We start from the raw sequence: 62,756 nt of genomic DNA, 5'->3' as shown, positions 1-62,756 counted from the left end.
AGTATAACAATCGTTTAGTTATCTCTTACTTCTCATAAATAGTAGTGCATGTCAATAGGTTTTCCGCAAAAGGGCATCAAGGGTGTTAAGTTTCGATAATCCCGCTTTTGAACCCCCTACGCCATTACACAAAGATACCGCAGAGGTTTTAAGTCTCTAGGTCCAGCAGTTTCGGTTGGGTGTTGATCAGTCGGTGGGTCTGTAGGTTGGTCGGTCGGTCGGGCACTTCATTTTATCGCTATACATAAGTTTTGTTTTGTTTTCGCCCACACCCCCAATGACAGACTCCTAGTCCTAGGCGTCCACAATACCACCAGAGAGAACTGTGGTCTCTTTACCTCACAATATGCATAACCCTAGCATTGCACAAGGCATGCACTCATGCACACTGCGAGGAACCACCGCGGGTTCGAGCTAGTTGAGCACGCTCACGATACTGAAACTCCGTCGCGCCAACATAACACCGCCTCTGTTGGGCAGGTGGAGAAAGGGGCGACAAAGGAGTATGCCCAGGGTACGGAGGGAAGACGTTTATTTTACATTAACGTTCTAGTCACATATTTTACAGACCCAATTACATAATTTACAGTACAGGTACGTAGTTCCCGTGAGGTGAAAGGGCGATGGGGCGCCACGCGCAAGTGTGCGCGTCGTCGGCGCAAAGCCAGTGGGCTCTTCTGTCAGGGCAAATTCCGGGGTGCGCGCTCGTTGTGCGCGTGCGCATCGCTGTGCTGGCCAGATCGGCTCGCAGCAGCGAGGGAGACGGGGCCCATTCGCTCACAGGCGCGTACCGCACGGCGTGTTCGTCGAGTGGTAGGTACGGCCTTACTATATGCAAGCGTAGGGGCAACAGGAGCAGCCTTAGGCACGGGCCGCAGCCGGAACGGCTGGCGGGCTTTCGCCGGCGCAACAGAGTTGCAGCCGGCTGGTAAAGAAGGCGTCACATACCTTCGGCCAATGCCTTTGGCGTCCTGGAAGCGTCCCTCCGAACGGCCCCCCGCGCAGGGCGCGCGTTCGCGTCCCGGCGAGGGTGGTGTTCGGGAATCGTTCAAACGGGCCAATGAGGTGAGGTTAGCTCCAACACCAAGGCCGAGCCCCCGCTGCGTGACAGTGTTTTATCGCCGCAACGGTCGCTGTGGCCTTCACCTCAAGAAGGAGTTTTAGAAGACGGCTCGGCTCTACACAGTGGCGCCGAGACGGGCCGGAATTTCGGGGAGAGAGGGGAAAGGCGCCGCGCAACGCCACAAACCCAGTGATCGCGCAATGGCTTGGTCGTCAGGATCCCCACAGCACCTAGATGCTAGACGTCCCAAATCACGCGGCTAGCCTCGTCTCCCACAGGGCACTACATCCTACAAGCTATTAACACCCCGCCCCCCACACTCCCTACCCCTCCCACCCCCATACCAGCTCACATCCGCGCACACATTAAAGTCCGCCCTCTGCCTAGACACTTCACTTGCCCCCCACATACCATGCAGCTCGCCGGCATGCCCGAGCAGTCGACAACTCCCACAAATACCCCCCAGCGTCCCGCACCCTCTACACCGACGCCGCTCCGCACCCCAAGCGCCCCGCGCACTGCATTGCAGTCATCGGGCATCACTCCCCTCACAGTACCATTCCAACTTCTAACACCACGACGGCGCAGGAGGCGGCTATTGCCCTCGCGCTTTCCCAGTGCCCCCCCCCCCCCTCTACGTCTTCTCCGATTTTCTCCGGGGCAACATCTCCCCACAAGCACTGAAAATTCTGACCACCCATCCTCCAACGGACACCGTGTGCCTGTTGTGCACTCCAGCCCACACAGGCGTAGCCGCTGATGAGGTGGCGAACGTACGTGCTCGTGGACTACTAGTAGACCGGGACACCGCTTCATCTACGCCTACACGCGTAGCCCCTTTCGGTATCCCCGCCGGGCTCCTGCATTAGAGGGACATCACCCTTCACTACCACCTCTTCCGCCTCCAGCACCCTCCACCACATCCCCAACTCGCCCTAGACGCAGCTCACTGCCTGCGCGTCCTCCAGACCCACACCTTCCCCCACCGCACTCAGCTCATTCACACCCACCCACACCTTTTAGATGCGACGCTCAGAGCATCTCTTGTCGGCGGCCCTGTCCTTCCTGCGTGCGTCCGTTGTTGTCCGCGTGCGTCCGTTGTTGTTGTCCGCAGCCACTCTCCGCCTCTCCTGTCCGATAGCGAACACTCTCTCGCGAGGGGCATTGGATTGGATTCGATTGGATTGGATTGGCTTGGCTTTGGATTGGATTGGATTAAAGTGGATTCTGTTGGATTGTGTTGCGTCATAGCCGCGGCACTCTCTCTCTCCGCGGTCTCCTCTCCTTCGGGCGCGCTGCGCATATAACCGGTGTGCCGCTATCCGGCGGCCTTTCGGTCGACGGTTGCTCTCCGCTTGCGCTTGAACCCCCCTAAGCGTCCCATCATACCAGGGTTCCCGCGATAGGAGGAAGGTACTCACAAGAAGTACTTATCAGCAAGCAAGAAAGCAGGTTATAAGAGAACGCATATATACGTTTCAAATAGCCGATTTCACGGAAAACTATGCCAATTTAAGCCAAATTTTTGAATCTCCCGCTAAATTGTACATTTCCTGACGTGAACAATGGCGTCATATTTATTTACTTATTTTATTGTGCTCAAGGGTCCATTGAAGGGACATTACATGAGGGGTGGGGATACAAATGTTTGAATCTTGCAAAGGGTGATGTGCAAAGAACAGTGAAAAGAGAAGAAAAAAAAATGTCTGCGTAAACTAAGACACAAAAATGTGTGAATGCATTCGGAATGGTATGTAACACAGGCAGGATTTTTGCACAGTTGGGGGACATACAATCGCAGTGGCGCAAATCATAAGCAACTACAAGGGAACAGCAGATACAAAAGGCCAACCACCGAAATCAGTACTGCAGTTCAACGTACAACATATGATACCGTTTGAAGCGAAAAAGGAGAAGAGAGAGAGAGGAAAGGGTGATTAGAAATTTTTTGAATGCTGTATCTTTAGTATTAACGATGTTATCCGGTAGAACGTTCCAGTCTTTAGCAGCGGGAATAAAGAATGACTGTGCAAACGTGTTGGTTTTAGGGCGAGGGTTGCTTCGAGGGAACTTGCTTAGAGTTGCTACTACGATCAGAAGAATGGGTGCGGGTTGTTATGTAGATGCTAGGCAGGGATGCGTATAAGAATTTGTGGAACAGAGCAAGTCTTGCCATTTTTCGACGGTGGCTGAGGGGAGTAAGGGCGGCACGTTTTTTTAATTCTGTCACACTGGTTAACGAGGAATAATGTGAGAACGCGAATCTGGCAGCGCGGTTCTGAATACCTTCAATGTTTTCTACCAGGTAGTTCTGGTGTGGGTCCCACACGGCTGCCGCGTACTCAAGTTTTGGTCGGGTTAATGTGGTAAAGGCCTGTATTTTCAAGGAGGTGGGAGCAAACTTCAAGGTGCGCTGCAAATAACCTAGGGATCTATTAGCTGCAGAAATGATATGGGTAATATGGACTGACCGAGATAGATCGCTAGTAATGTGTACGCCGAGGTATTTGTAGCAATTAGGGGATTGTAGGAAGGAACCGCCCAGAGAGTAGTTGTAGGAAAATGGGTTAGTGCGTCTATGAAAGGAAAGTGATGTGCATTTAGACGCATTTAAATACATTTGCCACGTCTGGCACCAGTGTTGCACAGCTTTAAGGTCTCTCTGCAGGGATAATTGATCGGCTTGACTGGTGATGGTTGAATAGAGGACGCAGTCGTCTGCAAATAGTCGGATTTTGCTAGTAATGCATTGCGGAAGGTCATTGATGATGCTAGGAAGTGTAGGGGACCAAGTACTGTTCCTTGAGGAACACCGGAAAGGACGGGAGAAGTTCTAGATCAGGCATTGTTTATAATGACAAACTGTTTTCTATTACTGAGCAAGTTATTAATCCAGAATAACACGGACGGTTGAAGGTTAAGCAATGATAGTTTGGTCATTAGGCGGCGATGTGGAACTTTGTCAAATGCTTTTTCAAAGTTGAGGAAAATGGCATCGGTCTGAATATTTCGGTCGAGATTTGTATGCAATTCATGAATGAAGGCGGCAAGTTGCGTTTCGCAGGACATGCCTTTCCGAAAACCATGTTGTGAACGGTGGATGAAGCTATACTGTTCCAGGTGATTGATTATATGGGTGGATAAAATATGCTCCATAATTTTGGATTGGACACTTGTTAGTAATATGGGTCTGTAGTTATATGGGGATGTTTTGTCGCCACTTTTAAATAATGGAGTGATTTTACGCACTTTCCAATCATCTGGTATGTCGCCCGATGAAAGTGACTCAGAGAAAAGTAATGCTGGGGCAGAGCTGATTATCAGCTTCGTATTTTTTTAAATATTTTGCTGTTAATATTGTCACTTCCACTTGCAGATGAAGTTTTCATGTTGTTAATTATGCTAATATGCCGTTCGTGGAAATGACGATTGGTAACATGGGATCCGGTATGGCAATTTCAGTATTGCAAGCTACGTTAGGTGAAACAGAAGAAAAGACGCTGTTTAAGGTATCAGCCGCATCTACGTCACTTAAAGGTTCATCGTTGGGACCTGATATGGCTATTGGTGAGGCGTTACTTGGGTTTATCGTTTTCCAAAATTTTTAGGGTTACTTTTGAGCATGCCTGGAAGCGTTGTCGAAAAAAAGTCTCGTTTAGCATTCTGAATGGTAACTGAAAGGCGTCTAACGGCGTCAGAGTATGCCTTCCATAAACATGACTGGTTGTTAGCTTTTGCGGATCTAGACAGGCGCTTTTTCCGGTTTAATAGTTTTTTTTATTGAGTTGTTAAACCATGGGGCCGATATTTTGTGCTTGACAGTTATACTTGGTACGAAAGGTTCTGTTAGTTGGTTTAATTTATCGACTAACAACTTCCAATTCGTTTCAACCGAGCGGCTGTAAAATTCCCGTTCGTAGTCAGCGTAAAATTGTTCGAGCTGGGCGTTTATTATTTCGTAATTACCGCGGTCGTACAGTTTTCTCCGTTTTGAAGTAGGTTTGTCTTGTGGAAAAGTAAAACTAGAAGACGCGAGGATAATTTTGGGATCACTTATTTCTTTTAGGTAATGGACAGACTCTAGGCTGCTTGGGTTGGACATCAGCATGAGGTCTAATAACTGTGTGAAGTTTCTCTTGGGACCTGAGTAATTACTTGGGTTAACTGGTAGTTTTGCAAACAGGCTAAGAATTTACTGCATTCACCGGAGTTAGGAGGAACCAAGGTGCGCCAGTTTATTGTTGGGTAGTTAAAGTCCCCGCAAATTATAAACTTCGCACGGGGATACGTTTTGTGTAGAGTATCGAGGGTGTCATTAAAGTTTGTGATAAAACTTTGATATGATTTGGGAGAGCGGTAGCAAACACCTAGAATGATTAGGCCATGAGAACGTTCGCAAGCCACAAAAAGGGCTTCCAAGGCACTATTGCTATTAACTATAGAATGTCGGATTGTGCGTTTTATGGCGATTAACACACCACCACCTCGACTCGATAAACGGTCACGGCGATGCAATGTGAAATCGGAAAGGAATGGCAGAACTTCGGTGTCTTTGATGGAAGGTGAAAGCCATGTCTCGGTTAACATCACTACGTCACAATTACATGATTGAATAAGTTTGCATATTTTGTGTTGCTTTGTCATGATGCTCCGTATGTTGGTGTAAAAAATAGAAAAATCGACGTCATTTGTATGATTTGAACGATGGTTTTCGATGTGGCGAACAGATGAAGGGGCCGTGGATAATGCTGACCGGTTGCGGAATGGCTAACTATCACTTTAGTGAAAGAGCGTTTCTTTCACTTGCTTCTCAGCTGTATCGTAGTGGTAGGACTTCTTCCCGATAACCACCTTTTTGTAGCGCAGCTTGAATTGGCCGCCTTGGTCACGCGCAAAACGTAGCAGCTCTCTCTGAATAGTGCGGGTTTCAAAGCAATAGTCTTGGGCTACACTGTTAGCGCACAGAGTTAGCGCACGCATCTCTAATTGAAATAATCCCAAACAAGAGGGGGAAAAGAAGCACATTCATCCTAAACGTATACAGTCCTCCTCGAAACAAATAGGAAACCTTCACCGAAACGTTCATGGAGACCATGAAGATAGCAAACAAGAACCAACTCGTAATAATGGGCGACTTTAATGCACCCCATGGAGAGTGGGGTTATAACTTTAACTCACCTACAGGACAAAAACTGATCCAAGCCATGGAAAATGAAGACTTAACCTTGAGCACGAATCGAGAATGTCCCACCAGGATAGGAGGCTAAACTAGCAGGGACACTTGCCCGGATCTCGCAGTAATCAAGAATGCCGAAGGAGTACACTGGTTCAATCTAGAGAAAACACTAGGTAGTGACCATTGTATAATAAGGTCATCTAACCCCACGGCGATGATCAGGAGAACCTTAGGAGAAGCCAAAATCACAAATTGTGAGAAATGCAGCAAAAGGTCGTCTTCATTACTGGAAATAACAAATATAAAAGAATGGAGTAAAAAACAAACAAACATATCAGGACGCAACAATAGCGGTGAAACGCACAAACGTAGAACCATATGTAGATAAACAAGGCGTAGTCTGGTCAAGAGGTGGAAAAGGCAAAAGCGCAACGAGAAGCTCAAGAACAAAATTAAAGAACTGGCAACGAGAGCACGGGAAAATGCAGACCAGCTTGGACAACAAAATTGGGCTCAGTTCTGTAACTCCTTGAAAGACACGTTGAGCACGTCCAAAACCTGGGCCATTCTCAGAAGCATGATTGACCCAGCCAAGACAAGGACTGAAAATAATAGAACCTTAAAAAAGCTAGCGCATCAGTTTCAAGGCACGAACAAAGAATTACTGAAACACCTGAAAGACAAATTCCTGGGCACACAGAAGACAGCACCCTGCAAGCTACCGTACGAGGGAAACAGGAATGACGGCCTGGACGCAGAAATAACTAAGGAAGAAGTTAAGGCGGCAACCAGAGCGGCACAAAAAAAAAAAAAAGCACTTCCATGGGTGCGGACCGCATAACAAATGCAATCATTAGGAATTTAAGCGAAGACCATATAGAGGTACTAACAAAGTACATAAATGAAGAACTCTGGACAAAAGGAGAAGTCCCACAGAAATGGAAACATGCCGAAATAATAGCCATCCCCAAGCCAGGGAAAAAAACCAGGATTCGAAGCGCTTAGACCAATCTCACTGACCTCATGCTTGGGGAAGGTCTATGAAAGGATAAGATTAAAAAGGCTACAGAACTACCTGCAAGACAACGACCTCTTACCGCACACCATGGTAGGTTTCAGAGAAGGCCTATCAACGCAAGACGCCTTCTTGCTCCTGAAAGAAGAGGTGCTCACCAACATTCCCAAGGGAAGGGAACACATAATCATGGCCCTGGACGTAAAAGGGGCTTTTGATAATGTGTCACACTGCGCAATTCTAAAAGAGCTCAATAATCTCCATTTCGGAGAGAGAATTTACAATTATGTAAAAGCTTTTCTGTCAGACAGAACCGCAAGCATAGGACTAGGGGAAATCAGATCCAGAAGGCTCAAAATGCCCAACAAAGGCACACCTCAAGGATCTACAATATCGCCCTTACTCTTCAATGTAGCGAAGATAAAGCTAGCAAAAAAAAAAAACTCCAGGAAATAAAAAAACATTAACCATACGCTATATGCGGATGATCTAACCATATAGACAACCAAAGGCTCATTGGCCCAAAAGGAAGGAGCACTTCAAGAGGCGGCGAACTGCTTAGAATCTCACGCCAAGGACAGCGGCCTCCTGTGTGCTCCAGAGAAGCCAGAAATATTCGGGGTCTATAACAGCAGATACAAAAGCCCGGGAGACCTAAATGTCATTCTGGAAGGACAAAAAATCAAAGAAGTCTCATTAATCAGGATACTCGGACTCTGGATACAGAGCAACCTAAAGGCCAACTACACTATACAGATGCTCAAGAAGACCACACAGCAAATAACACGAATAATCAGAAGAATAACAAGAAACAAAACAGGAATGACAGAAGAAGACACTTCGTCTGGTACAAGCCTTGGTGGTCAGCAGAGTGGCGTACAGCCTACCATACCACCGGCTAAACAAACAAGAGAGCCATCAAATAGAAACGGTATTAAGGGGAGCTTATAAAACGGCAATCGGACTTCTTCAGTGCCCGGACACGAGTAAGCTACAAAAACTGGGTATAACAAACACCTTTGAGGAGATCAAAGGAGCCACGCTGATCGCTCAAAAACGAAGGCTGCAACTCACTAGAACAGGCCGAGCCATACTCGAAAGAGTAGGCACGCCCGCTGATAAATTCAACATCGCAAGTAAAGTCGACTTCGACAAGGACATACGCAGAAAGTTATTCATATCACCAATACCAAGACACATGCACAAGATAGCCCACCAAGGAAGAAGAAAAGCAAGGACAGCATATCTAGAAAAAAACTTGATGGAGACCCTAACACACTCTACACTGACGCAGCAGTGTACAAAAACAACAGAGATGCCGTGGCGGCTGTCATAGATTCTGACCACAACTTAATAAAGTGCTTGACTATTTAGAATACGAATCCCGAGGAAGCGGAGGCCGCAGCAATAGCCCTTGGTTTCGCCCACGGAGAGAGACAACAGAAGAGCTTGCACATAATTACGGACTCCAAGCAAGCAGGCTACGTCTTCGTTAAAGGAATAATACCACGGGTGGCAGCAAACATACTGAAGAAGATCAAAGGAAGACCCCATGGCACGCACACATTGACCTGGACCCCCGGTGACGAGGGATTGGCGGGAAACGAAGCGGCTAACAGCACTGCCCGAGAATTGACGAACCGGGCGGGTGATAGCACGCCGCTTTTCACCCCACTTCCCAACGGCTATGGGGAAAGACTGGAAGCACTCAGGGCAGCCAGGGCACTCTACCGCCCCCTCACAAAAATTGGGCCCATCTCCCCACGAGGGGGACTCGAGTAAATGCGTCGCGTAGGGGGTGGGTGTATTGCGTTAACGTTAGTGTTTGGGGGGTGGTGGTGGGGTGGTAGTGAATGTGTTAACTATTATTGCTTATTACTATTAATTAATATTATTTCTTTCATATATTAATTATTACTTTAGTGATTTTGCGACTCGAGTCCCCCCTCGTGGAGAGATGGGTTTTTCTTTTTTTGTGACGCAAGAAGTGAAGGCAAGGAGTAGGTTGTTGTAAGTCGTTATTTATGTATTTGTTGCTGTTGTCGTTGTATTGGACGCTGAGAACGACGGCTTCGTGGTCGCTAAAGAGTACTGTTAAGGGGTCTTTAAGCAGTGGTCGTGCGTTGCAGCAACTGGTGAAGACGAGATCGATGCAACTGCTGCCGTGTATCAGCAGCTTCTTGACGTAGTTTGAATGAGTCAAGGATATAAGGCGCGTTCGCACCCTTTCATTCTGTGTCGCTTTGGTGGCGCAGTGGGAAGAGCACCATGTACCTCGCGTTCCGTCCACAGGGTCGTGGGATCGAAACCAGGCGCCGATAACTATTATTTTTTTGTATAGTGTAGGGGGAGGGGTGCGGACCTGTTGTTGAGAGCGAGGAGGGTAGCGTGATGCGGGAGAGGAGGAGTGGGGGAGAGGGTGCACCTGCGCGCTGAGCTGTTGCGGACGGACGGCGGATGCTACGTGTGAGTTAAAGAAATTCTCTGCATTTAAAAGCTAAACGCAATGGAAGCCACCTCCTGGAGACAGATTCAAGCGAATACGTATCCGAACCTCCACGGGTATAGCCTTATTTACCCAGGAAAATACCGATCAGAATGCCCAACCTGCGGCAGCACTCCCACACTATACCACATCACCTGGGAGTGCAACAGCAATTGGCGTGAAGACACAACACCAGAGAAAAAACTTGAGCTGTGGGAGGCAGCACTGGCCATCTCGAGCCTGGAAGACCAGCTTCATCTAGTCAACCAGGCCCGGGAGAAGGCCAGACTCAGTGGAGTCCTGGACTAGGGACCCCACCCATCAGCGTCACCAAAAGTCTTGTTTTTCAATAAAAGTTTGCTCCTCCTCCTACTCTTCCGCCGCGTCCACGTACATGGCCCCTTCGTCTCTGGTGTGGAGGTCCACAAGCGCCTTGGCCCTCGCCGTCTTTCGCTCCTTATTGAACTAGCGGTTCATGTTTTTCGATACCGGACATACCCGTAACCGTCTGCCTGTGGCGTCCGGCACGGGTACCTGTTCGTTCTCGGCTCCCTCCTCTCTCTGTGTCAGACGCAGGTCGTGCAGTCTGCCCGTTCTCGTTTCGATAGCCTTGAGATCTGGGCGGTCATCTGCGCCTCCGCGATCTCCTCCAGGGTGTTGTGCACCCCGAGGGCCAGGATCATCTTGGTGCTCGTGCAGTCGAGGAGTCCGAGTGCCGCCTTGTACGCCTTGCGTATGAGCGCGTTGATCTTGTTTCGCTCGCACTGACTCCAATTGGGGAACGCCGTGACGCACGTGATGTGTACACAAACATTTCTTGTCAGAGTCGGGTCGGCGCTAACAAAAGTTCACGTGCAGGAAGATGGCGTGCCTCAAGGTGGCGTTTTAACCTGCACATTGTTTAGAGGGAAGATCCAAAAGACATTGCCGCCAACCATTTTCTGCCTCAAGTATGCACATGGCGCTCAAAAAAAAAATTGGGCCATCTCCTCACGAGGGGGGACTTGAGTAAAATGCGTCGCGTAGGGGGTGGGTGTATTCCGTTAACGTTAGTGTTTGGGGGGTGGTGGTGGGGTGGTAGTGAATGTGTTAACTATTATTGCTTATTACTATTAATATAATTTCTTTCATATATTAATTATTACTTTAGTGATTTTGCGACTCGAGTCCCCCCTCGTGGAGAGATGGGTTTTTCTTTTTTTGGTGACGCAAGAAGTGAAGGCAAGGAGTAGGTTGTTGTAAGACGTTATTTATTTATTTGTTGCTGTTGTCGTTGTATTGGACGCTGAGAACGACGGCTTCGTGGTCGCTAAAGTGTACTGTTAAGTGGTCTTTAAGCAGTGGTCGTGCGTTGCAGCAACTGGTGAAGACGAGATCGATGCAACTGCTGCCGTGTATCAGCAGCTTCTTGACGTAGTTTGAATGAGTCAAGGATATAAGGCGCGTTCGTACCCTTTGATTCTGTGTCGCTTTTGTGGCGCAGTGGGAAGAGCACCATGTATCTCGCGTTCCGCCCACAGGGTCGTGGGATCGAAACCAGGCGCCGATAACTATTATTTTTTTGTATAGTGTAGGGGGAGGGGTGCGGACCTGTTGTTGAGAGCGAGGAGGGTAGCGTGATGCGGGAGAGGAGGAGTGGGGGAGAGGGCGCACCTGCGCGCTGAGCTGTTGCGGACGGACGGCGGATGCTACATGTGAGTTAAAGAAATGCTCTGTATTTAATATCTTTTAAGTCCTGTAAGTTCTCAGTTTTCGGATCATCGCCATGTTCAACTTCCGAACCCTGGCCGGAACCATTCAACTTCGCGGTCGCTACACGACTTGCTGGGTATATACCGTCAAATCTAAACAGCTAAATCAGGTGGCAATATTTAAACTTGTCAACGTTGTTGAACCAGAAGAATACATTACGCAAATCTGAGCTTAAAAATAATACATAAGTAATGTTTGCAGAGCTGCTTGGTAACAAATTCATGGATACTGGATTTTTGGGATAGCAACTGAAATACTGCATCCACTGCATAAAAAATTCACTCAAGCTATCGACACCATTCTCGCTTATCTCCGCCCTCGAGTCCTCACGTGTGCCCCCAGCAAATCAGCACTTCTCATCCTCCGCTCCCGAACTCTTGGGCGATGTCCAGTTCCCACACCCGATCCTGCTCCAACAATCGGTTCCACACCCATTCCTAAAGTACACACCCTTCGTATACTCGGAGTCCAATTCTATCAAGATGGCTCTGGCGTTGCAGTTCTTCCCCAGCTTCAAGCCACTGTCACCCAACTTAACCATCTCATCAAACGCATCACAAACCAACGTCAGTGCCTCAAAGAAGGCGATACAATACGACTAATTCAAGCACTTTTTTTAGATGCATCACATATTCCACCCCATACATCGCCCTAAAACCGAAAGAACGGGAGAAAGTCGACATACTAATTCGAAAAGCTTTCAAAATTGGACTTGGCCGCCGCGCTCAAACCTCTACCTGTCGTTTCTTCCAAATCGGAATCCACAACACCCTCGAAGAACTCCTGGAAGCTCAACGCAACAGCCAACTCACCAGACGCCTCACCACTACCGGCCGACACGTCCTCCAGGTCCTCGGATACCCGACCCCACCTGCTTCATAAGCCCTTTAGCGCATTCCATCTTCAATCCGGTCCCACATTACTGTACCCAAAATTCCTAACAATATGCACCCAGAATTACACCAAGGTAAGCATCTTCGATCACAATTCCACTTTCACCCCGATACTCGCTACACCGACGCCGCCCTCTACCCCACACGCCAGGCTCATGCTGTGGCAGTTGTAAACTCAGAAGGCACACTTCTCACCTCCCTCACAACTCTCTCGACATCAACCACCACTGCCGAAGAAATCGCCATAGCCATCCCCACTACAACTGGCTCCGAATACGTTACAATAATAACAGATTCCCAGCAAGCCTGCCGTAACATTCACGTGGACGCATCTCACTTCCCGCATTACGCATACTCGCATCAATCAATTCCCTCCCCGAGCTGTACGTCGTCTAGACCCCTGGCCACTCGTCTCTCAAGGGAAATGAGGTGGCTGACGCCGCTGCCCGCGCCCTTCCACACCGGGCATTTCCCTCAGGAACATAACCCATGGTCCAGCCTCCTCCACCTCCTGCTGTTCCATCACGCTACCACGACATCCTGCACCATTATCGCAACCGTCGCCTCACTTTGCCACAACCTCACCCTCAACTAACAAAGGAGGAAGCAGTCATCTGTCGTCGATTACAAACAAACACCTATAACAACGCACCCATCCTCCACGCTATCTCCCCTACCCAATACACCCTCACCTGTCAATTCTGCCCCTCTCTTAGTACTACCTACCACATGATTGGGGCCTCTTATTGGGGCCTCGCTTACCCCCAATCCAAGACCTTCCCCAGAGCAGTGGGAGGGCCTGCTGACCAGCTCCCGTCATGCTGACCAGATCTTTCTGGTCGCCCGTGCCAGGGCTGCAGCCAAGGCCCAAGGGTACCTGGACTGAGGCGATTCCACCCTACCGAGTGACGGCTCAACCACCACCGTTTGCTCTATTAAATGTTTCTTCTCTCTCTCTCCGTCGCCTGCTGTCGCGCGCGCCACTATAGTTTCTAGCGATATTTCGAAATCAGACGGAAATAGTTATTCAAGGTTCCACGAGATAGTTTTCACGTTCCGCTTGGAATTCACGTGGAGTAGGGCAGCATGGTTCTATAAATGTTAAAGTAGGGCGGCTCGATTCACGCGCGCCTTCGCCGTACGCCAGCGCTCGCATCGACCATTCGGCCTGCAGCAGTGGAGCACAGTAATGTTGAATTGACTTGAGCAAACCTACAATGTGGTTACCTTGGGAGGAACGCGACGGGAGCAAAACAGCATGAGGGGTGAGCGGGAAAGCGAAGGGAGGCATTTACTTGGCAAATGTCGGCGAATGATTATCGTCTTTCGTGGACATTCGCAACGAAAGGAGCAGATACGCGGCCATGTCTTTGCTTTAAATATTGATTTTACAATGATTAATGAGTTGTTTGTTACGACAGCAAACGAAAAAACAACGTGTAAAATGGTCCGATGAGAAGCGAGATTAATCAAACACAAACCGAACAGACATCGACTTGAGCGGCACCAGTCACACAGGAAACAAAGGTGTTAATGGCATTGCGAACATGGCATGGCATGGCATTGCGAACAAGAGAAAGACGATAAAAATCTGCGGGATATCAGAGACTTGCTTACTAATGCTTACTAATACCGCTTGTTTATAGTGTGAGTTTTCTGTAGCCATGTAGAGCTATGAGTGGAGAAATAAATATTCTATTGTATTAAGTTTTCGTTTGTTTCTTTGCGTGAATTGCGTAAATTTATGTCACAATTGTCAAAAAGCACCTCTACTTCACCCTTCATGTCTGTTTCCAAAGTTGCAAGGCGCAGCGCACGGTTGGTCTGCATTCGCCATTTTTATTGGTATTTTTACTGTGGTTTTCCCGGCATTTTTAGTTTTGTTTTCATTTTTTGAAGGATGCATAATATTTATTTCATAAAATAATTTTGCAAACGTAATGTTTTTCTTGTTTTGATTTTCGAAATTATGTTAACCACATATCGCCGTTTATGCCGTTATAACGATTAAACGTGTTACTTTCTTCGGGTAGGCATTTTGTTTATAATTCACGGACATACACGGTCTGGTCACTGTCGCTATTTCTTAGGCGTATTTTCAACGTTTGTTGGCGGGCTATTTTTGTGTATTCTTCGATTTCTGGAGGATATTTATAAGATACATATTTTTGATTTTGTCAGGTGGTTTTTGTGGAACTTTTACTGTTTTTCTTTTTGTTTTCCACTAAATATTGTTCAACCAAACATCTCCGTTTGTGCTATTTTAACAAACAAACCTGTACATTCCGCCAAATCCTCATTTTCGTGGAAAGGAAGTTTTGCTCCTTTTTTCTATTTTTATTCGTTTTTTGTACGTCCTCTTGCGCATTTGTTTTGCTTAGTACTTGATTTTTGGAGAGATGTATAAGATGCATACTCGTAATTTTTTCAGTTCAGTTTTATGAGAATTTTACTTTGATATTTTTGTTTCGGGTTTTAGAAATTTTCTTTAACTAATTATCTCATTTTAAACTATTAATGATTAAAAATATTCCTTTGGCAAATGTGCATTTTCCTGGTAATGCAGCCTTACTCTCGCGTTTCTTGTTTGTAGGTCAAACGTTTTATTTTGGAGGTCTTCGTTCGGTGGAACAGATATATTGACGGTGCATATTTTTTTGAAGATTCGTCAACTGATTTCTGTAAGATTATTATTTCTTATGTCCTTTCTATTTCTAGGTCTTTTGAAATTCTGTTGGACGAAATATCTTCATTTAGTTATTATAATCATTAAACATGTCACTTCTGCCATTTACAACGATGCAATTTCTGAAAATACAGGGCATTACAGGGTTGCCCATTTTCGCAATTTGTATTCTTAATTCAGCGCTTTTTCCGTGATTTCGTAGTTTAGTCTCCGTTTTGTAGAATAGTCTCCGATGTTTTAGTTTAGTCTCTGTTTTTTCAGATGCATACTTTTACCGTCGTCAGTTGATTTTTGTTAAGTTTTTATTTTTCTATTGTTGTTACTTTTTTGTTTTTGGAAATTCTTTTCGACCAATTAACACCTTTTACTCTAGTGACACGAATAAACTTGTTGCTTTTGCGAGTTTATTTTTTTGAGAATAGAAAAGAATAGAATAGAACTTTATTTCTCCTAATTTGCATGATGCAGGAAACCTGGGGAAAAAGATGAAAGAAGTCAGCTTGACAAGGCCGCAGGCCCCCTTCATTGGCATGATACGTAAAATTAGCGATGGCATGATATATAAAATTGGCATACATGGACATCATACATAAAAATGGCATGATACACAAACAGAGCAATAAAACAGCCTTTTTTTAAATGAAAGAAAAAAACACGGAAGATCACTGTACACATAGTGTTAGGCACGCTGCCTAACACTAAATGATGACTACGACATTTCTTTTGTTACATATCTGTGCCTGATAGCACGCGAACACAAAATTAGTATATTGACACATATCAAAAAATGATTTAACACAATGTACAAATTAACACCACTATACCCAAAGGTGACGAATTAGCCAATAACAAATTGAAAAAAAGGCCAATAACAAATTGAAAGAAAATGCAAGGCGGTACACAGTTATCCCATTTACGCTTCTCTCGTTTTTCCGTATTCTTTTCGTTCCTTTGTTAGTGTTGTCTTCATTTTTCGTAGGTGCATAAGAAGCACATTTTTGAATTCGTAAGGTCCTCTTTGTTATATATTTGTTTGTTTTGTGTACAAGTATTTTCCTAACCATATTTACGATTTTGTACGACCTAATGTGTTACTCCGTGGAAATGCGGGGAGTTACACAGATTAGCCATTTTTTCATTCAGATTAGCAATTTCTCTCGGGCCTTTATTCATTGCTTGTTTTTTGCGGAATACTGTATTTTTCCTTTTTAAATTCTGGATTTCCACATTCTGTTCCACCAATAATCTTCGTTTACTTTATTATACGGCTTAAACTTGTTCCTTCAACCAATTCTGCATTTCAGTGCAAATGCGGGACGTTAGATGGTCTGTCCATTTCCGCCAATTTGATGCATTTTGATGACTGCTTATTTTCCGGTGTTATTATTTCAGCCTTTGTTCTCGCCAGGAGATTTATAGCATGGCGCTTCTCCAATTCGTCAGTTCCTTCTTGTGAACTTTTAGTGTTTGATGTTGCTTACTATTTTAAGTTTTGTTTGACCAATAACCTTCCTTAACCATATTATAACGAATAGACGTGTTACTTGCCTGGTTACGCATTTTTGGGCAAATGAAGGGCGTTACACAGATTGCAAGTTTTTTTTTAAGCGTAGCTTTCTTTGCCTCACGAATGGCGGCCACACGCATAAACGCACTGCAGGAATAGCGAGTATCTGTGACCGTAATGATGATGCTGGATGAAGCGAAAGACTGTGTTGAAAAGCGAAGCCTTGTCTGGTCGAAAGCCGATGACTTTGAAGATGCACGTCAAGTACCAGAATCCACATATTAATGCCCGAAACGCGCTGAGGAAAGACAACTTACACACTGGGTTGCCACAAGGCTACGTAAAGTGCGCGTTCTAGTCAACATTTTATCCAATGCCAATCCGCTGATTCCGTCGGCATGAAACGTTCAAGGGTCATCATCATTAACGTCCTAACTCCGACGTCAACAAACGACTCCAACAAGAGATTGAACTTTTATTCGATTGTTTACGGGCGGAAGAAAGCGTCGCGTTTGAACAGTTTGTCGTTACACAAAAAGACTTTGAGTCTCTTGCTTGTATTTCCAACTTTTAGATGCAGAGCATCTGATTCACTCGCCTTGTCCCTCCGGCGTCGTCGTCGTTGTCGGCGTTGTCCGCCCCTCCCCCATTATCCTCGCCGCGCCAGCTGCGCTCTCCGCCGCTCACCCCCTCTCCTCTCCGATAGCGAACACACTCTCGCGAGGGGCATTGGATTGGATTCGATTCGATTGGCTTGGCTTGGATTGGATTGGATTAAAGTGAATTGTGTTGGATTGTGTTGCGTCATAGCCGCGGCAGACGCGCTGGGGCCGGCGCATGTGCAGTACTCTCTCTTCCGCGGTTTCCTCTCCTTCGGGCGCGCTGCGCATATAACCGGTGTGCCGTTCTCCGGTGAAGCAACATCCACGCTTGGCTGAAACACCTAGAGTCCACGCCGCTTTACAAGTACGCCAACGTCGTCATCGACTGGGACCGGCTTACGCAGTCCCTTCAACGTTATGCGCGCTATAAAACGCGGTGCCTGCGCCGCTCCGCTCCATCGTTCCAGCGCCGTTACTCCGCTGTCCAACGCTGCAACGTGGACCCCCTTTGCGTCGCATCTACACAGGGGTTCCCGCGAGGGGAGGTGGGAGTTTTTTTATTACAGACCCGTTTATTTTATTTTGAGAATTATATTTTTGATTTTGTGGGGAATTTTTATAGTTGTATTCGTGCATTTTTCTAGATTTTTGGTATTTTGTAACTCCGTTTGACCAATCATCTGCTTTACGCTCTCATAGTAATTAAATGTGTTCTGCCGTACTTGCATTCTCGTGGTAATGCAGCACTTTAACGGTTTGCCCAATTAGCTACATTTATTTGCACTTCCAGTCGTTTTTAGTTCAATATTCGTTAATTGAAGGATATGAATAACACGCCAATTTCCTATTTGATCGGTTCAATTTTGTGCCATTGTTATTCTTATTTTTTTAATTTCGGTTTGCTCAAGTGCTAGCTCCAAGCTTGCAGTAGCTAACTTTAGGACTGTAATAAGATCTTGAATGTGTAAAGAAATCGACTAAAACTGTCTACGCTAGATTACTGGACCCATAATGCTGGTTAAAGATATTGGAACGTTAAAATAATTGGCCGCCTATCTGCTCCGTTCGTTGCAAATGTCGGCGATAGACGATAGCCGTCTGGCGCCCCTGCCTGGTAAATGCCTGCCTTCTGTTTCCCGCTCACATGTTAAGCTGTTCCTCTCCCGTGTCGCTCCTCCCAAGATAAACATACTTGCGTGAGCGATACTGCGGATGGAATAGCACATTGAAAAACACGTGACTGAGTGAATAAACGTGCGCAGCTGTAATTTAAAACAAAGCGTCTACGATTAAACAGGGGCATACTCGTGTGAAGGGACACTGAAATGGAAAGCGAGTCACCATAACCTTGGTGTGGGCGGCTTATTTCGGTAAATGACCACTGTGTAGACAACTGAATTCCTTCGAAATATGTTTGCATTACTTGTAAGGTATGAGGCAAGTGTAACTATACTGCGAACTTGGCTATTGTTGAAACCACATGTTATTTTGTTTACTTGTAGGTGCAAAATGGAAGGCGACGACCCAATGGAAGCTGCAAAATTGGAGGCGACACCAATCAAGGAAATTTCATTGGAGGCTGCTTCTACGTAAGCCGCCTTTCACTGTGGTAAAATGTATTGTACTAAAATATGTTGTGCTAGAATATGCTGTGCTAACATTTACGGCCAAATCACTGTTAATGGAGCGCTTGTGCAACCGCTTCTAAAGAAACCATGCGTAATTTGAAATGCATGGTTCTTGGTGCCACGCCGTGTTCATTATAAAATATCCTAAGCAAAACTGTAAAGGAAGGGCAGTGGCGACGACATCCCCAACAGAGTCAGTCTGAAGTGCTGTCCCACCGAGCTTCGTAATGCTATGTGAGGTGGCCTTAAAAGGACACTGAAGTGAATTTGTCAAGCTCCTGTTTTTGCTTACATTGCGTAGTCTGGTTTAGATAAACACACTTTTTATCGGTTATCCGGTCGATAAAGGGATATTTGTTTCATAAAGCCCGAAGGAAAAAAAACTACCATGCGTAGTCTGCGGCGGCCGCACCAACTAAAGCAGTGACGTCCGACCCATTTTTCGGACCTGAAGAAGAACGAAAAATAGACCGAATAAAAGAGAGTATAAAAAAAGAATGAAAAAAGAATAAAAGAAATTTCTGCTCTATGCCCTTCAGATAACTTAGAAACTTGCTCAAAATATTTCCCTCCCCTTTCCGGTCTTGGCTTTCTTCGACCGCGGAAATTACGTCTTTACAACGGTGTATCAGCTATTTGCCTATCCATTGCGATGAGCAAATCACACACTGCTGCTCCGTGCAAAAGCGACGTAAACCATGAAAACATTTGTAAAAAGGGCTGAACGGTCCCTTTACCTTACAATACACTGCAAAATGGTTTCCATGGTAGGTCACGGATTACAACACTAACTGAAGCGAAATAAAAGAAAAAAACATCCCTCTCGCGAGGGGCACGATCAAATGCAGAGCATTTCTGCGGGGGGGGGGGGGGGGGCGCCTGCAAGTGGTATGGATTAAGTATTGGTTGTTGTTGTTGTAATTGTTGTCTTCCAGCGTAGACATTGTCGATGAAGTCGATGGTGAAACGTGCCGTGAACCCCCTGCCGCGGCTATGACGCAACGTGGAGCGGCTATGACGCAACCTGGCGCGGCTATGACGCAACACAATCCAACACAATCCACTTTAGTCCAATCCAATCCAAATCCAAGCCAATCCAATCGAATCCAATCCAATGCCCCTCGCGAGAGAGTGTTATAGCGCCGAAATCGCCACCACGCGAACGCGTGATGCTGACGTCACGATCACGCCACAGATGTTAGCGACCGCAGCGCGCGCGAACGACATATGTGGTTTAAGCGCGAACCGACCGCGGCGAGAGAGGGTGTTGCGCACGTCCCCACCTGTTGTGCGCCCGAACCGAACGCGGCGAGAGAGGGCGTTGCGAGCGGAGAGAAGGCGAGGAGGACGCGGGGGAGAGGGCGCACCTCTGGCCGACGGTTGAATGAGTCAAGGATATAAGGCACGTTCGTAACCTTCCGTCCTGTGTCGGCTTTGTGGCTCAGTTGGTAGAGTACCGTGCACCTTGCGTTCCGCCCGCAGAGTCGTAGGATCGAAACCTGGCGCCGGCAAGTATTATTTTTTTATATAGTGTAGGGGGAGCGATGCGGACGCGGACTACGGACGCCAACGCGGGTGACATCGTGAGTTACTGAAATGCTCTGCATTTAAAAGGTTCGCTGGGACACTTAAAGGGGCCCTCACAGGCCCTTTACAGAGCTGGGAAACTGGAGAAAGCTGTGTCCAGTCAAAGAGGCAAAGTGTGTTGGGACGTGGGAATAATCTTTCCTGCTTTATTGGTAGTGATCTGTGCCGGCAGGAATACGTTCTACGGGAGAGCTATCGGGCTGCGTGAGTGCCTGGTATGTAAGTCTACTGGAGGCATGCGCACTGGTTCGGATTCAGCAGCGCTGGCCAGGCGGGTTAAATCTCAAGCCACGAGGTAGGCGATCTCGTTGCGGAGAATGCCGCTGTGAACAGGTGGCCATACAATCCTGACTGGTCCCGTTGTTGGTCTCTGATTATTCCAAGTGGTGTAACATGCAATCGAGCGTCGCAAAGTTGCGGCACGCCTCCCAGCTTGGCTCTCTCTAGCAGCTCACGCTGTGTCGAAAGGTCCGAGCTGGACAGTGCTAAATCCCAGGACTCTCTGGAGGTTTGGTAGGTGTTCTGTTGCCAAATTATAGGATGAATGTCGAATTAGTGACCATCGCAAGGCACGAGGAAGACGAGGAGGAAGAAGTTGGGTCTGAAGATTGACTGCCTGGTGGGCTCGATGATGTCAAAGGCGTGGAAAAATGCAAAAATTACAGACCCGTCAGCCTGCTATCAGTTACCAAGAAATTATTTACAAAGGTAATTCTCAATCGAATAATTGGAACTTTAGACTTTCAACATCCTCGAGAACAGGCCTGTTTCAGGAAAGGTTTCTCAACCTTAGGCCATATTCACGCCATCAACCAGCTAATCGATAAAGGGTTTGGAGTATAATGCTCCGCTCTATATGACATTCATAGATTATGAAAAAGCCTTTGACTCAGTGCCAACGACAGCAGTACTATTGGCGTTACGTGAGCACGGAGTAGACAGGCCATACATTGCGCTCTTCAAATATATATACAACGGGTGAAACCGAACTTTACAGCTTCATCAAACAACTTGTAAGTTTCTTATACAAAAAGGTGTCCGGCAAGGGGACACAATATCCCCCCCCCCCTTATTCACAGCCTGTCCGGAGAATGTGTTCAGAAACATTAGGTGGAGAAAAACAGGGGTCAGAAATAATGGGGAATATCTCAGCCACCTAAGGTTTTCAGGTGACATTATCCTGTTCAGTCAAAGAAGCAGGAATTTTCAGCGCATGCTCTGCCAATTGTGCTCTGAAAATATGACAGCAGGCTTAGAAATCAACACAAACAAATCGAAGGTAATGCCGAATCGGCATTCTATAACACAAGACTTTAAGTTAGGTTAAGTTAACTTGGCTGACCCAAGTTAACCGTTAAGTAAACTTGGGCAAATCATATCTGCTCATCCAAACCATGAAAAGGAAATTACGAGAAGAATTAGCACAGGTTGGGCTGCTCTCGATAAGAGTTCAGATATACTAACTAGCAAGCTCCCGCTGCCGCTCAAAAAGCTGGTATGTAATCAGTGCGTTCTTCCAGTAATGACGTATGGGGGACAAACTTGTGGTCTCACTAAACGACTAGAAAGGAAACTTAGATCCACACAACGGGCCGTGGAAAGGAGAATGCTAAGGGTCACGCTGATTAGGGAACAGGCTAGGGTGGAGGAAATTCCAGTTAAAATTAGGCGAAAGAAGAGGGCATGGGCAGGTCAAATAATGCGTACGATGGGCAACAGGTGGACCATCCGTTTAACAGATTGGCTTCCCATAAACCGCAAATAAAACAGGGGTCGGCCGACGACAAGATGGCGAGATGTGTTTCGATAATTTTGGGTGAAAGCCTCGGGCTCAATTCTCTAAAACGAAGAGGCGTCGCTTTCAAACGACGGGGTAGCGCCATGCAAATGCATGTGTTCTGGGGTTGGGGCCGTCGCTTTGGGGAAAGCTGTGCACTCAGTGCGAGCCGCCGAAAAGCACTGTGGCAAGGGAACGAAGCGACTCCCACTGCCCCCCATCGTTTCACTGAGTGCACAGCTTTGTGGCTTCGCGCCCTTGCCACAGTGTTTTTCGGCGGCTCACACTGAGTGCACAGCTTTCCCCAAAGCGACGGCCCCAACCGCAGAAAACATGCATTTGCATGGCGCTACCCCGTCGTTTGAAAGCGACGCCTCTTCGTTTTAGAGATTTGGACCCCTGGGCTCATCTCGCACTCGATCGGCGTTATTGGAGATCTTTGGGAGGAGCTTTCTTCCTGCAGAGGACACAACCAGGATAACGATGACGATGATTATTAGTCTATCTCTCCTTTTCCTCCCCTATCCCCCTTTCTGACATCCCCTCCTCTCTCTCCCCACGCCAGAAGACGTTCCTTGAAGAGGAAACGCACCTTGGAGGAGCGATCGGCTTTCAGTAGCATACAAGTGCGACTGGGTTCATTTTGACGCAGTTGCACACGTACACATGCTGGGAAACTTTTACCGCTTTACGTGGTCGTACGACGTGTTCAACCGCGTCTATAGATATGTAGTCTATAGGGCGCTGTAAAGAACAGCGTTTGGCGTGGAGGCATTATTTTCCATTCGGTGAGGCACATATTTGAACATCAAACACATGTGGTGTGCTTAGCACGGACAATTGTCGGGGAGGCTGACGTGACCAGTGACGGCGCATACACATGGTTGCCCGCATGCGTATACCACGCCGGTGAAAACAGCCTATTACCTTTCGTGCCTGTTTCACTATATGCGACACTTGAGCAAGCGACAGCGGCCATTGAACATGAAGGTCAGCAGTGCGTTTGTTCAACGAGGTCAATGAATAGGACCTATTCCAGCGGTTTTATGGGACAATTGAACGGCTAGAGCCAACCTGTGACGTCTTTGTATCTTTATAAACAATCACATTTTTGGTTCCCCTCTCGTAGATACAGGGAGTGCGCGGCTTCGCTTGAAATTGTTTGTATTCATGTAAACATTTACGGTGCATATACATTTACGATGTTCAAGGCCTAAAACATTGTTTTTCCCATTTTGTGGCACCTAAAACATGCTTTTAATGCCGCAAGTCCGGGCTGTTGTGATCACCATCAACGCAACTGACTTCCTTCGAGGGATGTGTGTGCATAATTTGAGAGATCGTAAGGAAACACCACATACCTAACATGACCTGTGTCGATAGCAAAAATTCAGCCTCATTTTGTTTTCAACCTCGAATCTTGCATACGGGAGTATCCTAATCTTCGGCCGATATTTTTAAGACCAAACTTTTGTCGCATACCTAAACGATAACATTTTGGTTTGTCTATCTGTCGGTCTGTCACTACTTCGAACCACCTAGCCAAAAGGACGGTTGAAATATAGAACACGAAGTACAAGCGCCGAAAGCCATCCCAGAGAACTGCTGCTAGGCTTCCGACGTATCCGCATTTTTCTGCGCAAACAAAACAGTGGGCATTTATGAGGCAACCTTAGTATACAACCGAGAATATGAGCGTTTTAAAGACGATATTGTTTCTTGGGTTACTGGAGGCGAAAAGTGGGGTCTGTCTGTCTGTCTGTCTGTCTGTCTGTCTGTCTGTCTGTCTGTCTGTCTGTCTGTCCGTCTGTTTGTCTGTCTGTCTGTCTGTAACTCGATTCAGCCGCACGGCAAATGTTAAATAGAAGCTGCACAATAGGTTTATATACCCACGGCCAAATCCAGACGTCTAAACCGGTGGAAATATTTATACTTGTCAACATTGTTACCCGCCGTGGTGGCTCAGTGGCTAAGGCGTTGCGCTGCTGAGAACGAGGTCCCGGGTTCGATTCCCGGCCACGGCCGCCGCTTTTCTGATGGAGGCGAAAAGCAAAAACGCCCGTGTGTACGAGATTTCGGCGCACGTTAAAGATCCCCAGGTGGTCAAAATTAATCCGGAGCCCTCCTATACCACGCGCCTCATCGCCTGCGTTGCATTGGCTCGTTAAACCCTACAATCAATCAATCAAATCAATCAACGTTGTTTAACAAGAACAATACATTACGCAAACATAAGACAAAAAATCAATACATAGGTAATATTTGCAGCGTTGCTTGGTAACAAATTCATGGTTGCTTGATTTTTTGCGATAGCAAATGATATACTGCATCCACTGCATAAAAAATTCACTCTGTCGCCTGCTGTCGCCTGCACCACTATAGGTTGTAAGCTTCTAGCGACATTTTAAGAAATCAAACTAAAACAGTAACGGAAGGCTCCATTAGATAGTTTCAACGTCCCGAATTGGAACTCACGTGGAGTAGGGCAGCATGGTTCTATAATCGTTGAAGTAGGGCGGCTCGATTCACGCGCGTGTTCGGCGTACGCCAGCACTCGCATCGAGCAGTCGGCCTGCAGCAGTTGAACGCCGTAAGTTTAAATTAAATTGAGCAAACCTCTAGCGCGTGTACCTTGGGAGGAGTGTGACGGGAGAGGAACAAATTGATAGGTGAGCGGTTAAGAGATGGGAAGCATTCGTCAACTTAACAAATGTTGAGTAGAAACGATATATTTGCAACGAAAGGAGGAGATGCATGGCCAATTCTTGCTTTACATTTTGATTTTACAATTCATAATGAGTTGGTTTTTACCATAGCAAACGAAAAAAAAAACAATGTGTTAAACGTTCCCAAGAGATGCAAAATGACTGAAGCATAAAGCAGACATCGAGCTTGAGCGGCGCCAAGAACAAAGGTGTTAGTAGATGGCATGGCAGTGCGAACAAAAGAAAGCCGATAAAAATCGCCAGAAATTGAAAGGAATGTGCAGCAGCCTAATAACGCTTGTTTGTAGTGTGAGTTCTTTGTAGCCATGTATAGCTATTAGTGGAGAAGTAATTATTTATTGTGCTAAGTTTTTGTTTGTTTCTTTTCGCGAATTGCGTAAAGTTATGTCATGTTTTCGAACAAGCGCCTATGCTTCACCCTTCATGTCTGTTTCCAAAGATGCAAGGCGTAGTGCAGGGTTGGTCTGTATTCGCCTAATTTATTGGTATTTATAATGTGGTTTTCCCGGCAGTTTTCGTTTCTTTTTGTGTTTTGGAGGACGTGTATAAGATGATAGTATTTACTTGGTCAAATATTTTGTAAACGTAATGTTTTTTTTGTTCTGGTCTTAAAAACCTGTTCAACCACATATCTCCACCCGCCGCGGTGGCTCAGTGGCTAAGGCGTTGTGCTGAAAAGCAGGAGGTCGCGGGTTCGACTCCCGGCCGCAGCGGGCGCTGTAAGGTCCACTTATGAGATTAGCAGGCGGGTGCCCGGGCTGCCCGTGAGAACGCGCCGCTCTGTCTGGCGACGAAGCACTGCCGACACTGCGCTGCAACCACCGCTAATTCGTCGCGGCATGCGCGGGAGACGGTTTGTCTGGCCCACCGCATTCCTCAAGGATAATCCCCCATTGAGAAGGCAGACTACAGCGCCGGATTCCAGGAATGTCTACTTGACGCGCAGAGGTGGTGGGATTACCGGCGTCCGGACAAGCGCCGCACGAGTATTGTTGTCGCGCCCTGGTCAGCATGACGCACGGTCGCCGTCTTTCCCGCTTTTCCCCCCGCGGGGTCGCCCGAACTTGCTCGTCTACGAGCGTGCCGTTGACCCGAAGATAGCGGCGCCTCACTGAATATTCCGTGACGTGCTGAGTGTCAGCTGTCTACGTGAATTTGGGCACTCCCATACGCGTGTACGAACGCTACAAGGGCGTTCCCGAGAGAGGGTGATCTCGAGGTTTTAAAAGGCCGAACTTGGCCGTTGGAAATCGTTCTTGTCTGAGTGCTGAGCTGGCAGTTCCCGGCGGGACAAGGAGTCTCGACCGTTAACGCTAGGTTGGGATTTGTGAGCCCCCTAGTCGAGGTTAAGATCGCGTCGGAGGTTTAGGGTGCAGCGCCGCACCGGGCAACTACACGGATCTTGCGGCGAGACAGAGTCTCGGCCGTGGTTTCTCGAGCGGTTTGTGTACGCTCCGAGAATAGGAGAGTTAGACGAAGTTGAGGAGCTCGAGTGATTTGTGCGCACTCGGAGCTAGCGTCTAGCGGAAGCTTAAAGTTTTTCTTTTTATTTCTCATGTGCCCAGTTTTCATACTGTAAATAGCTGTACATAAACTTACGTTTCACTTAATCAACTTCAACGCTTCGAGTTCGTCAATTCGACCGCCATCTCCAAGAACTTCAACACCATCACCCAGCCAGCCTCCTGCCAAATCAACCGGAGCCCGGGCGATTGGGTTCCTGATCGACACCGGACTTCGGCGAAACGATCTTTACTGGCGCAGCCGACAGGATTTGGCAGAAGAAACCACCAGGCCACAACCAGGGGAAGCAAGCAGACGCAAGCCCGCCTTCATCGGCGGCGGCCGAGCTCCGCGCGGAGTGGAGCGGCAGAGCCAACCAGCGCACGGGGCCAACGACGCGGCAGCCGACCACCGGAGGTGCGGGTGAGTGGGATTTCTTGCGCTTCGTTGTGGCGGTGCAGGCTGAGTCTGGGGTTGCATGGTAGTCATGCGGAGCATGCTGGCGAACATGGCGGAAGGAGACGGAAATGGTCCGACAGACGAGGTGCCACCTCAAGGAGGCTCGGCAGCAGGAGGATCTCCCCAAGTGGAGTCCGAAGCAATTAGTATTAGGCGAATGGAGTTGGAGTTTCAAGAGCGAAAGGAGAAAGCAGAGCGCGAGGCGGCGGAGCGAAAAGAGGAAAAGGCGAGAGACTTTAAGCAGCGCATGCAAAAGCTGAAGCTCGAATCTGAAGAGCGGTTGCGAAGGTATGAGTTGGAGCTGGAGCGGAGAAGGCAGACGCCCTTGCGCTCGGACACCCGCGAGCAGAAACAAGGGGGTAAAGACCCAGCTAGTTGTATAGCAACAGCGAATTTGAATGGTCCCGGCCAGTGTTTGGAGGTTGTACATTGTAGCATTGGTTGTAGCATTTCCGCCGATGTCGAAAGCGCGGAGATGCACATTGGGATGAGGAGCGACGAGGTAGGCGCGGCCAGTGATACCGTAGAGCGGTCTAATGAAGTGATGCTCGAACATGACGAGCAGCCTCGCTGGGAAAGTTTTGGAATGGAGCTGCAGCGCATGAGACAGAACCCTTCGAACAGGCCCAGTTACGCGCTGACAGCAAAGTTGAATGGGGGCAGCCCGTTTTTCAACGTGAAGCCGCGCGAGAACGAGATAAGCGGCCGTGGCTGCGCACAGGTGGCGAGCAGCTCGGCCGCTTATCACGCGCGGCATGAAAAGGGAAGCGAGCGTGAAAAGTGTTCCAGCGAGCGCGGAGTCAAAGGGTAGCCCCGTTGTTGCGGGCGTAGAGCCGCCAGCTGCTTTTGCACCGGACACTGCGCTAATGCATGCTGAACTTGCTGGCACGGGCAGTACCCAAATTCTGATCGGTGGAGCGGAGGAGACTGGAGTCGCGCAGGAAAGTCTTGGGGCCCGCCGCGCTCCCAATTACTCTCGAAAGTTGCACGAGAAAGCGAACTCCGGGTCGGGCGTTCAGGAGATCGCCCAGAAGAGAAAGGAGATAGAGGGCGAGAAATCATGTGACGAGACGGAGCGACAAAGAGATGGAGTTGACGATCAGGCTGAGGAAAAGCAGGAGTTAAAGGCGGATAAGCGAGCTGAGAAGGTAGACTGGGTTGAACATGTAGAAAATGGAAGAGGAAGCGAGAGAGAACGCGAAAAGACGGATGATGAGGAGCTCAGAACGTTTGAAGAGGGTAGGAACGATACGGCGATGGCGCGTGGGTTTGGTAGTCTTGATGGTGAGAGTTCAACCGAGGAGGCCGATGGAGAACACGAAAACGCAGGCGTGGAGACTGCGAAACCAAGAATGAGAGCTCCCGAGGAGGTTGTGAAGGAGAGGGAAAAACCATGTGAGGAGGCAGCTACAGTTGAAACAGACGAACGAGCGCAATCGGTGATCTCGCGAAACTGGTGTCTGAGATAGAGCTTCGTAGCTTTGGTGGTGGTTGCGGCCATTACCGAGATTTAGTCGGGAGCCGCGCTGGATGGGTTGACGCACTAAGTTCTGCGACCTGGCAGTGTTTCACAGGCCCTAGTTCTGAGTTGTGCCAGGAGGAGTGCGTGCTGGGACGGCTGAAAAACTGTCTTTGTCAGGCCGCTGCTCAGAATGCACCTAGCGTGCACGAGCGGTTTTTGGTAGTGACAGGTGCTTGTGAGGTTGTTGTTGTGGGCCAGTCTGTGCGTAAGGGAAAGAATGATCCCGAGAAGGTCGTCGCGTTCGCGGGCCGCCATTACGCTCCAGCATCAACCCTGCGCTCACGCGGCCAGCGCGCAGTATTGCCTTACGTTGGGGCATTGGAGAGGCATGGCCACTTGGCCTATGGGACAGGAAGCGAAGTCGCATTTTGCGATACCACTCCGTCTTCCCCGAAGTTGTGTTCGCCTCATGGGGCTAAATTGTCGAGACTTGCGTTGACATTGCAACGCTACGTGGTCTGGATCATCTGCAGAGGGGGCGGGAAGTACGCGAATGCACTCCCCTGCTTTCAGATTGTTGTTTGGGGAGGCTAGTATTGAATTGCCTCCGAGCCTTAACACCGCCACGATGGACGTGAACGTTCCCGTTCACCCGTCCTTTTTCGTTGGTGGTGTGTGTGTATGTGTGTGCCGCGGTTGTGCGCGACGAGAGGCCTTGAGTGCTCGATCCGTGCACCGAATTGATTGATCCGCGCACCGAACTGAACTTTCTGTGCACCGCAAGTGAGCGAAAGCACAGCCGAACATTCTTGAAGGGACGTTATCAGGCTACGCCGTCAAGGAGGATATTTGCACGCGTGCGCATAGTGGCAATGCAAACTTTCTTAACGTTTTATTTTTGTTTACTGCAAAATTGCCCATGTTCTTTACCAGTCCTTATTCCTTTTGTTCTTGTTGCCGTAGTGCCGGAATGATTGTGCGTGTTTGCAGTTATAGCTCGCATCAGTGTTTTAGGTTGAGTTGTGTCGTTGTTCGTGGCGTTTACGCGCCCCGGAGACAGGACCCAATTTCTTTTTGCTCGCACTTATTGTTGTTAGCATTTCTTTGATGTGTTTCCGGTTTGCTAGAGTATTCCGTCCCTGTTGACGGCTAGTGAATAGGTGGTGTTTGTAGTTTAGGTGAGAGCTATGATCAGCTGAACTGCAGAAATAGAAGGGGGCTCATTTGTGGTTATACCTAGCTCCTTCCACGTGTTTTTTTTGTTTGTTTGTTTGTTCCGCTGTTATTCCGGAAGGAGAGACGAAACGAGTGGCCCTTTTAAATTCGTTTCGGATTGACTGAACCAAGAGGTCCAGTAACCCTCTTAAAGGGGGGAGTTGTAAGGTCCACTTATGAGATTAGCCGCCAGGTGCCCGGGCTGCGCGTGAGAACGCGCCGCTCTGTCTGGCGACGAAGCACTGCCGACACTGCGCTGCAACCACCGCTAATTCGTCGCGGCGTGCGCGGGAGACGGTTTTTCTGGCCCACCGCATTCCTCAAGGATAATCCCCCATTGAGAAGGCAGACTGCAGCGCCGGATTCCAGGAATGTCTACTTGACGCGCAGAGGTGGCAGGATTACCGGCGTCCGGACAAGCGCCGCACGAGTCTCTATTGTTGTCGCGCCCTGGTCAGCATCACGCACGGTCGCCGTCTTTCCCGCTTTTCCCCCCGCGGGGTCGCCCGAACTTGCTCGTCTACGAGCGTGCCGTTGACCCGAAGATAGCGGCGCCTCATTGAATATTCCGTGACGTGCTGAGTGTCAGCTGTCTACGTGAATTCGGGCACTCCCATACGCGTGTACGAACGCTACAGGGGCGTTCCCAAGAGAGGGTGATCTCGAGGTTTTAAAAGGCCAAACTTGGCCGTTGGAAATCCTTCTTGTCTGAGCGCTGAGCTGGCAGTTCCCGGCGGGACAAGGAGTCTCGACCGTTAACGCTAGGTTGGGATTTGTGAGCCCCCTAGTCGAGGTTAAGATCGCGTCGGAGGTTTAGGGTGCAGCGCCGCACCGGGCAACTACACGGATCTTGCGGCGAGACAGAGTCTCGGCCGTGGTTTCTCGAGCGGTTTGTGTACGCTCCGAGAATAGGAGAGTTAGACGAAGTTGAGGAGCTCGAGTGATTTGTGCGCACTCGGAGCTAGCGTCTAGCGGAAGCTTGAAGTTTTTCTTTTTATTTCTCATGTACCCAGTTTTCATACTGTAAATAGCTGTACATAAACTTACGTTTCACATAATCAACTTCAACGCCTCGAGTTCGTCAATTCGACCGCCATCTCCAAGAACTTCTACACCATCACCCAGCCAGCCTCCTGCCAAATCAACCGGAGCCCGGGCGATTGGGTTCCTGATCGACACCGGACTTCGGGGAAACGATCTTTACTGGCGCTTTTCACATGGAGGCGAAAAGCAAGATCGCCCGTGTGTAGTAGATTTCGGCTTACATTAAAGATCCCCAAGTTGTCAAAATTAATCTAGAGTCCTCCACTACGGCGCGCCTCATGGCCTGCTTTGCGCCGGCGCGTTAAACCCCCCCAAAAAAACCACACATCTCCATTCACGCCATTATAATGATTAAACGTGTTACTTTTTCCACGTACCCGCCGCGGTGGCTCAGTGGCTAAGGCATTGCGCTGCTGAGCACGAGGTCGCGGGTTCGATTCCCGGCCGCGGCGGCCGCTTTTCTGATGGAGGCGAAAAGCAAAAACGCCCGTGTGTACGAGATTTCGGCGTACGTTAAAGATCCCCAGGTGGTCAAAATTAATCCGGAGCCCTCCACTACGGCGCGCCTCATCGCCTGCGTTGCGTCGGCGCGTTAAACCCCCACAATCAATCAATACTTTTTCCACGTACGCATTTTTTATAACGCAGGGCGATACACGGTTTGGTCGTTTTCGATATTTTTTACCCGTAGTTTCGACGTTTCTTTGCGGGATATTTTTGTGTTCTGCGATTTTTGAAGCAGATGTATAGGATACATCTTTTTTAAACATTTTCAGCTCGTTTTTCTGAACATTTATAGCATATTATTGTTCTTTTATAGTAAACGCTTTTGAACAAACATCTCCATTTTCGCTATTTTAGCAAACAAAGTTGTTACCATTGCCAAATTCGCATTTTCGTGGAAAGCAAGTTTTGCTCATTTTTGCTATTTTTATGCGTACTTTGAACGTCCAGGAAACGTAACTACTGCGAGCATGGCTATTGTTGAAGCCAATAGAATGAACCACATGTTCTTTTGTTTACTTGTAGGTGCAAAATGGAAGGCGACGTCTCAATGGATGCTGCAAAATTGGAGGCGACACCAATCAAGGAAATTTCAAAGGGGACACCTCGTGGGTTAGCCACCTTTTACTGTGCTAACATTTATTGTACTAAATTATGTTGTGCTAGACTATGCTGTGCTAACATTTACGGGCAAATCACAGTTAATGGAGCGTTTGTGCAACCGCTCCTAAAGAAACCATGCGTAAGTTGAAATTCATGGTTCTTGGTGCCACGCCGTGTTCATTATAAAATATCCCTAAGCAAAACTGTAAACGAAGGGCAGTGGCGACGACATCCCCAACAGAGTCAGTCTGGAGTGCTGTCCCACCGAGCTTCGTAATGCTATGCCCCGCACGGGGCACCTAGAGCAATCTTGGTGAAGGTGTAGGCGACACCGCGGACCCCCAGCCCCCGTACTCACGCTGTAACTGACCGTGGTAATGAGTTGTAAGGTGAAGGGTAAAAACCTCAAACGGGGGCCGTCGGAGCCTAGGTCAAGCTCCAGCGGATGGGCTCTCTGTCTGTTTACCAGGCAGGGAGCTCTGGAGCTTCTCTAGCTAACAGGGTAAGGATCGAGAAGAAAGTACCCCCGTTCCCTGCTGTATACTGTAGCGTATGGTATATCTAAGCCCCCCTCCCCCCCAACCAAACGATCGAGTCCTGAAGAGGGCTCGCACCGAAGTAATTGCTTTCCCACCACTCTCTGCTTAAGTGTTTACAAGGCCTGACAACTTCCTTCGTTTCCTGATAATACAGTCTGTTGAGAAAGATGCACCAATCACCAGTAAATCAGTCTCTCTGGTAGCTAAGTTCATAGAGAGTGTAGTTGGCGCGAACTACAAGACGAAGAAGCTAACATCAGGTGACATTCTCGTTGAAGTGCAAACCAAAGAACAATCCAATAAACTCTTAAGTCAGACTGAGATGCATGATTTCAAAGTATCTGTCAATCCACACCGAAGCATAAACAGCTCGTAAGGTGTAATTTCTCAACCTGACCTCTTGAAAGAGACAGATTCTGACATCCTAGATGGCAGGCGTGACCAAGGGGTTACTCCAGTCAGGAGAATAATGATAAGGCGTGATGGAAATGAAATGCCCACGAAGCTTGTGATTCTAACTTTTGATCACAGCAGTCGTCCCCAGTCAGTCACTGCAGGATTCTTGCATTGCGAAGTTCGACAATACATGCCCAACCGACGCGGATGCTTCAGTTGCCACCGGTATGGGCACAGTACAACCTCCTGCTGCGGACGTCTGATGTGCCCCAAGTGTGCAGCGCACGATCACCCGTCCGAAAACTGTACATCTGATGAGCTGAAATGTCCCATCTGTGAACAATCACACGAAGCCTATTCACGAAAATGTGAAAAGTTCAAAGCAGAAAACGAAATAATCAATCTCAAAGCAACACAAAAATCTCCTATCAGGAAACGCGGAGAAAACATGCCATGTTTTCTCCTAGGTATTCCAACGCGGCTCACTGGGGGGCGGAGCCGCGTCTGGTGTCGGTGGCGACCTAGTACAGCAGTGCTGACTTGGTCCCATCTTCGCCCCCCGCTGTGCTTCCCTCGGGAGCCCAAAACGTCGTCACATTGCCTGTGACTGCAGCAACAGTGGTGACAAAGACTTCTGGAGATGGTGCGGCCACTCCGGTGTCTGAGGCACCCACCCTCAGTGTTCCTGAGACATTGGGGAACATGGACTCGGGAGGGCCGGCTGCAACCTCCACGTTCTGCGCCTCCAGCGCGCGCGGCCAACAAAGACACCGACCCTCTCGTAGCACGCCCGAAAGAGCCTGACCCATCAGCTGTTCATGGGGCGCCTGTTGAGGAAATGGACGTAACGCCGTTCATCCTAAACAGCGCTTAACAAAACAACGACGAGGAAGAAAGTACACAAGAGGGCGCTTGTCCCTTCTTCCTCGTCATTGTTTTGTTAAGCGCTGTTTAGATGGACGGACACCAACTAGCCGAGCTGTCGATTCCGTAACGCCGTCCCCGGTGGCACCAGAGCTATCGAGGGAGCGGCGCCCCTGAGTTGAGCGTAGAAAGAAAATAAGAAGAGTAACAGGTCCACCACGCAAAAATAACAAAACTGAAGTAAACAAACAAGCACAATCTTCCAAAAAACGAAATTTATGTTGCAAAACTGTATACAGTGAAATTGTAGGGGCCTGTTGAAAATGATGACGACATTTACGAAATATTGTCGGAACACAAGCCAGAGGTAATTTTGTCTCCAGGAAACACATTCGAATGCAAAACACACACACTTTCTGACACAGTACACGGTTTTTAGAAAGGATAGAGATGGCTGCACTCACTCGTCCGGAGGTGTTGCCTTTGTCTTTCAAAATTCGATTGCTTGTCATCAAATAAGCCTGCAAACTAACCGTGGAGCAGTGGCCATGAGAGCGATTATCTTTAATAAGCTAATATCTGTTCGTTGTATATACCCCCAGATTACCATCTCCAGGCTAATGAATTGGAACCTTTAATTGACCAACTCCCGCAGCCTTTCATACTCATGGGTGATTTTAATACTCATCATCAACACTGGAGTTCTGCACGTGCCGATACATAAGGAAGACTTATAGAGAAATTCTTGCTCTCTTCTGGTAACTGCTTAAAACACAGCCGACCTATTACAACATAACCCACAACAATTACTCCGCGATCGATCTCGCAAGAGGTTCCCCAACTCTATTTTCATTAGTAGAGTGGAGTGTAACGCCAAATTTCTAGGGTAGTGACCATTTTCCTGTTGCATTAACCGCAATAGGTCACCCCACGATTCCAACACACACACAACGATTTCGTGAAGAGGAAGCCGACTGAAAAAAATTTAGGGGGATGTCCCAACTGTCGTATGCCTCAATAGCAAAGTTATATATTGATGAAGCGACAGATATAATTACGGCACACATAATAGAGGCAGCACATTCCTCAATTCCCCAAACCTCTGGTAGAAACAACAACAAACGGAGGCCTTGGTGGAAAGATACGTGCAAGATAGCTCGCAAACAACAAAATAGAGCCGGGGCAGTCCTCAGAAGGTATCCAACTACTGAAAATCTTCTTGCCTTCAAACGTTCAAAGACAAATGGCTGCCGAATTAAACTAGAGGCAAAAACTGACAGCTGGAAAACATTTCTTGCTTCCATCAACTCTTATACTGATACTCAAGAAGTTTGGAAAAGGATTAGTGCACTACAAGAAAGAAACACAAACACCCTACCACTGGTTAGCACAGCTGGAGACACGCTTGAAGATCAAGCTAACGCCCTTGGGCAACGCTTTGAGAGTGTCTCCAGCTCTTCTCACCACACTGCACAATTCTTGAAACACAAAAAGTTAATGAAACAGAAGCCTCTGCGGAAAAAGAAAAACCGCATGGGCTACAACTGCCCGTTCACCAAACATGAATTTGCAGTCGTACTTTCGACCTGTAGGAAAACTGCTCCAGGGACTGACAAAATAACTTTTGAAATGTTAAAACATGTTCATCAAGACACTCAAGAAGCAATTCTTTTTTTATTCAATAAAATATTGAAAAGAATTTATTGTAGTTCCAATACTAAAAGAAGGCAAGGATACCTGTTTAGCTGCCAGCTACAGGCCGATTGCATTAACAAGCTGTTTATGCAAGCTTTTGGAGAAGATGATAAACAGACGCCTTGTTTATTTTTTAGAGCATGACGGGATTTTAGACAAGTGTCAAGCGGGCTTTCGCTCGGGAACGTGCACAACGGATGCCCTTGTGGCCTTTGAGGCATATGCGCGTGACGCCTTCGTGAATAAACAACACTGTATGTCTGTATTCTTTGACCTAGAAAAGGCCTATGATACTACGTGGCGTTACGGTATTCTACTCGATCTTTGTTCATTCGGAATCTGTGGCAATATAATAAATGTCATGGAATACTATCTGACCCACAGGACATTCCGAGTGATAATTGGCCACGTTTTATCACGCACTTTCATCCAAGAAAATGGTGTACCTCAGGGAGGTGTCTTGAGTTGTTCACTTTTCATCGTCAAAATGAATTCTTTAAAGAACAGTCTATCCCGCTCTATCTGTTGCTCTGTATATGTGGATGATGTTCAGATTAGTTTTAAATCTTGCACTATGGCCATTTGTGAGAGGCAACTCCAACTTGGAGTGAAGAGCCTCTCAAGGTGGGCAAATGCGAACGGTTTTAAATTTAACCGTGACAAAAGCCGGTGCGTACTTTTTACTAAGCAACGGGGCATGCGGGCAGACCCATGTGTGACTCTTGAAGGGAAGCCCATCCCGATAGCAAAAGAGCACAAATTTTCGGGAGTGCTACTGGATGAAAAATTATCCTTTATCCCTCACATAAACCAATTACGAATAAAATGCACGGAAGCACTAAATATTCTAAGGATCCTGTCACGTCAGTCATATGGCACGGACAGAGCATACATATTTAAAATTTTCAACAGCCTCGTAAGATCGAGGCTTGATTATGGTAGCCTAGTGTATCAGTCAGCCCCAAAAGCTGCTCTGAAACTACTGGACCCTGTCTATCATTTAGGCCTGTGGTCGGGGACAGGTGCTTTTCCTACGAGCCTGATACAAAGTTTGTATGTAGAATCCGACATGTGCCATTGGAAAACCATCGTGCTTACCCCTCCTTGTTATATGCTGTAAAAACAACCTCAGTCATAAAGCACCCATCCAACCTCTTAATTCCTGAAACATCTACTGTATCTTTGTTCGTTAAGCGGCCGTCACTTCCGCAGCCCTATGCAATAACAGTAAATACTGAGCCTCCAACTTGGGCATTTCCTTCAAAGACACCTACAAAACCTCTTTAGCTGATGTTATAGCCCCATGGAAGCTATCGCCTGTAGCATGCGACATGTTTTTTGCAAGCATAAACAAAAACAAAGCACCTAGTGTCTTAATTAAACAGCACTTTTTAAGTCTTCAGCACAAATACCAATGTGCAGAGTTCTATACAGACGCGTGCAAAACAAATTCTGCAGTGTCATGTGCCGTACTTGCACCGAACCTCTAAGCTTCAAAAATCAGTACAATGGAACTGTAGACGCCTGATAAAAAGTCTTGACAATGTACATAAGACACTGAATGTCAAGCAGCCAAGTGTACGGTGCCCTTTCGGGGCCATTTTTTGGGCCATAACGTACACTGCCCCACGAGCGAGTTCGCCGAACGCGCACAGACTGACACTGACGTGCTAGCGAGTTCTCGTTGGCGCGCTGTTGCCATAAGCACCGACTGCTTGCCCCCAGTGGGCACAGGCCAGAATCCGCAGACCCTTGGCCTGGTGCGAACACGCTTTTTACGATACAGGCATGAGTGAAGCAAGCTCCAGATATGAGGGAAAAGCGCATGGCATTTGAGCGTCTGCGGTAACGCGGAGGGCGCTAATCCACTGTGTAGGCCTGGGCTAGTGATTGCTACGATTCGAAGCCGTCCTGTGAGGCTTATCTTAGGCTTTTTACAGCCTACAACATGGCAGAAACGTGGTACGACGATTATTGAGATGTCGAGAATGCCCGTCCAACGATAACGTCGGATGTCAAGCACGTTGTTTTACAGAACCGAAACCGAAACTTGTTTGAATGCTAATCCTGGACATCGTCCAATCACGGTGCATATCCTCCTGACGTCACAGCCTTTAGTTCGTGCGACCGCCGCAGACCGCGCATGGTAGTTTTTCTTCTTTCGGGCTTTATAAAATAATTACCGACTTATCGACCGAAGAAACGGTGAAAAGTGTGTTAATTTGAGCCAGTCTACGGAGTGCAAGCAAAAACGGGACCTCGACAAATTCACTTTACTGTCCCTTTAATGCACTCGTTCGAGAAAGCAGCTTGCCTCAGGGCGGCGTTTTAATTAAGCTGCACACTGTGCATAGTAAAGATAAGCTTCTTGGGAAGACAGAACCACCTGCAATGTCTTATTGCGTGCATCTAGACGACGTCGAGATATCCTTTAAATTATGTAATATGTCTATCTGGGAACACCAAGTGCTGCTTGGCGTTAAGAAATTTGCTGGCTGGGCTGAGAGGAGGAGGAGGAGGAAGAAAAGCTTTATTGTGAACCTGGCGGTGTGGGAATGCTTTCTCAGATCGGAAGACCATGGGACGACCGTGCTGTCTCAGCCCTGAGTTGCTGTGCATCCAAACCGCGCTGGTCGTCCAAAGCTCAGGGAGGGGAAGGGAAGTTGGTAAAGGTGGGAGGGCTAGGTTGTGTGCGCCCCCCAAGATCATGTGTGTGAGGGTACATGGGTTAGGACAGAATTTACTTGTGGCGGGGTATAGGGTGGGGTACATCCGATGTAGACAAGTTGGGTGAGGGACGGTGTTTGTTTGAAGCCGCCGGAGGAATACTTTTATTTTAGTAAGCTGCGGGTGAGGAGTAGAAAAATGTTGTCTGGATGTGCGGTAATGTTGAGTGATGTCTTGAAATGTGAGCAGGGGAACGAGACTCGGTGTTTCCTCAGAGGCCTGGAAGGAGAGTTCGCAGGCTTGTCTGTTGGCAAAATTATTGCCCGTTAGTGAGGAGTGTCGCGGGTCCACACAATGTCGATCTTCCTCTTGGGGGCGTGTTGAGCCAGGAGGTTCCGGGAGGCCTTGTAACCTGATAAAAAGCTGCGACAGACGGCTTGACAGTCTGTAATAAAAAGCGTTGCGGGTGTTTGAGCGGTGGCGAGGGCCACAGCAAACTCTTCCGCGGCCCAAACGAATGTGTTCTTGATCGAGGCGCAGGTGATGATCTTGTCTTTAGTGGTTGCCATGGCTAAGTTATGGGGCGAACTGGAGTAAGGGCTGGCATCCGTGTATGGCTTGGCTACGAGCGTGGCTACGACTGGGGTGCACAGCGGGATGCGTATTTTTGGGAATACGGCGGACAGGAATGGATTGACGCCAATTATGGGGAAGAGGTTTTCTGTCCGTGGCCTGAGGAGTTGACATTTTGAGGTCGTCTAAAAGTACCACTCCTATTCGAGTCTGAGTTAGGCGGAGACGTTTACTGTAATGATGCCCTTCGATGAGTTGCGAGACCGAGTTGTGAATGCCTAATTGGAGCAGTTTAGTTGTCGCGGTGGATATATGAAGATTAAAAGCTTTTTTTGTAGCTTTGCTGATGAGGCCATCAATGGCTTCCGTTTCACTTGTGCTAAGAGTTAGGTAGGGAGCGATATAGATGACCCATGATATGAGGAAGGTGCGGATAGGGCGGAGAAGGTCTTTCTCCTTCATGCCGCGATGTCGATTAGAGATTGGGCGAAGCATGTGGGTGACTTGAGTGAATACTGTGGTGAGCTTGGATACTGTCTCATCGTTCCGTGTATTGGCCTGGATAGTAACACCAAGTATCTTGAGTGAACGTCTGGGATGTATAAGCTGACCATCGAGGGCAATTTGAGCTGATGCCTTATTGGATGCAGGGTGACTTTTCCGTACAATGGTGAGGTCAGGTTTTTGAGGAGAACAGCGAAGGCCAATTGATGAGGCATATTGTTTCACAAAGCATGCTTTCCGCACTTGACAAACAGAGTAGAACCGTGGGCCTGAAAATTATTACGCATAAATTAAAGTAATGATCAATAACCTCGGGACAGCACAGCAGTTTGAGATAGGTGGCGAGGCAGTGGAAGTGGTAAGCGAATATATCTACTTAGGCCAAGTTGTGACCCCAGATCCCAACCATGAGGCAGAGATTATTAGAAGGATAAGAATGGGGTGGAATGCATATGGCATGCTTCCTCAGATAATGAATGGCAGCCTACCATTGTCCCTGAAGAAGAATGTGTATGATAGCTTCATCTTACCGGTACTCACCTACGGGACAGAAACTTGGAGGCTCACTAAGAGGGTTCAAATTAAATTGAGGACGACTCAGCGAGCAATGGAACTGAAGATGATAGGTGTAACATTAGGGGACAAGAAGAGAGCGGAGTGGGTCAGGGAACAAACGTGTGTTAAGGACATGTTAGTAGAAATGAAGAAGAAGAAGTAGACGTGGGCAGGGCATGTAAGCAGGGCATGTAAGATGGTCATTAAGGGTAACAGAGTGGATCCTTAGAGAAAGCAAGCGCTGCAGGGGGCGGCAGAACTTACATGGGCATATGAGATCAAGAAGTGTGCATTGGTCAAACTTAGCACAGGACCAGGATAATTGGGGATTAATGGCAGAGGCCTGCACCCTGCAGTGGGCGTAGATAGGCTGGTGATGATTCTGACGAATTGTTTCACAGTGTCAGTGGCTTTCTGGGGTATCTTGAATTTCACCTAAATAACCCGTGTCAGACGAAATGGTAATATCATGTGCATATAGTGCGTGATGAATACGGGGAATGGCTTTATGCTGACGAGGGAGGTCTAAGAGGGCGATATTAAAAAGTAAAGGTGAAAGAACAGAACCCTGAAGAGTGCCTCGATCTCCCAGGGGGATGGGATCAGATGTGGCATAGGCTGCTTTCAGGATCGCCTGTCTGTGGGTGAGAAAATCGGCAATATAGGAGTAAGTATGCAAGATGCAGCCTGTTTCATTGACACGGAAGAGGATGGCAGAATGAGACACGTTATCGAAGGCTGACTTTAAGTCTAAAACAAGAATTTTACAAGGTGAATCTGTAGAGGCTGGTATGAGAATTTCTTCATTTATGCGAAGGAGGATGTCTTCAGTGCAGAGATGTTTTCGGAAACCATATATAGTATTTGGTATGAGATCCTTGGCTTCTAGGTAGGGTTGTAGACGTCAGAGTAACATGCGCTCAACGAATTTGCCTACACAGGATGTTAGAGTAATAGGACGAAGGTTGTCTTGGTGGGGGGACTTGTTAAGCTTCGGGATAAACCTGTTTTCTCCTGTTTTCATTGTGGGGGAAGTTTTCCGGATTTCCAATGGGCGTTAATATGCCGCAAAGTTGTTCCATTGGCTCATCCTTCAAGTTAGCTAAGAGACGGTAGTTCGCATGATCCGGGTCCGGTGCGCTGTTTTTGTTGCATTCGGGAAGAGATGTGCGGAGTTCGTAAAGTTGAAAATCTCGATCAAGGTCCGGATTCGGCTTGCCTGTGTTGGGAGAGGGAGTGAAATTTCTGGCTGTGTGGAGGTATTTAGTTCAAGAGGACTGCGATTTGTGCGAGTTGGTGGACGTTCATGATTGAAAATCAGCGCGGAAAAACACAGCACAAACAAGGAACGAGAAGTAAACAGGACAGCGCTGCCGTCCTGCGCTGTCTTGTTTACTTTTCGTTCCTTTTTTGCGCGGTGTTTTTCCGGTGCTGATTTTCAATCATGGAGGTATTTAGTTTCTAAGGAACGCATGAGGGCTTCAGAAGAGCCATTGAAAGAATGTAGAGTTTGGGTCAGTGACTCAGTGCTCGATGGGACACGCTCCTGGTTTGGGGGTCGATGAGACGCCGGAGCATGAGCCAAATTCTTTTGGTTGTCAGGGTACCTTGGAAGCTCCACACAGCTGTAGCCAATTTTCTTTTGAAAGGTGGTTGGCGTACTCGGTTGCGTGTTTATTTAGAAGAGCGATTAGGAGACGCAGTTTGCAATTGTGCCGCTGTCGCTTCCAGCGCTTGGTGAGGCTACGTCATGCCTCCCAAAGCCTTATAAGTTTTGAGTCGGCATCAAAGGTGTGGTAGGTGATATCCATGGTTTTGTTTGTTGAGTGGACAATTTGAAGTAAATCATTAATCGGGGCTGAATGGGGCCAATGGGTTTGGAAGAATTTGCTTTTCTGAAGGCGTCCCAGTTGGTAAGGCGTGCCACCCCCAGCTGATCATTATACATGTGGGTTTTAGTTGTTATTAGTATAATCTCGTGATCAGGACCAGGATAATTTTGTTACTTCAGATCCAAGGTTTTCCTTCTGAAGAAACAACGAGATTCAAAGGTCCGGGGCAGTATCCCTGGTGACGCTTGTACCAGTGCGGGTTGGTGAATCAGGTTGGTTGCGCAGCAGTAGATTAAGGTCGTTGATAACATTGGCCAGAAGGGAGCCCAGCTTGGTTTTGTAGCGGTAGCCACAGTTAGGATGAGCAGCATTAAAATCTCCTAAAATAAAAAGAGGTCTGTTTCTGGTGATATTGATGGCATCATTGATCGTGGCTTTAATGTCGGGTGACTTTTGGGTAGGATGACAAGATATGTTGAGTATGAATACGCTGGACTTGGTTGTGGTGGACGGGTAGAAAAGCTCCAGAAGGATGTAGTTACATCAATGCTGCGGGGTGATGAGATGAATAGCCGATGCGGCCTTATTGACAAAGGTTAAAGTTGGATAGGTGTCGATGGATCCATACCATTAGTACCCAGGTAATGTTATGCACGTGTTGGCTCATTGAATGGCTATAGCAACTGGTTCTTGGTCGAGAGTACAGGTGAACTGATCGATAGCTGCTCTTTTCTGTTTTATGCCTCTACAATTCCAATAGAGTATGATTGTTAAGCTAGCTTGAGGCCGTTTCCCCTGGCATCCGGGAGTGGGGAATAGAGGACTGCATCGGAGTTACGGTCGTAAGGGAGCGCTCTTCCGTTGGCACGAGTCACGTTTTCACTGGGGCGTTCGGTGCGAGGAGTGCTGAGGTCATAGGTGTTGTCTGCGGAAGATGTCGTCGGAAGCGCATGGTGATTTCGTTTTGGAGGGAACATTGATCAGCCCGTAGAAATTGAAGCTGTTGTTGAAGGCTCTCATTTTCTAAAGAGAAGAGTTGAATTTCTTTAGCTATTCTTCTGAGCTCGCTTGTGAGCCTGGAGAGCATATCATAAATTTGCGGAAGGACCATTGATTCAGATTCTTCGGGTGGAGCAGCTGAGTTAGGGGTAGTTGATGTGGTGGGACGAGGATTGGGTTTCTTGCGTTTCTCATTGAGATAACTTTCAGAGCTTTCAGAGATAACTTTCAGAGATAACTTTCAGAGATGAAGAGACGTAATTAAGCCAGTTTGTTCCTCCAGGAGACGGGTTAGCCTTTTGCACTCACTCCCTGCAGGGTGTGGATTTTGTTTAGCTCTGCCGCCCTGAACGGCGGTGGTGCGCTTTCTGCGGCTTGTACCTGGCGTGTGGATCTGGGCGTGCTGCTGCCAGTCGGATTGAACAAGTCCCACAGGACGGTTAGGTGACGCCGATTGCAGCTACTGCAGGTCAGGTTACGGGAAGCTCTGCACTGACGAGCCACATGGTTGCGTCGGCCGCACTGAAAACAGGAACCAGCGTTGCGCAATCGCGACCTCTTCTCGTTCGCCGACATGTCCACTAGGTAGTCCGCCACCTTGTCACCACGGCGGTCATACAAGGGACACGCCGGTATTATTGCGGACTCAGTCTTCGCGGTCAATGCCGACGCCGAGGGGACGGGTGCCTCCTTGTTGCCTTGGAGAGATCGAGTTGGAATTTTGGACTGATCGACGAGCTGCGTTCGATTGAGGCTCTCCTTGCCTTCCTTGCTCGCGGATTTCGATTTGAATTCTTAGGAATTCCATTAGTTCTTTCACCTGGCCAGGTATTTGCTGCTACCTCGCGGCTTCGTTCGTTAGGCCTTGGTCCGTTTCCTTAACCCTCTGCCCGTACGTTAGAATCAGGCCATCCGGCAGGCATCGGAGGAACACACGGTTCACGATTAGGGCATATTGCTCACGTGGAACTCCCACGGCTTCCAGGGCGCTGACACGGAATGGTACCTTGTCGTAGATTTCGCGGAGCCTCTCGATATCCATTCAGCTTCGTATCGGCTTGATGCCATGAGTTGGTAAATGTGCTCGTTGATGAGCAAGTCTCGTCGGCCGAATCGCTGAACGGCGAGGTTGTAGTTCGGGTCAACAAGCCGGATTCCCTCAATGGCTCGTTTGGCGTCGCCGATCAAGTACGTCAATAAGTGCTTAAACTTCTCTATCATCGGCAGCTCGGTATTTTCATGGATTGTCACGTTAAAATGATCTCAATACGCTTGACAGTCGTGCAGATTTCCCGAGAACGCTGGGATCTGGAGCTTGGTAAGCGCAACCGTCCGATGACGTGACGCATGCGTGTGCCCGCCTGACGCACCCATGTGATCAATGACTGGAGCAGCTGACCCACCGCTGGCTACGGAATCAGTCGCGCTGGGCACTTGCTGGGCATTTCGTAGGAGGAAGCCTGCTTGAGAGACGGCGTAAGACGTCTTGCGGGTATACTCTCCCACTCCTTCGAGCACCTGCTCCAGCCCGTCGTCATCTGCAGCACGACGATTATCTCGTTGAGGGCGGTGACCTCAGGCTCTCGCTGTACGATGTAGCCGACGTGACAGCTCAGGGTTGCCGCGTCGGGAGAGGGCTGCTGCAGCAGGTCATTCAGCTGGGTGAGAGCTCGCGTGATGCCTCTCCTGACGACGCCACGAGTCTTCCGAAGGCGGTCGATCGACGAAGCCATGCGGGTGATGCTCCGAAGGGCGATTTCCCGGGTATATATCGGCACCAGAGATGTCGCACAAGCTAGCGCGACTCAAAGACCCTGAGCCTAGACAGAGAGACCCGCGCTTCATTATTCGATGTGCTCGAACCACTTATCCTGATGATGATAATGCGCCGCGTGCCCCTGCCCGCTTTCCCTCTTCTTCATTTTAATCAGCACGTGCTCTCTTCCCGTCACCGTCAGGTACGGTTCAGCAAGGTTTCACTGTACACGGGATTTTCTAATGATGAAAATGATGATGACTGGCGCAAACCCAGCGGTAAATTAAAGAACGTCTACCGAATGTGTGTGCTCGCTTGGCAGAATGTTTATTTGCGTACCCCAGACACATAATTTTTAAGTGACGGCGTTTAAAGCAGCACTCCTGGAACTTTCTGCTTTCAGTTGCTCGGCTTTGTCGTGGGTCCGAAAGTAACCTCTGCCGGTCGGTGCGGCAGAATCGCCAGAATAGCCAGAACCGCGCCCGTCGCAAAGTATGCCGAGGATTCTCGTGTTAACGCATATGCTTTGTAGCGGCAGTAAACAGCGCCAGTCGTATGGTACCGGGAAGATCCCCTCTTAAACACAAAGACTTTTGTTGTAAACATCTTCAGCGAGTGAAGCAAAATCTACCAGTGTACATATGTGGGAAAATGTGTGATTTTTTGCGCACTACGCTAAGAGTAGTGCTTTGCCAAGTTATTTTTAAGCACACAAAGTATGCTATCTTTTTCTTGTTTTACTAATTTATCCTGCAAATAACTGGGGAATGGCTAGTTCGTTCTTAAACTCGGTGACAAGAGAGAGAGAGGATAAATATTTTATTAGTTGAGCAGAGGCTGATGAATGGGAACTGAAAGCGCAAATTAGACACAGACACTGAAAGGAGACAACAGGACGAGCGCTCGTCCTGTCGTATTCTTTCTTTGTCTGTGTCTAATTTGCGCTTTCAGTTCCCATTATGGGAACTGAAACCAACAGGCCCAAGCCATGGCCCCTTTTGATGAATGGAGCTCGCCCCGTGGAAGGCATCCCTAGTCGGGGATACCTTGACTTCCGCTGGCTGTCCTTGCCCTCCACTGCTCGTAGGTGGGGTTGGGAGTTGGGGGCAAGTCCGGAATACGTTAGGACTCCCATAGTATATTGTAGAGGGTGCAAGGCTTGGGACAGTGAGCACAGAGGGATGGGTGTTGGGTGGGGAAGATGAGGTGGAGGTGGGTGGGATGTGGGTAGGCATTCGTTTGGAGCAGCCGCCAAGTTGTAGCTTCCTCTCTGGAGAGGCGCCAGTGTTCTGGTGGGAGGCGACGGCGAGTTTGCCTGTGATGAGCGAGATTCTCGGTGGGTGGGCTTGATCTTCAGGGAGTAAACATTGGCCACCGTCGGCAATGGCTCGGTGTATCAGATCGCGAGCCGCTCCGTGAGCCGCTTCATTACCGAGGATGGCGGCATGTACAGGAGCCCAGATGATGCGGATGTCAGGGGTCGTTGAGCAGTTTTTGAGGATGTGAACGGCTGACGAAAAAATTCGGCCAATCTGGTAGTTTTCTGTCTGCGAATCGGTGAGGATGGTGACTAAGTCAGGGCGGGAAATGGCGGCTAGGGCAATGGCTATTTCTTCGGCGACATCGATTAGCTTGTGGTACTGGTGGTGGTATTGACAAGTTTGCATGCAGAATTGTTATCCAGAATGTAACGGGAAAGTTGAATGGTGAATACGTATACCGTGTATGTGCCATTACTCATCTTCAACCTGTTGAACAAATTGCCGTGTACGCTGTGTGACGCCGGTAAAACCCAAATGAGAAGAAAGGTTTTCTTCCGATTTGATGGCAGCATGAAATGAAAATATGGCAGCCTTGCGAGTACAATCTACGTACACGTCACTGATGGGAACACGTGACGAAGGGGCCGTTAAACTTCATGCACAATGAGCAAAAGTAAGAAAAGAGTACAGCAACATGGGGCCGTAAATGTCATTTGTGCGAGTAAAAACTGTGAAATTATTTTCTCCAACAAATCACGAATATATTATACACTGCTTTTTCAGATCAACGCAAATTATGTATATTAGACCTGCTAAAATACCGGCTTGTACTTCAAACAGAGTCGACACGCTGGTAGAAAATTATGTCGCAGTAAATACTTTTCTATATGTTGTGGTTAGCTCACATTACGGTGACTAAAAATGCCTGTTATATTATCTTCGAGAGAGATCACTAGGGGCCAACGGAACGCCATATCCTAAATTGTGACGCCTTGCACGTCTCTGGTAGCGCAGATAACTTATACAATAGGCACCTTGCAGTTGCCGCTTCGCTCAGATATTTGTCATGTCTCTCAGATGGGCCGTTTCTTCTCGTGGACAAGGCTTGGGGAAGCCGAATTCAGTGTCACACATTTTGGTTTTACGGTTATTCGAAGTGGTGCATAATTCAATGCCAACCGTTGTGCTTTAAAGGGTGTTATGAGTGTTGTACGGTTGAGTGAGGCGCGTTTACATATCAAGGTCATCGATACTCGCACAAATGAGTATTGAACACAAGCAAGTGGTAGTAATGAGGGTTCTCGTGTCAAAAAGATTCGTGCTCGTGCCAAACCACCTGCGCTAGCGAGAGAACACTTGACGTTTTTGTATAAAACTACTGGGTTTTAGTTAGTTCCGATATAGACATGTCCATTTTGGTCAAACACCATCTACGGAAATGTGTGAATATTGGTCAGTTAAAGAAGAACTGCATAGCGCGTGTCTCTGATTCTTTACTCCAGTCCTTTTACTTTCGCGCATACGTCACAAAGTACATAAAATATATCGCGTGAACTAAAAACTACCGTCAACCGCCCACGCATCGAAAACTTCTTAGGAAAAGCGCTAAATTTTAAATAATGTTTTTCGGCGGTCAGTTATTGAGGCAGAACGTTGTGATAGCATAGTCAGCCCTCTATATGCACACCTATTTATTAATAATGTATTGTCCATACCTTCGCAGCACGTCCTGGATCATTGGCGACACCACAGGATTAGATAACCTAAACTGCACCTCATAAAAAAAACATTTTGGGCGGTGTACGTGTGGAAAATATTCCACATATACGGGGTGTGGAGGAGCTTGGAACACAGCCAGCGCTAAATAAATGTATCACAATTCACACTCTATGTTAAAGAAATGCAGAAATTACGTCGACACATTGCAAAACGACGACATAAGGAATTGGAATGGAATGAGCAAATTGACTCGAAAGGGTATGTCGCCCCGTGGCTGCATCGAACACCTGCGCCTCACCTGTACTGCCAAAACACCCATATAGGTTACTGCCCCTTCACGACATAACGGCTCCTGCGTCTTTTGCAGTGTTACACTTCACAATGAACTGATTCTGACATTCATGTCTTTAGATGCAAAGCATTTCTTGTTCTGGGCTATGTCCGGCGTCCGTCCGTTGTCCGCACCTCGTCCGCCCGTTGTCCGCACCTCTCCCGCTACACTATAAAAAAGAAATAGTTAGCGGCGCCCGGTTTCGATCTCACGACTCTCTGGCCACAACGGGAGGTACGCGGCGCTCTTCCCACTGCGCTACAAAATTTTTTTTTCTTTAATGCATGGAAATTTTAGAAAACTTCAAAAGACAAGACACTTAACAAACAATTAAGACACACTTAAGACACTTAACACACAATTAGGACACACTTAAGACACTTAACACACTAACAGACAGCAAAGGGCAAGGACATCAGTCAAACAAAGATCAAAACTCAGGCAAGCAAACGCACGCATCTCTTACCGCGCGGTTTTCCTTGGAATATCTGTTCAGCATGTCAAGGAAAAGAATGACGAACACTTTTATTGAAAGTCTATTCGCCGTGCCTGTTTATCGCCAGCCAACTTAGGCCACCAGAAAAGCAATGTTTTAAAACGCGTAATGAGCATGCGTATCCCGCCAAATGGAAAAACATTTTCCTTCAAGCTTCATTCTTCCACATTCCCAGTTAAGACATGGCTGCGCGAAAAAGGAATGTCTGCGCTACAAAACCGAGACAGGAGCAAGTGCTACGAACGCGCCTTATGAACTTGACTCATTCAAACTACGTCAAGAAGCCACTGATACAACGAAGTCACGCGAAGCTGAACGTCAACGGAAACGACGAACTGAAAACTTTAAAGGAGGATGCCTTATGAACTTGACTCATTCAAACTATGTCAAGAAGCTACTGATACAACGAAGTCACGCGAAGCTGAACGTCAACGGAAAGGACGAACTGAAAACTTTAGAGGAGGATGTTAGCGTCTTTTGTTCGGGGGAATGCCCACGTCCGTGCCCCGTCCGCAACGCCTCTGATGATGATTGTGGCAGGATGCCCATAGGGACTGGCCAACCAAAGAATCCATCACAAGATAGCTTCGCGTTCAACCGCCGTCGTCATCTTCCCGTAGGGGAACCGCTGAAGAAGAAGGAGGAGAAGAAGACAAAGCTGCGAAGACGAGGGCGTGTACGTTGCTCTCAGCCGGTGCACAAACGTCAACAACCTTTACCTCACCAACGCCGACGGAGACTACCGATTCTACCATAGAGACGACAACATCGACAAGAACATGATGGACGAGTTTCGGCGCCTCGAGCACCACCGCCTACTTCCTGTAACACAACAGTACTTGCGTGCCTTTGCCACCGGTGTGGACCCAGACGTGGAATTTCCTCTGGCGCTACGAAACACCATATCACTCAACATAACGGCAGCACGCCATCTGCGCGATAAGCGCGCATGCGCGTCTCCTCTCTCATCTACTCTTCTCTACTCTATCGGCTCTATGTAATAAACCCGGTCCGCGCGCCGCTTCCTCAGTTGCTGCTTCGGTTGAGACACGCTGCACCGTCCGATGAGCTGAATGGACGCCAACAATTCTGCTTTGCATCACCACATAGAACCCTTCGGGGAGGTGGTGTAATTTTTACAAGAGTTCATCAGTCTTTATGCTCTCCAGCTGCATTGCTCAGTTTGCAGTCCTGTTGCCCAGTATTCCTTCTGCTGAGTGAGGCCCAGAGGGTTAACGCCCCTTTTATGATGCTTTATTACGCCAAGAAACAGATTCATTGTTCGTTTAGTGAGTGTATGCAGGTTGAGAAAGCCCATGGACGTAACTTTAACTGAAAGCCATCCACTACTTCGAGTTCTGTGTGCCATACGGTTGTTCCCTGCTTAATTCAGATTTTTATCATTTAACTGCTGTAATGTTGTACGGCATAAAAAATTTACACCATCTCCCCGACGGGAACTATGTGGTGATGCAAAGCAGAATTGTTGGCGTCCATTCAGCTCATCAGACGGTGCAGTGTGTCTCAACCGAAGCAGCAACTGAGGAAGCGGCGCGCGGACCGGGTTTAATATATAGAGCAGATGGAGTGGAGAGGAGGAGATGAGAGAGGAGACGCGCATGCGCGCTTATCGCGCATCTGGCTTGTTTCCGTTATGTTTAGTGATCTGGTGTTTAGTAGCGCCAGAGGGAATTCCACGTCCGCGTCCACACCGGTGGCAAAGGCACGCAAGTACTGTTGTGTTACGGTGAGTAGGCGGTGGTGCTCGAGGCGCCTAAACTCGTCCATCATGTTCTTGTCGATGTTTTCGTCTCTGTGGTAGAATCGGTAGTCTCCGTCAGCGTTGGTGAGGTAAAGGTTGTTGACGTTGGTGCACCGGCTGAGAGCAACGTACACGCCCTCGTCTTCGCAGCTTTGTTGTGGTTGTTGTTGTTGCGCCTTTAGGTATGGCACATACCCAATCAGGGGATTGGCCAATCAACAGAGGATTGTTAAACTGAATGGAATTCTTCTCTAATCACGAGACGCTTAGTAAAGATAATTTAGACCGGTTGGAAAAGGTTTTGAAAAAAAATCCTGAAAAATCAAAGCTAGGGTGACCAATCGCAATCATAAAGAGAATCGTTTTGAATTTTCAATGTAGCGCAGGAGGGCAGAGCATACATCCCGGCGGCAGAACCCCGTTTCGGATGCCCCGAACGATAGTATAGCCGGCACTGTTAGGGATATCCCCGAACTGTCCCCCCCGGAACCTCCAGGGCCGACGTCTCAGTCGGGAAAAACGTCGGAATGTCAAAAGGTAGTGTTCGACAGGCTCGTCTTCGTTGCAATAGCTGCACGGAGCTGTTGGCTCCAGGCGAGACCTGTGTACGTGCCTATCTAACTGGGGTACTCGACAACGAAAGGCTGTAATAACCACCTCTAAGTTGCGTGTATGGCACCATTCAGGTTTCCTTGAGAACTTAAGATGATTAAAATCTCTCAATGATAACAAAACCGATTCTTGCTGTTCTTGGAGTTTCAGCATCCAACGGTACCTAGCTGCTGTTATTAAAGGTGTCGGCTCTACGACGTCTACTACAGGCCCAGAAGGTGCTATCCTTGCTAGAGAGTCGGCAGTCTCGTTGAATGTGATCCCCGCATGACCAGGAACCCAAAGAAGGTTAATTTCAGTTAAGTTAAATGGCAGGAGGGACCGAAACGCCCGCAGAAAAGGAGTGTCTTTAGGATAAGAAAGGGCTAAGCATACAGAAAAAGAATCAGAAATTATCATTGGAGATGTAATTGATACATCCAGCTTTCGTAGCGCCAGGACAATTGCCAGAAATTCCGCCGAGAATATGGGGATAAAATAACCTAGACGAACCGGAAAAGTCCAGTTAGGGGAAAGGGGAAATATTCCGATACCGGATTTTTCTTCTCGTTGAGAGGCATCTGTATATATTATAGCACCTGGCTGCATGGAGGCCAAATAATCTTCGAGAAGACGTTTGAACAGCCGGGCTGGTAAAATTTTAGCATTTTTGGGGAAAATGTTCCGGAAACTGATAGAAAGAGGAGGACTCCTGTCAGTATATGGAATAACCTGATTATTGCTAATTGGCGTATTCATGGGAGGTTGTAGCCGTTACTACACCAGGGTGGCCAATCTTGCTCTGGTGAGGGAGTGCATTACCGGCAATGGTCGCCGGGTTCAGGCTGCACCCCAAGCCCTTTGTGCAATTCCATCAACACGCGGATTTCTTTTTTTTTAATCCGGTGGGAATTGTCCGGCACCGGGATTCGAACCACGGTCCTGCTGCACGCGAGGCGGGTGTTCTACCTCTACGCCATCGCTGCATTAAGGCCATCTACGCTGCATCGCTGCATCTACGCCATCGCTGCATGGTCATTAAGGGCAACAGAGTGGATCCCTAGAGAAGGCAAGCGTTGCAGGGGGCGGAGGAAAGTTAGATGGGCAGATGAGATCAAGAAGTTTGGGGGGATAAATTGGTCACAGTTGGCACAGGACCGAGATAATTGGAGAATAATGGGAGAGGCCTTTGCCCTGCAGTGGGCGTAGATAGGCTGGTGATGATGATGATGATGATTTATTGCTACACCCAGTGGAGAAAGGAAGCTCTGAACCAAAGTGCTTCTTCTCCTTCTTCTTCTTCAGCGGTTCCACTACGGGAAGATGACTACGGTGGTTGAACGCGAAGCTATTTCATGACGGATTCTCTGGTTGGCCAATCCCTAGGGGCATCCTGCCAAAATCGTCATCAGAAGCGCTGCGGACGGGGCGAGAGCAACGTATACGCCATCCTCTTCGCAGCTTTGCCTTCTTCTCCTTCTTCGTTTTCAGCGGTTCCCCTACGGGAAGATGACGACGGTGGTTGAACGCGAAGCTATGTAGTGAGCGATTCTTTGGTTGGCCAGTCCCTAGGGGCATCCTGCCACAATCATCATCAGAGGCGCTGCGGAAGGGGCACGGACGCGGGACATTCCCCCGAACAAGAGACGCTAACATCCTCCTCTAAAGTTTTCAGTTCGTTGTATTAGTAGCTTCTTGACGTAGTTTGAATGAGTCAAGGACACAAGGCACTTGCTTCTGTCTCGGTTTTTTAGCGCAGTGGGAAGAGCGCCGCATACCTCCCGTTGCGGCCAGAGAGTCGTGGGATCGAAACCGGGTGCCGCTAACCATTTCTGTTTTTTATAGTGTAGGGGGAGAGGTGCGGACAACGGGCGGATGCCGGACATAGCCTCGAGCAAGAGATGCTTTGCATCTAAAAGACTAATTCCGAAAGTAACGACCGACCTTTGTCTTTTTAAGGTTTATGGTTCGAGCTTGTGTTCTGAGAAAAATCGAAAGCGAAGAAACAAGAGATGGGCGGCCAGAAAAGCGGACAGTGCTGTACCTGGAGGACAAGACCGGAAAAATACGCGCTGTTGGCCGCGGCGAAAAAGTGGTGGAACGTTTCGAGGAAGTGAAAGAATCGACGGTAAGAATAGATGCGAGTGTTTTAAAATACATTTTGCTTGTAAAACTCTTTTTGCTGACGTAGCTTCCGCCGTTACTGGCAAGAACAATAAGTAATGGGATGTATGGCAGAGAGCTCCAAAGCTCCTCAGTGTGGGTGGATTACATTATAGAAGCGCAAGGCACTTTTCAGTAACAGCGATTTCTACTGTAACAGGTATAGGAAAGGTGCTGACGCACACTTAATACAAAATGTTAAGGACTTAATTGGTCATGTCCAACTTGAGAAGAGGAATTCAGTTGTGGCTTCATTAATTTAGGCCAAGGTTGCCGAGGGCCTAAAGTTGGAAAAGCAGTGTTAAGTACGTGTCTTGCGCTCTGGTCCTTTGTTTCCTACAGACTTTGTTTCCTACAAATGGCCAGACATTTTTATAGGACGCAGTGGCACTAACCTCGGCTTATTGATTTTAAGCAGTTCTACGTGGTAGTACTTTCTCCAGTTTGGTAAGATTATACTGATTTTACCTACAACTGAAGTAATTGTGAGTTGCATTTTGAAAGGTTGTGCACAAACTCGTACTGAGATCCGCATTGCCCGCTATTAAAAAAATGCCCATCAGACATATTTTAGTCCTAGACTGGAGTACGCCTCATCTATCCTGCCCCCTTCTTGAGCATATCTCACCTACAAATCAGAATGTATCCAGAATTGTGCAGCAGCCTTCATCTTGTCAAAGTACTCACGTCAAATCAGCATCACTGAACCGAAACATACACATGATCTTCCCAATTTCCTATCCCGTCGTTTCATCTCGCGTCGGCATACTTCACACGTTCTGACCCCCACCTATAGTATCTAACCGCATCTCAACTACAGCAATTCAATGATACAGATTCAATGCTGCATGTCTCTGATGAAATATTTTTTAATGGCGAAAGCCGTAGTGCCCCAGTTGAGCGAGTGTCGCCGTGTGTGACGATAAGACGTTGTAGTGATACCATGTGGCTCGCCCCAGCTGCACCGACTGAACCCGCGTGCCTGCCGCCTGTGTTCACGTGACTAAGCACGTGACTCACCCATCGTTTCAAAAGGAGGCGGAGCCGCTCTCACTACCACCTCAAACACTGGTTCTTGCTTCAGTCCAGCCCTTGTGTGATGGAAGGGGGGAGCGAAGGCGCTGGACTCTGTTCCGAAGTTGTTTTCGCGGTCTCAGGGGCGAACGCGTCAAGCTGCGTCGGACCATCCTGCAGATGTCGCTCGGCTTGCTAATGAGAAAAGCCCAACCTCCATGCAGCGAAATGTCAGCGCAGATGCGACGAACAACGACCGGCGACGGCCGCTGTGCCGCCGGTGTCGCGAAAACGGCTGTTCGCCGGCGATCTGCGTGGGCGAGATGTCAGAGCTGCACAGTGAGACCAGGGACAAAAAGAAGAGGTACTTCAAAAAAGCGCTGACGTCCAACTAATTTTAATGAAAAGAAAAATTCCCTGCATTTCCCCGAGGGGAAGAATGTGAAAGTGCGAATGCACGAGTTGAATTTGCGCGGTTCGGTAATGTTCGTGAAAGAGAGATCACACACACACACACAACTACAAAGAAAGAAAGATGCATTTATTCACAGACACCTATTTGTGTTGTCGTTTTACTTGATTGCTAGAGCGGATCTCAGCTTTGAAATTTCGTGTCAGTACTCCTTTAAGCAGGTGCATTAGCCCTTCTCACGCCCGATTCCTGGCCAATCCCCCATGTGGGTATGTGCCATGTCAGCGGCCAGGCAGCGCGCGCCCATCTCCCCCCGTTGCCAAGGAAGACGAGGAGATTCCTGGCCAATCCCCCACGTGGGTATGTGCCATGTCAGCGGCCAGGCTGCGCGCGCCCATCTCCACGTGCGCGGACATCGCCGGTGGACGCAGGTTCAGGGTCGCTTAAGAAGTGCATTAGCACTTAAAACACACACATAAATATTCATTCTATCGCAACGTCATGGCAGGTACCACATCTGCTAAACAGCCACGCGTACAAAACAGAGTAAAACCCGCTGCAGGCAGACATCAAAACAAGTAACAAAAAAAAATAATACAAAGCAATCAGTCAAGGGAAAGTTCAGAATTGGGTGCCCAAATAAGTAATCTCATTTTTTGGCAATGGAATAAACGGGACACTAATGCACTTATCTCTTTCGCTTAATATCGCAGGTGCCTCGATAATCTCTCGGGTAAGGGCATGACCGTGACGGCTGACAGGACACTCGTCAAATACTGGTGTGCATCTTGCCTGGTCACACGAACGACAATGCCGGATAAGATTCCCCTCCATACCGCGCCTTACATTATTATCATGCTCACGCAACCTGTCATTATGTAGATAACCCCTTTCCGCACAACCAACAAATTTTGTGCGGTGTTTTACGGGGCGAATACTATCCACTTTAGAATTGGGCTTATTTCTATTACACAGCCAGGACAACTTTTGCGGTGCAGATAACAGGATAACGGTGCAGATAACAGTTCATGCCCCATAGCGCAATGAACGAACACAGACGACGACGAAGAAGAAGTGGCTGGCACGTATGTACATCGTGCGGCCGCCTTGTACGTAATCTAAGTATGTTCTTGATCCTTCTTTACCATGGTTCGTCTGGTCTGTTCTGCCGCCACATAACAGTGTATTAAAATAATAGTGGTCCTAAGACACAACAGTGTGGGACGCCAGAAGAAACAGTGCATTGCGCTGAGCACGAGGTCGCTGGTTCGATTTCCGGCCGCGGCGGCCCCTTTTCTGATGGACGTAAAAAGCAAAACGCGCGTGTGTTCGAGATTTCGGCGCACGTTAAAGATCCCCAGGTTGTCAAAATTAATCCGGAGCCCTCCACTACGGCGCGCCTCATCGCCTGCGTTGCGTCGGCGCGTTAAACGCCACAATCAATCAATTCACAGTGCATTGGGTAAAAATAAAACATTTTGGAGGTAAATATAAACGAAGATTACTCCAACCATCTTTCTACGTCGAAATCTGAATTAACCCATTTTAACTTAAAGTGGAGTAAATAATGGTGAACGGTGTTGAAAGGTTCGGCCAAATAAATATAATTAGCAGTCCATAAGTGCACAACCCCAATGGTGCTAAATGGGTCACTAGTAGAGACAGGAACCTCAGGCCACATTCCTTTTTTTCTACTCCAAAAGTAATTAATACCTACATAATGTGAAGCACGACTTTCCATAGCACGATGGTGAGCTATATGGGTATGTATTAATTGGGTAATACGTGTTACGTGTCTGATGCATGGGGGCCACCTTCCTCACCTTTTAATCCTGCGGCCAGATGTAAGTTTGCAGAAACTGGAAAAATTGTAGACAGGATTGCAGCATTCTTAGAAATTGAGGATTAAGTTCGTCATCACCTGGGGAAGGCTTCAAAATTCTTACAAATTTGGCAGCTCCCACCAAGTCAATTACTATTCGATCCAGCGGCTACAGGAGTTATCATTCTCCTTTCTCATTTGAGATGCAAAGAATCTCTTGCTCGAGGCTATGTCCGGCGTCCGTCCGTTGTCCGCACCTCTCCCCCTACACTATAAAAAAAGAAACAGTTATCGGCGCCCGGTTTTGATCCCACGACTCTCTGGCCGCAACGGGAGGCACGCGGCGCTCTTCCCACTGCGCTACAAAACCGAGACAGGAGCACGTGCTACGAACGCGCCTTATGTCCTTGACTCATTCAAACTACGTCAAGAAGCTACTGATACAACGAAGGCACGCGAAGCTGAACGTCAACGGAAACGACGAATTGAAAAATTTAGAGGAGGATGTTAGCGTCTTTTGCTCGGGATAATGTGCCGCGTCCGTGCCTCGTCCGCAGCGCCTCTGATGATTATTGTGGCAGGATGCCCCTAGGGACTTGCCAACCAAAGAATCCATCACAAGATAGCTTCGCGTTCAACCACCGTCGTCATCTTCCCGTAGGGGAACCGCTGAAGACGAAGAAGTAGAAGAAGACAAAGCTGCGAAGAGGAGGACTTGTACGTTGCACTCGCCCCGTCCGCAGCGCTTCAGACGACGATTTTGGCAGGATGCCCCTAGCGATTGGCCAACCAAAGAATCCGCCACGAGATAGCTTCGCGTTCAACCACCGTCGTCATCTTCCCGTAGGGGAACCGCTGAAGAAGAAGAAGGAGAAGAAGACAAAGCTGCGAAGACGAGGGCGTGTACGTTGCTCTCAGCCGGTGCACCAACGTCAACAACCTTTACCTCACCAACGCCGACGGAGACTACCGATTCGACCATAGAGACGACAACATCGACAAGAACATGATGGACGAGTTTCCGCGCCTCGAGCACCACCGCCTACTCACCGTAACACAACAGCACTTGCGTGCCTTTGCCACCGGTGTGGACCCAGACGTGGAATTTCCGCTTGCGCTACGAAACACCATATCACTCAACATCACGGCAACACGCCATCTGCGCGATAAGCGCGCATGCGCGTCTCCTCTCTCATCTCCTCCTCTCTACTCTATCGGCTCTATATGATAAACCCGGTCCGCGCGCCGCTTCCTCAGTTGCTGCTTCGGTTGAGACACGCTGCACCGTCTGATGAGCTGAATGGACGCCAACAATTCTGCTTTGCATCACTACTTAGTTCACTTCGGGGAGATGGTGTAATTTTTATTTACCTGAAAACATTGTTGAGTACAACAGTGAAAATTTCATCTGGGCCCTTAGAAACAATGCTAGTACTAGCAACAATGCTTGGTGATAGAACGCTTGACAGACCTCTACATTCTAGGCCAGAACAAATGGTGTCGAAGGTGTTCGTAGATTTGTGCAATGCCCAGATGACCGGCAGTTGGCTCATCATGAAGTTGGAGCACTTCTGAGCGGAAGTGTTCCGGAACGACGTGCAAGAGCTCAGAGCCATCCGAGTGAAGACGTCGATGTGGTAACGTTTACTCTTTCAGTATAAACAGGGGATGTGGAGCATCTGGGTGGAGAGAGCTGATACGGTCAGGGATGCGCCGCAAGCAGGCATACCGCTGTTGTTCAGAAAACATGCTGGGGATAAAGCAGACGTGGTCGCTATGCTCATCTTCATCGGGGGTATTAACAGGATAACGGGACAAGCAGTTAGCAGCCAGGAGCAGCAGCTGAGCCTTAAGAACCACCGAAAACCTGTACTTTTCAGTCTAAGAGTCAAACGGCCTATTCTCCCCGCTGGGTTCTTTGAAGGGGCCAAGCAAGCAAAACACAAGTTTGGTTCATTCGAAAGATTGCCTCGTTAGAATCATACTGACACCACTCTTAAGGCAGGGTACGCTCAAATAAGCCGTTTAATTAGGGGAAAAGCAATGCCCGTGCGACCCACTAGATCATTTCCCGCAACATAACCTATGATGACATACGCGTCAGCTCTGCAATTGGCTGAGGCCTGGAAAAGCAAACGCACATAAGACAGGGCTTTTAAGTTTGTCGAACGAGCTATTTGCGCCTAATTGCAATGTATATTCATTTTACAGCAATAAGAATGGCGCGGTAAACAACGAAAGTTACGACAACACACTTAAACATAGGAGTACCGGGGCCGAATTCTCTAAAACGACGGGGCGTCGCTTTGAAACGGCGGGGTAGCGCCATGCAAATGCATGTGTTCTGGGGTCGGGGCCGTCGCTTTGAGCTGTTTCGGCACGGAGAAGCCCCGCAGAAAAGCACTGTGGCAAGGGCATGAAGCTACAAGCGAAGCGACGGGGGGCAGTGGGTGTCGCTTCGTGCCCTTGCCACAGTGCTTTTCTGCGGGGCTTCTCCGTCCTGAAACAGCCCAAAGCGACAGCCCCGACCCCAGAACACATGCATTTGCATGGCGCTACCCCGCCGTTTCAAAGCGACGCCCCGTCGTTTTAAAGAATTCGGCTCCCGATGCACACTTCTGTAGGTACTGCGCGCACTCTGCTTGTGTTAGTTGCACCGTTTGGAGTTGTCATACATGACACTGGCCGGTTGGAGCAAGCGATGTTCTCAAACGTGACCCTGTTTGTCGAGCATACACCATTTTTACGAAACGATTACTTTCTACAGTAACAAAAACAAGCCAGGTGCAAATACAATCAATAAAAATTACACCATCTCCCCGAAAGGAACTATGCGGTGATGCAAAGCAGAATTGTTGGCGTCCATTCAGCTCATCAGACGGTGCAGCGTGTCTCAACCAAAGCAGCAACTGAGGAAGCGGCGCGCGGACCGGGCTTATTATATAGAGCAGATGGAGTGGAGAGGAGGAGGTGAGAGAGGGGACGCACATACGCGCTTATTGCGCAGCTGGCGTGTTGCCGTTATGATGAGTGATCTGGTGTTTAGTAGCGCTAGAGGGAATTCCACGTCCGGGTCCACACCGGTGGCAAAGCCACGCAAGTACTGTTGTGTTACAGGAAGTAGGCGGTGGTGCTCGAGGCGCCAAAACTCGTCCATCATGTTCTTGTCGATGTTATCGTCTCTGTAATAGAATCGGTAGTCTCCGTCAGCGTTTGTGAGGTAAAGGTTGTTGCCGTTGGTGCACCGGCTGAAAGCAACGTACACGCCCTCGTCTTCGCAGCTTTGTCTTCTTCTCCTTCTTCTTCTTCAGCGGTTCCCCTACGGGAAGATGACGACGGTGGTTGAACGCGAAGCTATCTCGTGATGGATTCGGTGGTTGGCCAGTCCCTAGAGGCATCCTGCCACAATCATCATCAGAGGCGCTGCGGACGGGGCATGGACGCCGGACATTCCCCCGAACAAGAGACGCTAACATCCTCCTCTAAATTTTCAGTTCGTCCTTTCCGTTGACGTTCAGCTTCGCGTGCCTTCGTTGTATCAGTAGCTTCTTGACGTAGTTTGAATAAGTCAAAGACATAAGGCGCGTTCGTAGGACTTGCTCCTGTCTGGGTTTTGTAGCGCAGTGGGAAGAGCGCCGCGTACCTCCCGTTGCGGCCAGAGAGTGGTGGGATCGAAACCGGGCACCGCTAACTATTTCTTTTTATATAGTGTAGAGGGAGAGGTGCGGACAACGGACGGACGCCGGACATAGCCCCGAGCAAGAGATGCTTTGCATCTAGAAACAAAGTAACGGCGGATGACGGTCCGTGGCTCAGTATGTAGTGCCATCTGGGAGGACTGACGGTAAGCACGGCTGCAGAGCCTAATGACGGCGTACTGGGCCCCCACTAGTGTCGTCGTCTTAATTCCCGCTCGGCCGCATCCAGCCCACTCAAGTGCTACTTAACACCTAGTTTCTGTCAGGCGAAAATCTTCCCGGTACAGTTGTAAGCCCCCCGCGAAGCGAGTTATTTAATTCTCAACGCTTCACCTTGGCCAGCGCGTGCGTATATTCGCCGGCCGTCTTAATGATACGCTGCCCATCTGCCAGCTCTCATCAGAAGCTTAGCTTTGTGGAAAAGGCAATAGATTTTACTTTTTCACCATTTCAAGGTCGGAGTCAACCACGCTGACTGAGCAGGATTTGTTATTTCATGCAGTGGTATAAAAGAGGTTTGTCACACGGTCACTTTAGTTTCTTAACAGTTGCAAACCTATGTGTAGTAAGTGGTGACAGAAATTTGAAATTCTCCGTGGAATATTTCAGTCCCCTATGTATTGCAGCGTAATGAGCTAATGTGTAATCCCTAATTTGAACGTTTTCGGTCTGCTAGTATTTTTATTAGGTACAACGACTAAAATTCATGTTTGGTCACGGAGACCTGGTGTGACAGAAAAGGGTGTACAGTGGAATCTCGTTGACCGAATTCGGCCTATTACGTTTGTCGGACTAATACGTTTTTCTTTTTAGTCCCGGCTGACGTCCCTTAAAACAATGCCCTCACGTGCGTTTAATACGATCACATTTTTACCAAAAATTGGATATTACGATCGCGAAAGTGGATCCTGACCGACATCTTACGTTTATTCTTCGATATAAGAGCTCAAACCGCATTCCAACACGTTGCAGAGCCGTTGAGGCAGCGAGAGCGCCGGTTTTGCTATGAAAACATCGCTGCAAGGCGTGGCCGCGCCGGAGCGTCAAAGGATGATGATACGATGATGATGATGATGATGATGATGATGATGATTAGTGGCTTTCCCTTTGAATCGGGGCGTCAGTTGTCAGCAACCGACTTGCCTGTTTTATTACGTTTACTTGCCCTACTCCCAGCTAACCTATAGATTTGCTTCCTCCCTCCCATCTCTCCCTCTTTTCTGTTTTAAACTCATCGCCCCCACCCCCCCTTTTTTCTCCCCTCGCTGTTCTAAATTCTCGTCCGCATGATTACTCCGCCTGCGTACCCATCCATTCCCTACTTTTCCTCCACCACCACTCCAGTCGCCTCTTCGTCACCTCTATGGCCTTGAAGTTGAGGTTCCCCCTCGCCCCAAATCCCAAAGCCTCCGCCAGCGTCGTTTCCCCCTCACCCCACGGTGGCCGTATCTCTGTGCAGCTCCTGACAATATGTTCTATAGTTTCCCGATCACTGCCGCAGCATGCACACGTTTCATCCTGCTGCCTGTAGCTACTCGTGTATGCCCGGGTTCTCAGGCACCCTGCCCGTGCCTCGAACAGCAACGCACTGCCTCTCGTATTGCCATAGAATCCCTCCTTCTTAATTTGCCGTTTCTCTGTCCTATAAGTCTCCAGGGTTTTTTTCGCTTCCATTCTCTGTGCCCACTTCGTCGTCTCTGCTGCCTTTACCTGCTTTTTAACTGTTGTGTCGGGGGATGCTCCGCGCCATCTAGCGAAACATATCGTAATCCAGGAAGGTGCGCAACGTGAAGAATGCCCTCGGCAGGCAGCGATTTTCCTTTCCGAGTTCTCGCCATACACCATCCTTTTCACTCTGTTTTTAAGTGCGAAGCACTTCTTAGTCGGGCCTACTCCTGCTTCCACCGCCGTCCTCCGTCCGCAGCCTAGCAACGGAGCTAGCTACCGTGCCTAGCAACGGCGCCGGATTTCCGACGCGTGACGGCGCTCGCATAGCGCCTCCTGTCCCCCCTCGCCTACTCTCCTAAAGCCCCTTTACTACTCTCCAGCTCGCAACACCCTCTTTCGGCGCGCCAGCCAGGCCACTACACTATATATAAAAAAAAACAGCATCCGGCGCCAGGTTTCGGCCGCAGCGCGACGCTCTGCCGACTAAGCCACGGATGCGACGTTGATATCAGTGTTAGTAACGCGCCTTATATCTTTAACGCATTCAAACTACGTCGTCAGCGGCGTGCGTTGGCGACTCAGCGGCGTTATAGCGGCTTGATAATGATCACTCATATAATTACATTCCCTCTCGAACATCTCTCGAACATACACGTTAATTCACCAAGATTTCCGCAGAAGGACAAACGAGGCGTGTTAAGCCGAACGTGATCACGAGGGGGTGTTAATGTAACTAACGGGCAAAATGCCACCAAACTTCAACAAACTCCCCTTCATAGCATCACCCCGTGCTTCGCACTTCCTCATACTCCCCTTCGGGGAAATGCGGGGGAATTTTTTGTTCTCTGTCCGCCTTCTTGCGGTGTTCACTGGTGCTACTGTCGTTATGAGGCTATTTTTTGTTCTTCTCTGGCTGCCTTGTTGCTGTGCGCGATGGTGCTGCCAGCCTTGTGACAACGTCGAGGGAACGCAAAGCGCTCCTTGCAAGGCGCAAAAAAAACGCGCGGCGCAACCGAAATTGTAAGCAAATTCGGAGGGAGCCCGAAGAGGAAACGCGCGGACTTGGCACGCGAGCTGAGAAGTATCAACGCGAGAAGAAGTTACAACGCGCGAGATGAGAAGTATCAGCAAATAGAAGACGTCCTGTTTACATGGTTCAGGTTGTTAGAACAACAGCAGTGAACGTCGACGGATCAGTCCTACGCGAAATGGCTAACACCGCGCTCTTCTTGAACATTGAAGACTCCACGCGTCCAGCAGCTGGATTCACCGATTTAAGGAATGACAGGGATTTCCGCACAAAACAGTGTCCGGCGTAGCGAAAAATTTCGGCAGCGTCTTTTTTTACGTTTCAGAAAAATTTACCCTTGGACATTAAAAAAAAGAAAGTGCAGTACAAATTGACCACGTACCTGAATGTCGCTCAATTAAAGTGAGCTGCGGACGGAGTACGCGTATATTGTCTTGTATTTTAACCTTCTTGGATAATATGATTTTCTCATACTATGTTTTGTTTTCCAATTCCCGTGGAAAAAATATCAACGAGATATCACTATATTGGCGTCTGGTTGAGATTAAAGCACTACCTCCAATAAAAAAGAGAAAACAAATTGCACTATAGGAAGTGTTTCGGAGAGAAATCAATACAAAGATAAGGTAATTGTGGCGTGCACGGCCATGACTTATTTATTAGTGTTACTAGCGGTAGTACCCGGCGATGCCCGGGAGGGGGTTGGCGAATTATACTAATG

General features: G+C 48.2%; 1 long non-coding RNA gene across 1 annotated transcript; it reads left to right on the top strand.

The window, feature by feature from the left end:
- Window positions 1-18,669: 18,669 nt before the first annotated feature.
- On the top strand, window positions 18,670-52,378 carry LOC144164240 (uncharacterized). Its single transcript, XR_013321109.1, has 3 exons — window positions 18,670-18,768; window positions 31,610-31,696; window positions 52,188-52,378. It is a non-coding gene; the product is annotated as an uncharacterized LOC144164240 (long non-coding RNA).
- Window positions 52,379-62,756: the final 10,378 nt, after the last annotated feature.

Source organism: Haemaphysalis longicornis, unplaced genomic scaffold (assembly GCF_048455015.1).
Source record: "Haemaphysalis longicornis isolate Haplotype H1 unplaced genomic scaffold, Haemaphysalis longicornis Haplotype H1 scaffold_13, whole genome shotgun sequence".
Taxonomy (NCBI): Eukaryota; Metazoa; Arthropoda; class Arachnida; order Ixodida; family Ixodidae; genus Haemaphysalis; species Haemaphysalis longicornis.
Note: the sequence above shows the minus strand (reverse complement) of the source record. Positions and strands in the feature narration are given on the sequence as shown.